This window comes from Psammomys obesus, unplaced genomic scaffold, assembly GCF_907164565.1.
Source record: "Psammomys obesus unplaced genomic scaffold, mPsaObe1.curated_primary_1811, whole genome shotgun sequence".
Classification (NCBI taxonomy): domain Eukaryota; kingdom Metazoa; phylum Chordata; class Mammalia; order Rodentia; family Muridae; genus Psammomys; species Psammomys obesus.
The window spans coordinates 28,877,668-28,949,756 of record NW_026593286.1 but is presented as its reverse complement, the minus strand read 5'-3'; the positions used below and the strand labels follow the sequence as shown (position 1 = coordinate 28,949,756).

Here is a 72,089-nt window from a genome sequence, read left to right as displayed (position 1 = left end):
CTTATTTACTTGGGGCATGAGAGCGTGGATGTGGGCATGGAGGTCAGAGCACACTTTGTGAGAACTGCTCACTTACCACCTTACAAGATCTGGAGATTGTCCGGGCTGCCAGGTCCATACACAAGTAACCTTACCCGATGAGCCATCTTGCTGGCCCTAGAATTGTTATGGTCTTAAGGTAACTTTAGAGTCTAATTTAGACCCTGGGAGCAATTATAATTGCTTTTTAAATGCATGTTGTATACATGTACATAATAAAGATGATTTGACTTGATTACCCTGAGATAAGTCTATTCAGTTTCAACTGTACTAGATGGTTCCTACTCACCTCAGAACTGAAAGGTTGATTGGCCTTCATTGCCACTTACAAAGTAAGGAAGAGAGAGCAGTCAGATCTCCCCTCAGTTTCTAACTTGTATTACTTCTGAGATAAAAGTGAAAGCCAAACAAAACTCAGGAAAAGCATTGCCCATGAAATTAAGGTAAATATTTCCACTAGGGCCTGGAGTTATCTGAAAGGTTTGGACCTTCTGTGTTGTGAACAACACTGGGTAGTCCTGGGCCACCTATAGCCAGCAGAAAACAAGAGCGCAGTAACAGAGGCAGCCAGTTAAAAACCCTCTCAGGAATTTCAGGGAATTCTCCTGTCTGTGGCTAAGCTCTTAGATAGTCTGCATTCTTGGATACAGAGTAAATATTCCAGTGTTTGGCTTCTCAGTCCAGGAGATGGTGAGGTGGAATGGCCAAGACACTGAAGGGGCTGCTGCTGACAGAGCATGTCAGTCTCCAAGACGATAGAGTGGTGAGGAGATGGAATCCTGCCTGGATTTCACCTTCATTTGCTCCCTCTTCCCAGAACATTTATACTTGGACACAGTGGTCATGGCCTTCAACAGTGGCCTGGTCAAGAATTTCGGAGTCAGACAAAGTCTTGTTCTTCAACAGAAAGTGGATGCGCTATGCAAACTCTCATTTCCTTCTCAGGGGAATGAAAACAAAAGCTCTCCCCATGCACGGCCCATGGAAGGAACTAAGTAAGGATTGTTCTGTCTTTTCTTGTCTTCGGTTCCAGCTTCTTACTGTTTCAGCTGACCTGTGCAGCATACTACCTTTTCCTTATCTACGGCTGTTCATCAGATCCTTCAGTTTAGCTACAAGGCTAATCCTATCTGCAACTCCCCTCACTCCGAAAGCTGAATGCACTCATATAAGGAAAGGCCTGTGGTCCAGGTTCTAGGAAACACAGGCCACCATACCAGGACACCTCATTCTCAAGGAAGAAATGGAGCCATTGGGAAAATTTCCTTCCCACATATCACTAGTGCCTTCCCCATGCTTTCGTGTCATGCCTGACTCAGACACCTAACTAAGCCTCATGTTTCAACCCTGGTCACACCAATGATTGTCAAGTTCACTCACAGACTAATGGCTTTAAAGAAGTATAATATACACATGGCTGTGATCCAGCAACCCCAAGCTTAATCCTGCTCTCATGTTGATTAACTGTGTGACTTCAGATAAACCATTTCAGCTCAGTTTCCTTCAGCACCTAATTGGGGGATTATCTCACACTGTCTCAGATCCAGTATCATCTGTGGGCAGAGGTAAAATGAGAGCATTGTGAAAAGTACCCTCCTCCGGCCTGCTTTAAGGATTCAGTGTCCTTCAGACCGGATAATCCCATGAAAGCCTCAGTTTCCTCAAGAGCCAGATGAGGGTCCTAACCCACACCGCTGAGGTGGAGCCCATATTTAGCTAATTGAATATCATTATGGGCTTTGAAACTGCCCCTGCATTTCAATAAACCTGAATCTTATTAAGAAAAAAAAATGTATATAATCATTCAAAATGTGCTATAAGAAAGCAGCTGCCCTCAGAAAATTCCTGCAGAGACACCAATTGTTTGGGAATAGGGATGCATTTTGCCACTTGTGAAAAGGAGCCAAAAAGAGAAAAAGAGAGAGAGAGAGACAAGAGGCACAAATGTATTGACAGATGAAGAGAATAAGTGTTTTTGTTGCGCGCGCCTTGCAGAGGTGTCGCGCACACCAAATTATGACATAACTGCAGCAGTAATAGCCGCAGCTGTTGCCTTTGTATCATGATCCACAATACCCCACTCTGATAGACGCAGACATACAATAAGGACGGCCTAATCCCGTGCCACGTGAGCTCCGGGCCAAACGTGGCCACGTCGAGGCAGCAGGATCAAGCTAGGATAATCACATCCTTGAAAAAAAATTTTTCCCTGCGCAACATACCAAAATCCCTCTTAAACAAAGCAAGCACGTGAATCTGCCGGCGAACAGGAAAATGCCTTAGTGAATTGCCAAGCAAGAGCACAGGGTAAATATTCCATATGTTGCCCGAGATTCCATGGGGTCATAAACCAGTAGCGGGAAAATTGGATTGGAGATGCAGCTGGGCTTAATGCACGTGCCCAATTCTTCATTCATTTGTTCCACAAATATTTCCTGAGTGCCAGTCACAAGGACACACACAGAAATAGACTAGGGAGCTCAGCAAGGGAGGCAGACAGAGAACAACTAAAAGAACAATTAATTCATTGCAACTGTAGAAACTTCTTTAACAAAGAACTGGCTGCTAAAAGGATGCCTTGCGTTCTGTGCTTTCTCTTTGAGAGCATCCTGGGCTATACAAGCTTGCAAGCACTACAGCCTTAACTTGAATGATAACAAGAGATGCAGGAGCTAGCAGCCAGAAAACTAGGAGTTCCATTGAGGATTTCTAAAACTAAATCGTCCTTTAAAGAAATATTTGATAGCATGTTCGTTCCTGTCATCGACTATCCAGAACGTGTGCCCAAACCGTCTTCTCAATTCAGCGGGCAATAAAAGCTAAAGGTAATTGTAGATAAGGTAGAAAATCCTTTTCAATATAGACAAGAGCACACACCTCTGTGTCAGAGTAGGTTCGTGGCCAAAACCATGGGTTCTAGGGCCATCCCATCTGGGTTCAAGTCGGTTTTCACCACTATGGAAGTGGTTTTGGCCTTACTATCCTTATTAGTGGGAGTCTTATTCCTACAGCTAAATTATTATGAGCTTTATAAGTATTCTATTTTTTAATTATGTGGAAATCATATGTGTATATATATATATATATATATATATATATATATATATATATACATTTTTTTTCTTGCTTCAACCTCAGATCTCTTCTACTTCTAGGTAAGAAAATCTCTTGACCCTTGTACCTTTGGTTGGTATCATTTGATTGGTCAAAGCTGCCCTGACAAAGGCACCTTGGGATATTGTGCGATTTACATTGTTGAAAAGTTAAAGTCAGGCAGGAGACTACTCTAGCTAACTCCCCCAGGACTTGCCCATTTCCTAGCAGTGGGGTCGCTTCAAAGAATAGAAACAATGGAAAGGTCAGGTATGAATATATGCATCCTTTGTCTTTGAGGACTGCAGTGTGGTGCACTAAGCATCTACGCTGAAGAGATAAGCCTTAGGAAGTCAGACAAAGGGTTAGTATTTGGCTCTTAGCTTTCCTTGTTTGTGTAAGCTCAAGGACATCTTTGGCATCTTGGAGGCTTTTAGAAGAGCAATTTTGTGGATTTCTGGAATGAGGGTAGAGTCAGTTTTGCTGAGTTTTGCTGATTTGTGTATTCCCCAGATCCTCTAAACAAGCAGGCTGTGAATGAAAACAACTCTAAAGATGGTTAATTGTGTATGCAGTAAATACTGTTTATTCCTGAAGAAACAGTTTACCACTTATTCATTGGGGGAACCGAACAGGGAGAGTGAGGGTTAGGTTGTAGAAAAATTCGTTTAAATACTGGAAGGGCAAATAGAAGCAATGTTAGTTTTGCGTTGTGTAAATCCACAACCTCAACAGCTCCTGCCCCCATATCTGTCCTTCCGTACTATTGCAATGAACTGTTCCCAAAGACAACCATCTCATAGTTTGTCAGCTGGTTAGCTGTTTTTTCAACATTATTTCTTAAGCTGACCTATGACCTCCTGGCAGCCCTAAAAAAAAGGCGGGGGTGGACTTGTCACCCGCTCAAGGAAAATTTCAGGAAGAAGTGATTTACTGAAAAATGAGGACAACTATGCTGTATTCAGTCTCAAGTTCTTGAGCGCCTTGCAATTTCTCTTCCAAGTACATAAGCCCCAGGGGAGTCTGCTACATCTTGTGACTCAGCAGGAAGCCTCCAATGGGAAAAGGCAGCAAGTAAAAACTGTTTCACACCCATGTGAAGCATGCTAAAATCCACCTCTCTCTTTCATCACTTTTGCTCTTGGCTTCCTAAAACAAAGGCAATGCAAGCCTGGCAGTCCCAGTACTGAGAAGGCTGGTGATGTTTCTTGCCCATCAGTGATGGTATAAATTTTCTCTAACTGGCATTCTGGAGATGATGCCAGCAGCCTTCCACTGGGGATCAGGGACACCCCTTTCCAGCACTGTTTAGGAAACATTTGCTTGACTGGATGGGCTCCCTCTAGTTCAGGGTACTGTACACTGTATGCTTTCTTAGTTTTCCTTTGATAACACAATTGAAGCGAGCTAGCTGCTACTCAGATGAAAGGAAGGTCGGTGATTTCCTTTACAAGAGTGAAAAAAAGAAATACGGTCCCAAACCCTCTACTACATCATAACTTACAGGAAGTGGTGTCTTTTTCCAGCAAAATGGAACTCCATGAGCACTGGGGATAGACAGAGCACCAGGGTTAGCAAAGCAAGACAGCTCAGGCTGCCTGCTGCATTTGACTTCCAAGACCACCTTCTGTAATAGAGATAACACTCCTTTGCGAGACTGCATGCCATGACCCAAAATCCATCCCAGGGTTATGAAACTGGGGCCTTGTTTGACGTGAGTCAAATTCTACAGCAACTGTTTCTCACGCAGATACAGTGTCAAGACTCTCAACACCTGCCCAGTTGGCCCAACTTGCACACATGGCCCAGGATAACTTGCACACACATCTCCCTCAGCTTAACAGCAGGCTGAACACATCGGAGGGAGTGGGCGTGGCACCCTTCCACACACTCCCTTCTCACGTCCACTCAGAGGAGGGTGTTTCTCATTACGGTATTATGAAACGGGAATCTTTTCCTTCTTATGAATAATAAATAGAAGCCTGGGAACTAAAAGAATTTGATAGGATTCTGCCAGTAGAGCTGACATTTAGAGAGCAGAAGTAGCAGAAGCAAAATTATTTGAAAAAAAAAAATCAGTATGCTTTGTGAAACTTTCCATATTTTTAATTCACTTGCAACAGATAATTAGCTCATATATTTAAATTGGCCTGCTGAATTTTATTCAGCGAATTTTTTTTTTTGAAAGAGATCACACGCTATTTTATTTGTGCATTAGTTAAACTGCTACACAGAACACGGAGGCAACCCCCAACCCCCTCAACTCTGGTGCCTCCTGAAGAAAGAGACTGCTTAGGGCTCCATTGCCAACCAAATGATCCAGATAGTGTTCTCTCAATGCAGATGCATCATATTCCCAGCAAATTTTAAACGCAGTTGAAGGAAGAGAGGGGACGGAGATCCGGTGGTCGAAAGATAAGGGGTCGAGAGAACCCTGTGCAGAATGCAGAACTTTCTTTTGGCTTCACCCTGAGAGATCCCGGGTGGTTTGAGGCACCAGGGCCTGCAGGACAGTGCCACGCATGACCAAGGAGACTGGGCACGGGCTCTGTTAGAGACATCTGAGCGAGGGGGCACTGAACCCAGCATTTTGCCCTTATCATCCTGTTTCGAACTTAGTGCACTGTTTAACTTAAAACGTAAGATCTTTGTGGGGGGAGGAAGAAAGGTAGATTTCTTGGACTTGCTTGATTTGCTTATCTGAGCTCTTACAGTGGGAAAAGTCATGAGATAGGAGGCTTGCCTTTCGGTAGCACCTTTGGTTATGAGGTGCAAGGAGTCAATAACAGAGGGGTTCGGTTACCATGCATCCTCGTATTCTTATTATCCAGGCCCCTTTCTCCCCACTTCATAACCTTATTTTCAGGGCTTCTTGCTCTGAAGTCCTAGGCCGCCTGGCTGCCTCGCTTTTCTTTTAGCTCTCTGGTCCCTTTCTTCTGGGGCCCCCACCCCCACCTCACCCCACCTCACCCCACCTCAGAGGAAAATGCCCTCCCTGCCACATTTCAGCAGGCAGGGCACATCATGAGGATGTCTGTATTAAGGGAGGGAGGGCAAGATTGTTTACTTTCTCAGAAGGCTAAACATCTCAGCCGGGAGTCCTTGACTGTGTGCTTAAGGACACAGACGGAAAGTTCAAAGGGCAGCTGCGAGTGCTCCTGCCACTACGATTTGCATCTGAGTTCAATTCGACTCAGCTTTAAAAGAGTCTCATTTGAATACACAGTACATTAGCTCCATCCCTGCTTCCCCTCCAGTATGGGAAATACATTCATAGCTCAGTAACCTCTCCCCTGTCTAGTCCAGACAGCTGGGGAGAGGGTGGGCAGGGGAACCCAACGACTGCAGAGAAATTGTATTTCAAATGAATGTCTTGTCATCAGCTGCCTATGTATCCCTCAGCTGCACTCCAGGAAGAGATTTGCATATTCTTTGCTTCCTAATGGAAATACATATAGGATGAAGATTTTGTTTTGTCCATTTAAAAATATTGCTTTGCCCCGTTTGCTTGAGGGATTTCTGAATTCACGATTTGAAGAAATGACTTGTTAGACTAAGGAAACGCGGAAGAATTTTAGATGACACGTCTGCCATTATCATCTGTGTGAAGAATCCCGTGTAGAAATTGCCTCCAGAATAGTTTCCTGCAAAAATTAATAAGTAGATTTATAATGTAAGGATATGTGAATGTAGATATGTGAAGGACCACTGATCTAAACCAAATCAGCCTGCAGAGAGTCCTAAATTATGCAGAAGGCTGAAATGACATTACTCAAATTGTCTATTCCCTTTCTTTTCCATCTTCATGGGAACTCATATATACTTTGGTATCACTGTATGTTTTCTTAACCCCTTGTTTTCTTTTAGTCTGGAAGAGTAAGAGGGTCACTAAAGACTGAGTGTATATAAAAACCATTCTAATATAAATGTTTGAAACCTACATAGTTTTTTTTCCAAATTAATGACTATGTTTTTGACAATAATGATAAAATACATGTAATTATTGTATAAAATATATGCAATAATAATAATTCACTAACTGTATTAACCCTCAAAGAACAAACAGGGCAGATCTCGCATACATAATCTAGACTTTTAGATATTAGTGAATTGAAAGTAGGCAGCTTCTGAGACTAAAGTGTTCTTTTGTCTTTTTAAGTTTTTAGTTTTCTCTCATGGTATTTGTTCTGGGTTCTGTTTAACACTAGGTCGTATGGTAGTTGCTACTGTACTAAACCTGTAGCATCTTCTGTTGACGGTCATCAAGCTCAATTTCTACCATTTGAAGGAGGATTTGACTTTTGTGAATAGCCAACTCTCTGAAAGCAAGATAATTAGTCAACAGCCGCTAAGAGCTTTAGTAAGACCTTCCACAAGCATAGCCTTGGCCATGGCAAGTGTGTTCTGAATTTAGTTGCCTTCCAGGTGCCAGCCACTAAATATGTAGAAACTCATACCAGACCTCATACAATCCATACAGTCTTCGTTGCCTTTCATTAAATAATCCTAGGCTTCAAAAAAAAAAATCTTAGAAGTTAAAAAACCTAATCACTCAGTTGAGGGAAATAATAATAATAAAAAAAGCTATAATGGTGAAATTTTACTTACTTTTCTTGACCATGGAAGTTTAAGTCATTAGGTTTTTATTTAACTACTTTCCTGATGTTGTCCCAGAAAACCTGAAAAGAGGACGTAGACCACGATCAGTATCTATATTCAGCTCATTTAGCAGTAGCACTGGTTGCCTAGGCTACACGATGAAAACACAAGCAGGAAGTAGAGACACTGGGATCTTCAGCCCACCCTCACCTTCTAGCTCACCCACTGTCACATCCTATGTCTTCCCCTACCACATACATACATGCTTTTCCAAAGTCATTTCTCCTGTGTGAGATGCCCTCCACACTCTGCTCCTCCCCCCAGTCCATCTTAGTTCCTCAACCCCTGGATCTAAGAATGTTCTGTTCAATTGGTGAAATCAGCTTCAGGAGCATTCCTCAGAAGGAACCCTTTCCTGGCTGTTTCCTATCCGGAATGATGTACTTCTCTCATTTCTCTGTACTGTTCAGGCATTTTATAAATATTTGCATCACTGCTAGTATTATATTTTTTCTGACATAATGTTTTTATTGATTATTTGGGAATTTCACATAATACACCACAATCAGACTTACTTCCCACTCCTCCCAGATCTGCCTTCTTACCCTTATGACCTCCCCAAAAAAGAAGAAACAAAACAAAACAAAGAAAACCCCACAAGTCACTTTCTGTTGCCCATATCCTCGCTGGAGCATGGTCAAACTCCCAGTGGCCAGCCCCTTAAAGAAAACTGAGTCCTTGCCCACCTGCATCTCCACTCGAAGCCATCAGCTGCGGAGAGCTACATGTCAACATCCTTATCACAAAATTTAAGAGTTCTCCTTGATGGCTTCCTATCTAAGCCATTACATTTTTTGATTAGAGGGGTTTGTACTTTATTATAATTGTAATGAGTCATGTATGTGAATCATTTGAAAGTAAGAGCCACATCTCAGTTACCTTAGAATGGCTAGCTGCCCAATTACTGATCTGTGGCAAATGCTGTAATAGACAGGACTGTGGATACCTTGGTAAAAAGAAGTGAACTGAAACTATAAATTTTTTTTATTATTTATCATTATTTTTTTAGGACACTCTTCTAAAATGTTCCCCTACATTGGTGAAAGTCACTTGAACCTTCTTGTGTTTTAACTATATGGTCTCTGCTTCCCTAGATGGCTAAGCAGGTGTCACATCCAACATCCTTCTGTTGTTCGGCAGGAATATTTATGTATCTAGAGTGAGTTATTTATAGTCCTGGAAACCTTAACAATAAATGTAAATGTTATTTTTTTTCCTCTCTGCTTCATTTGTTTTATCCTAAATATGACCAGAAGAGGTTTTGCATCGGCTTAAAAGAACACAAACTCTGGCTTAGCGGTCCACAAATTGTATGGGATGGGGAAAGCACCAGCTTTGTTGTTGACGAGTGTACACATAGTCCCTGGCTACCAGCAAATGTGTGATGACAGAGAAAAGGAAGGAGAGAGAGTAAAGCAGAAGGAAGGGAGACTATTAACGTGGTTTAAGAGGTTTTTCTTTCAATAAATTTAATAATTGGTATTTGTGTGTGTTTGTCTGTGGGTATGAGCACATGAGTGCACATACCCACAGAGACCCCAAGAGGTTTGCCAGATTGACTAGAACTATAGTCTTAGGCTATGGTGAACTGCCAGACTTGGGTACTCAGAACCAAACTCAAATTCTCCACAAGAGCAGAACATACTCTTAACTTCTAAGATATTTTTCCAGCCTTAAAGATAATTTTCATTTTTACCCAAGAAAAGCTGTTTACCTTCTTAAGTAAATCACACACAGCAAAATCACGGTTAAGTGTGAACACACCTAAGTGAAACATCAGTGGGTTCATGCACGGTTCATGGCTCACAGTCCTCCATCACTTATCAATGTCTTGGCAAAGTCATAGTTTATGTGTTGGTATCAGGCCATCATATAATCACTACGGCTATATGGCTCTCTGCTTCCAACCCAGCTCCTATCCTTGAAGACACAGACCTGGAACTGATGCTTTGATGTTGATGTCAAATGCTTTTTTCAGTTACTACGTCTGAGTGACATAACAGTCAACTCTGAAGCTTGCCTTTCTTCTGGGAGGGTATAGAGTTCAATAATGCTACTTCTGTTACTCTGACAATAGCTGGCTTATTCATAGCTGTTTTCATACACAGTCTTGTACACCGGAGCATTAGGATTCCAACAGAGCTAGGTATTTGTGAAAGAGCTTTCTTCTCTCAAAATATCTTCCACTTTTGTACTAGACTGGTAGGACATTCTTTGGAACATACACTTACAAAGAATATCTTTGAGGTTGAGACCATCCTCTTCACTGACAGCCTCTTTAATCTATAATTGTTTCCTACCTCACTTTTCAATTCTACATTGGCTTTGGAGCAATGATTTGAAAGTGGAAACTGTTCAATAAAATGTCACCATTAGACTTTTTCAATTAAGAGGTTTGTGGCAGCTACAGGTGCACTAAATCATGAAAAAGAATAATGTAAGCCTTGAGCTATGAAGGCAATGTGAAAGATAATCTATTCTAAAACCTTAATTTTACAATCAACTCTGTCCTTGAGAAGAAGCAAAGAGACTTGTCTAAAATCACACATGGAAGCCAGTGGCAAAGCTAAGAAAAAAAAAATTGTCACTCATTTTCCAAGCTAGGTGTCCTTGATGCATACTATGTAAGAAAAGCATAGGTAAGGGTAAACAGTATGTGGCATAATCATGGTGAGTCTAAGGTCACTTTCCTGTTCCTCAGACTGAAGAGATCTACGGAAAGAACTGACAATGCTTTGGAATGGTGAAGAGTGAAGCCTTTGAACACACTTGATCTTCCATTCTAGGGTTGTTTTACAACCTTTGGAAAACGGACCTCTGATTGCCAGTGTCCTGTGCTTGTAAGTACTCAAGAGCGTATACTGAAAACCATTAGTATGGGTGAATTCAGATCAGTCTATGTCTCTAACAGATCGAGAGAGAGAAGGAGAAATAACTGTTTGTGTAGTCACTGAGTATACATGTTAGTGTGAGCGTGGGAAGAGTTACAGTGAGTTTGCGGGCCCCTTGGTCAGCCTCAGCAACCACATGATTGTCATACTGTGAGCATCAACCAAGCCCCAGGGGAGCTATAAACTATGTGTGTGTTATACACATGTCCTTTAAATGTAAGCCAGCTAGTTCATCTGGTGCACACATGAAGAGACAGCAGTCTTCCCGAATGTAAGAAAAACTCAATGTGTTCAGTGTATGAAAAGCTACAGGTTTAATTCTTCTTTGTACTTTTGTTTGAAGTTTTGGTCATTTTGCATCCAGCATGAATCTCTATGATACTAAGGAAAATTTTGATGAAGCATTACTTTCCTTTCCAGCTTTGGCCTACTCTTTTAATTCTTTCATTAGAGACCATGACACTTTAAACGCCATGACTGTCAACACCATCATCATTATTATCATCATCTGCTCTAAGGGCTTGTCACAAATCCCTTCCTTTGGCATTGTGCTCGGATTTCCTCTTAAAGACTCGACTTAGAAAGACTTTCTTCTTTACACACTCCATGGTTAGAACCATCCCTAGAACATCGTCTGGGGAAATATGGCAGATCTCCCAGGATCTCTCAAGTAGATCCGTCAGCACATACTGAGAGTTTAATTTCAAGATCCTATGTAATTCTCCCAGTGCTAAATGGAAGAAGTAATAACTGAGAAATTTCCTTTGGGTACAGAATTTAAGAGAGAAAACAAACAAACATACAGGCAAACAAATGCTCAGCAAATTCTTAATAGCAGTACTTCAAAAATTTTCAAAAATTTATAGAAGATCAAATACAAACATGCTAACCAGGATTCTGGAATATCAATGTAATGTGATTGGCCAGCCCCTCCTGCTACCAGGCCTTCCCTGTCATGATACATTGTACCTACTCTGCCAGGGTTCCATCCTCAATTCAATAAAACAGTTTGCAAGCACCTATTATGTGCCTGTGACTCTCTGATGTCACCAGGGATTTCAAGGTTAACTGGACCAGTCCTGACTGAAGAAGCCAACCCTCAGAAGCAGACATTTCAAGCCAAAGTCTACAGACCAGTGGCACTGAAAAAATGTGAAACACACTATGTAATTAAGTCATTCATATAATTGACATGTGGTATCTACTCTGAGGATCAGGAGGACAGCTGCATGCATGGTTCATAAAAAATATGTATTTCTAACATTTATGTATTGTAAATATACGTGTGAGTATATATAGATATGAATATATATTCATATTTAAGGTTCGAAGATGGTTCAGAGGTTAAAAGCACTTGCTGTGTAAGCCTGATGACCTGAGTTCAATTCTCAGAAAAAAAATTCTCAAAATGTGTTCTCTGGCATCCATCTGTACATTGTGGTATGCCTCTACCACTAATAATACATAAAAATTTTTAAAAATGTAAATGCTAAATAAAGATAAGGTGAGTTTTGCTGACTGCTTTTCCATCAGATCCCATATAGGTTATTGTGGCATGGTCTTTGCATTCTTCAAAATTTACCTCACAAACACCCAACCCCTCAGAACTCCTCATGTGATGGTAGGAAAAAAACTCAGCTTAAGTTTTCCACTTATTCTACAAATCAAATTACACATGCCAAGCACAACTGTAAACACAAGTGGTATCACAGTGAATAATCAGATAAACAGTGTGCTTTTGTAAAGATTGCATTTAAGTGTGAGAAACAGACAACAAATAAGAGATAAAACAATAACAACAACAACAACAACAGAGTTATAGATGTGTCAAAGAAAGAAAACGAAGGTCTCAAAGGGTAGTATGAATTACTGAGGTTATAAGTGGGGTATTAGTCAGGGATGGTTTCTCAAGAATGGGCTCATTCCAGATGGTTCCAGTACAGAATTCTACCAGACCTTCAAGGAAGAGCTAACTCCAATTCTCTTCAAACTATTCCACAAAATAGAAACAGAAGAAACATTACCAAACTCATCTATGAAGTCACAGTCTCCTTGATACTTAATCCACACAAAGACCCAACAAAAAAAGAGAACTGCAGACCTATCTCTCTTATGAACATTGATGCAAAAATACTCAATAAAATACTTGCAAACTGAATCCAAGATCACATAAAAGATATCATACACATGACCAAGTGGGCTTCATCCCAGGCATGCAGGGGTGTTTCAATATACAGAAATCCATCATTGTGATTCACCATATAAACAAACTGAAGGAGAAAAACCACATGATCATCTCCTTAGATGCCAAAAAAGCATTTGACAAAATCCAACACCCATTCATGTTTAAAGTCTTAGAGAGATCAGGGATACAAGGCACATACCTAAACATAGCAAAGACAATATAAAGCAAGCCTATAGCCAACATCAAACTAAACGGAGAGAAACTTAAATCAATCCCTCTGAAATCAGGGACAAGGTAAGTCTGCTCACTCTCTCCATATCTCTTCAACATAGTACTTGAAGTTCTAGCTAGAGCAATAAGACAACTAAAGGAGGTCAAGAGGATACAAATCAGAAAGGAAGAAGTCTAAGTATCACTATTTTCAGATGATATGATAGCATATATGAGTGACCCCAAAAATTCAACCAGAGAACTCCTTCAGCTGATAAACACCTTCAGCAAAGTAGCTGGATACAAAATTAACTCAAAAAAAAAAAAAATCAGTAGCCCTCTTGTACATGAAAGACAAAAAGGCTGAGAAAGAAATTACTAAAACTCACCCTTCAGAATAGCCACTAATAACATAAAGTACCGTGATGTGACTCTAACCAAGCAAATGAAAGACCTGTTTGAAAAAAATCTCTTCAATTCTCTGAAGAAAGAAACTGAAGAAGATATCAGAAGATGGGAAGATCTCCCATGCTCATGGATGGCTAAGATTAACATAGTGAAATTGGCCATCCTACCAAAAGCAATTTTCATATTCAATGCAATTCCGGTCAAAATACCAACATCAAGGGCAGGCTGTTTGACCCCCCCCCCCCCCCCCCGGGGGGAGCAGTCTGTTAGGCCACAGAGGAGGACTTTGCAGCCAGCCCTGAAGATACCTGATAAAACAGGTCAGATGAAAGGGGAGGAGGTCCTCCCCTATCAGTGGACTTGGAAAGGGGCAGGGAGGAGACCAGGGAGGGAGTGTGGGGTTGGGGAGGGAATGAGGGAGCGGGATACAGCTGTACAGCTGGGACACAGAGTTAACAAAATGTAACTAAAAAGAAAAAAATAATAATAAAAAAAGAGAAAAAAATACCAACACAATTGTTTTCAGACCTTAAAAGAAAAATTCTCAACTTCATATGAAAAAACAAAAAACCCAGAATTGCAAAAGCAATCCTGTACAAAACAGATCATCTGAAGGTATCTCCATCCCTGATCTCAAACTGTATTAGAGACCAATAGTAATAAAAACTGCATGATACTGGCATAGAAAGAGAATGGCGGATCAATGGAATCAAAGAGAAGACCCAGAAATAAACCCACACACCTACTGATACTTGATTTTTGATGAAGATGCCAAAAACATACAATGGAAAAAAGACAGTATCTTCAACAAACAGTGCTAGTCTAACTAGATGCTTACATGTAGAAAAATGCAAATAGATCCATGTTTATCAACCTGTACAAAACTAAAGTTCAAGTGGATCAAAGATCTCAACATAAAGCCAGACACACTAAATCTGTTAGGAGAAAAAGTGAGGAAGAGCCTTGAACTCATTGGCATAGAAGACATAAATAGGAGACACCAACAGCACAAGCTCTAAGATCAACAATCAATAAACTGGACCTCATGAAACTGAAAGCTTCTATAAAGCAAAGGACACTGCCATTAAAACAAAACAACAGCCTACAGACTGGAAAAGGATCTTCACCAACCCTATATCTAACAGAGGGCTAATATCCAGAATATATAAAGAACTCAAGAAGTTAAACAGCAACAAATCAAGTAATCCAATTAAAAAAATGGGGTACAGAGCTAAACAGAATTCTCAATAGAGGAATATCGAATGGCAGAGAAACATTTAAAGAAATGCTCAATGCCCTTAGTCATCAGGAAAATGCAAATCAAAACAACCCTGAGATTTTATCTTACACCCATCAGAATGGCTAAGATCAAAAACTCAATTGACAATACATGCTGAAGAGGATATAAAGAAAAGGGAACCCTCCTCCATTGCTAGTGGGAATGTAAACTTGTACAACCACTATGGAAATAAATCTGGCACTTTCTCAGACAATTAGGAATAGTGCTACCTCAAGATCCAGCTCTATCACTCCTAGGCATATATCCAAAATATGCTCAAGTATACAAGGACATTTGCTCAACAATGTTCGTAGCAGCTTTATTTCTAATAGCCAGAATCAGGAAACAACCCAGATGTCCCTCAACTGAGGAATGGATACAGAAATTGTGGTACATTTACACAATTGAATACTACTCAGCAATTAAAAAAGAGCAGGAAAATGGTGGGAACTAGAAAAGAGCATCCTGAGTGAGATATCCCAGAAGCAGAAAGACACATATGGTATATACCCTCTTAAAAGTGGTATTAGACATATAATACAGGATAAACATACTAAAATTCATACATCTAAAGAAGCTAAACAAGAAGGAGTACCCTGGGTAAGATAATCAATCCTCACTCAGAAAGGCAAATGGGGTGGACATTGGAAGATGGAGAAAACAGGAAACAGTATAGGAGCCTACCTCAGAGGGATTCTGAAAGATTCTACCCAGCAGGGTATCGAAACAGATGCTGAGATTCATAGCCAAACTTTGGGCAGAGTGCAGGGTATCTTATGAAATAAGAGGGAGATAGAAAGACCTGGAGGGGAGAAGCCTCACAAGGAGAGCAACAAAACCAAAAATCTGGGCACAGGGGTCTTTTCTGAGACTGATACTCCAAACAAGGACCATGCATGGAGATAACCTGGAACCCTTGCACAGATGTAGCCCATGGCAGCTCAGTGTCCAAGTGGGTTCCCTAGTGATGGAACAGGGACTGTCTCTGACAGGAACTCAGTAGCTGGCTCTTTGATCACCTCCCCCTGGGTGTGTGTGTGGAAGCAGCCTTACCAGGCCACAGAAGAAGACAATGCAGCCAGTCCTTATGAGACCTGATAGGCTAGAGGGATAGGGTCAGAGGGAAGGGAAGGAGGATCTTCCCTATCAGTGGACCTGCAGAGGGGCATGGAGGAGATAAAAGAGGGGAGGGTGGGGTTGGGAGGGGATGAGGGAGGGGGCTACAGCTGGGATATAAAGTGAATAAACTGTAATTAATAAAAAAATAAATAAATTACAAAAAAATTTTGAAAGAGTTGTGCTCAACTTTTCTTGATATTTTCATGATTAGAAAGGTTACAAGACTCTATACACAGCAGTGTGAGCTCAAGCATAAAAAAAAAAAAAAGTGTGCCCATTGAGCAGACCTGAAAAATCATGGTATTATCTGGAGGGAAATTCTCGGGATGCAGAGACCAACCAGAAAAGGAACCAGAAGATGATTTTCTCCAAGACAGGCTACAGGAAACAGCATTTCCACAGTCAGAATGGAAGAATTCTTGTAGGTAGAAGGTTCAGGCCCATGCCTAGCAGCATTGGCAATAAAAGTACAAAGCTCAGTAAGAGAAGGAAAGCCTGAGTTTGGGTGGATGATTCAATCGCTGAAGAAAAATCAGGATTCTGAAAGAAAGAAGGAAAGTTTGGTGGGTGGCCAAAGTGTCAGCATTAGAAATTCATTCTTAGGAAAAACTCTGAGGTGGATTCTCGGAAGAAAATGTCTCCATATGGAAGTGATAACAGTGACAGAAATTGGGAAAGAGTGCAAAGCACTATCAAGTTTGGGGAAAACAGGAACTTTTCTTTTTTGTTTTTTTGTTTTTCCTCTTGGTGATTAGAAAGTAGATATCAGGCCAAAGGATAAAGCAGATAACTTCTGATTTACACTTCAATTTCATTACAAGAAAAACCATTCATTGTTCCAGTGACTAACAGCACTTTTTCTTGTCCTTACAACATTGGTCACAAGATCACAGTATAGAGTAATGGGGCGTGTAATCCAATTTGAACATCTCAAGCCTTAAAGAAACAAACTGGCAAACATAGACAACGCTGTGACCGTTGCTCAAGATTAGTAAACTGGCAAACGCTGAATTCCAGACATGTGGATGACAACAGTGCGACAGATACACAGCCATTGTTTCACACTTTTCGGTAGGAGGAGATCCTCTTCCAGTCAAGAAATACCCACTCACATGATACTGAAAACATAACTGTAGCCACCTGAGTGGCGGTGTGCTGTATTCCATGTCAGTGCAAACACTGACATTGACAGTTTAACCAATCCTATATGGTTCACTCTTTGCTAAGCATAATCAAGCTGTTTTCCTGACCCAGAAGATGAAAGAACATTGGTGACATTGTTGGGCGGGGGGGCAAATTCCTGGATGTGTGTATCAGAAGAAAGACTACAGCATAAGGACAGATTGTGTGGTGAGGCCTAATGAGAAGCCTAATGGGGTAAGTAAACCAGTACTTCAACAATGGCCCTATCTAACCCTTTGAAAGACCACTTTCCTCAAAGAATTATCTAGAAACAGACCCGTGAGCTTAATTTTCAGTTTATATAAAATGTCTTTTAAAAAATGCTAAGTCTTATTATATTTTATGGAAAATTTCTACTATGGAATAAAACAATAAATCTGCTTTCTTCACTTTGAGTTTTTTTTAGGATCCCCTGACTGTCATTCCAACCTCTTGCAGATGTAGAAATGTTTCAAAACTGTTTATTTCCTTAGTGCTGACAATTAGCTCAAAATTCTTCAGATTACTGAGGAGAAGGGATTAGTGAAGATGGGGTAAGTTATGATGTGATTAAATATGAACCCTAAAATTTTATTAAAATCTTAATAGTTTAACTTCACGAATGAATATTTCTGGCACATGAAATCCAACATATATGAGGCCATCTTATCAACACAGTATGAGGAAGGCAAGGCCTCCAAGGTCATTGTGACAGAAGAGAAAAGAGTCAAATTTACATGGAGTGATTCATGTGCCTGTATTCAATAAGCCCAACCCAGTCACACTTAACTACTAAAAAGGCCAGAAACTCATATGCAGAGAGTGCGTAGCTCTGCCTCATTTGGCTTCATTGCTTGTGTATTTCTTTGCTGAGCCCTCAGCCATATACAGTCAGCCTTTCTCCTTCCACCAAGAAAACCAATCCCAACTCACTGCATTCAGCTTAAAGTCCAAGCTCTGTGGATGCTATGCATAGTCACTGTTGTTTGCTGTGAAGAGACACCATGGCCACAGTAACTCTTAGAAGAGAAAACATTTATTTGGGGGCTTGTATACTGTTTTGGAGGCTTAGTCCATGTTCATCAAAGCAGGAAGCAGGGCAGCAGGCATGGTTCTGGAGAAGTAGTTGAGAGCTACATCCTGATCTGCAGGCAAGGAGTGGGTAGGGTGGGCCTGCCATGGGCTTTTTGAATCCCCAAAGCCCACCCCAAGTGATGTACTTCCTCCAAAAATGCCACACCTCCTAATTCTTCTCAAATAGTGCTACTCCCTGATGACTAAGCATTCAAACATATGAGTTTATGGGGGTCATTCTCATTCAAACCACCACAACTGTCAATCCAGACGTGGCTTCTGCTGGTCCAGGAACAAGAACACTTCAAAACGATGAACCGTGTGCCTCATTCAATGTACAGGCACAGAAAGAAGTGCAGAGTCTCATTACAGCCAAAGTTCCTTTCAGACAAGAGAAGGAGAAGAGACACAAAGTAGTCAGAGACCTGCAGTTCCAAAATCCTACCTGACAGATTCTGGAGATGTCTAGCCTTTGGGCTAGGAAAGATCCTTTGTTAGTCCTAATTTGTTAGGACTAATCTAATTTGTTACCAATAATAAGTAACTCATAAAAATCTAACATATATCAGTTCAATATACATTATATTATTATAATATATTAGTTATAATATAATAACCTTTTTTTCATAGAGGCCCCAACTCAGTAAACAGATGGACTGTTTTGCAGATTATAGAGGGTGAGAGATTTTCTAAATATTTCACCTCTGCATGAAATAAACTAAGAAATTTCTAGCCACTAATATTAGTCTCGGCATTTCATGAGCACCCTATGTCAGAAACACAAGATAAGCATAGCTGTGTCTTTACAATGTCAGCAATTTATTGAAGAAAGGCATGTTGGTTACTTTGTTGTTACTGTGATGAAGTACCATGACCAAGACAATTTATACAAGGCAGCTTGTTTGTACTTACAGCTCCAGAGGAGCAGAGTTCTTTAGCTTTATGGCAGGAAAGCATGGCAGGAGGCAGGCAAGTTTCTGGAACAGCTGAGGCCTCATGTCTGGGAATGGAATGTGTTTGAAACGTCAAAGTCCATCCCCAGTGACAAGCTTTCTTACAACAAGGCCATATCTCCTAAAAGAATATCCAAACATCATCACCAACTGAGGTCCAAGTATTCACACATCTGAGCTTGTAGGGGATATTATTCTGATTCAAGCCACCACAAACAGTAAATTCAGACTCCATAGCAGGTTAATTGGCTGTAAGCTGTCAAGTAATCCTGATTCCACTTGATGGTGTGGCCATTGGCAGTAGTGCATTCCTTTATTTCAATCTTAATTACCAGCAGTGACTCTCGGACCATACATAATGTTTCACATGATAATTCATAGATGTGCACTACAAATGGCCTGGAAAGTGATAAAGAGGCTGGAGAATTCATAAAACCTGTACTGAGACAGCGTGCCTATACAGAAACAGAAAAAAAGCCTGTGGGTGGTAAAAGTGAAGAATCTCATGGACCTCAGGTACAAAGCTATCTGAACGCTGTGCCACCAAGTACAGTCTGGATGGCAGGGCTTTCTGAGGGTCAGTATGAATTGAGCTGAGTGTCAACAGAACCAGCACTTAAACTGGGTCCCAGGCATAAAAGTAGAGGCCCTTCTCTGTGACAATTTTTCTAAATGAAACTCGTGACAAGTGATGGAGTAATGGGCCAGCATGCCTGCTATGTCTTGGGATGTTCCTCCCTTTATAGGTCCAAATTCGGGGATTATGGCTGGTGTGATAATCAGCTCATGTGTCTAATGTTCCTTATATGATTTGATCTATACAGAAGTGTCATTGTTGACACAAATACATTATTTATTAGTTTGTGGCCATGGTAAGGTTGTGGTTGTTTACTTATGTAAACAAGATATAGTTATTCTTTCTTGACAGGTACTCAAAAGAGAGTAACTAGGGTCAAAATGGTTGTCTTACAAAATGGAATAATTCAAAACCAAACACACACTGAAAGCTGCTATTCTATACAACACGGCATAAGTGAGAATAAGCCTGACATGTTCCCCTAACTTTACAACCTACCGGTTGCTCACTAATCTAATGCTATATTTTAGTATCCTGATTTTCAGGAATATAACAAAAACCCAAACTAAAAATACTTCTCCAGTTCCATTAAACTCCCAACCTTTAGTGACTTTAAGATGAAGCTTTATTTCCAACACACCCAGCATGGACTGCATGACAGGTGGCATTTCCACCTGATGCCTGTGCTATCTTGCATTCTTGGCTTCCATGACTGCTGAAGTTGAGGAACATAAGGACTAAAGAATCACACTGGAAATTTTAGGGATGGACAGAAAATTGCTTAATTAACCCATTCCTCATTAGTTCAAACTTTTAGATAGCTCCAACCCAACCATAGGAGAAGTTGGGATACATTATAGAGCACCGAGCTGTAGGGTCAGAATATACAGTTTCTGCCACATATATTCTAAGTGTAATAAATCTAAAAATATCCACAAAAACAATCTAAAGTTTGGCATGATTTACTTTATCATTAACTCTCTGTTTTCTCAATTATAAAATGAGCTTAATTTGTCATAATATAAGATGGAAGATGGTAGGGGTTTTCTGTAGAGCGCTGACAGTTTGATTCTCAGTTGCTGTGATAAAACACTGGTCAAAACAACTTGTGGAAGAAAAGGGTTTGTTTTAGCTTACAGGTCAGGTTCCAACAGCAAGAGAAACCATAGCAGAAGGAACTCAAGGCTGGAACCTGAAGACAAGAGGCCATGACAAGAAGACAAGAACTGAAGCAGAGGCCATGAATAAAGTCTGCTTATTATCTAGTTCTATTGACAGAATATCTTGTGTATTGCATGGATGCAACACTTGTCAATAAAAAAAAATCTGATGGCCTATAGCTTAGGCAGAAAATAAGAGAAAGAGCCACACATGAGAGATTTGACTGGCAAGATGTGAGGAGGACAGATACATGGTACCTGAGCACAGGTAAGCAGCCACGTGGCAGAATGTAGATTAGTATAAATAAGTTATTTTAAGTTATAAGATACTTGGAGAAAAGCCTAGCTATATGGCCTAGGTACTTGTAAAAATATTTTAAGTATCATGAATCATTAGTCTGAGAGCATAGGGACATGAAATAAAAACACCTGCAATATTGTTCTCCATGGCTTGCTTGCTCAGTCTGCTATTTTATACAACTCAATACCACATACCCAAGGATGGCACCACCCACAGTGGGATGGGCCTTCCCACATCAATCATTAATCCAAAAATTTTCCCATAGACATATCCACAGGCCAATCAGGGGAAGGCGCTTCCTCAACTGAGATTCCCTTGTCCCAAATCACTCTACTTTTGTATCAGGTTTACAAATAAACAGCACAAAGTGCTATTCAGTGAACTTAACAGCCACTGTGATTATCTAATGACCTTTTCCACCCCTTTCTCCAATGAGCCAAACTCAATGGTCAATAAGCTTGATTTTGAGGGTCTCTTGCAAGTAGTCTCAGCTGCTCTGGTGAAGGTGATGACGACCAGCACACATATGGCTTGGCTTGATTTGGTTTTCAACTAAAAAATCAATTGACACAAGGATTTCATTCCATGAAACTGATTTGGGAGGGAAGCCCAGAAATACGATGAAGGTGTGGGAAACTGGGGCAAGGGAAGAAGGAGAGAAGACAAAAGATGGATTAATAACTAGTTTATACTGTGAGCAGTTGGAAGTTACCTGGCAGCTTCTACGACACTGTGATGGGACATTTTATAATTGTTCTATCATGGCTTGGAAAAGCTTGAGTATTTATCCAGAAACATCTGTCTCTGAATAGTCAAGATTCTTTCATGGTCTTCATCTTCCAACACTTTTGTCTGGTTTAATACACAGAAAAGGATACCAGAAACCAGGCAGAGGGAAGGAAGGTGTCATGAGAATGTCTGGGAACTAGCTAACTGGGAGCCCTGGGGGTGACGGTGGTGGAGATAGGGGTGTGGTCAACTGTTGGGGATGGCCTTGTGTTCCTGTGCTGAAAATAGTTTCCCTTGGAATCTCTGAATCGCTAGGACCCTGTACCCATCCTTCTTTACAGTCACCTCCTTTGTATTATCGCCAGTGCTGGAGGATTCACAAATTTGCAAATTTTGAAGTCTCACAAGGAGGGAAAGCGTCTTTTATTGCGACCTTCTCTTATCCCCCGGCTCTTTGTTTGGTATCTCTCTGAACTAGGTACTGTCATCCAGTTTCTTCTTGAGACAATCCCAGATATACATACAGTGTTATTCACGGGGGCAGAGGTAGTGCTGAGTAGTAAGCCTCGAGCCTTTTGCATGTTAGACTAGAGCTTCTGCTCTACACCATAGTCCTCCTTTCACTCTTTATTTTGCGACGGGTCTCAGCAAGTTTTCCAGACTGACATTGAACCCACTCTGTAGCTTGAACTGACCTTAAACTTGCGGTTCTTTCACTTCCTCTCCCAAAGACCTGGAGCCCAGGCCTGGACCATCAGCCCCAGCTTGTATTATATTTTTAAAATAAAAAAATTCTCCTTATTTGGCAGGAGACTATAAAAAAGGCTCAGCATGCCTTAAGAAATGCAGGGGACTTTTCCCTGAGGCTGAACAGGTGGCTCTGCTCACTTAGAAGCAGAGCTGAAAGCAGGGCAGCAATCTAAGCCGGATAAACAGAGAGAGAGAAAGGAGGACTGCTGAGCCATGAATGCCACTGGGGAGGAAACAACCCTCTCCACCGGGGAAGCATCCAGAATCCAAACATCAGCCAGGCCGGGGTGAACGAGGATGAGCGAGGTTTGCTTAATGTAAGTGGGAAGATGCTGTCCTCTTCAGTTTCCTTGTAAGAGTCAGTCCGGTTATTGAATAAGAATGAGGCCTAGGGTTGAAGGCCTGGGTGACAGAAGAGGATGGAGTTGCTAATCATTTTTCCCCCAGTCCTTCAATCTCAATTGTTACTTCCCATTTGTCATCTTTATTATATCTTTGACTCATTTCTGTTTGCTTTGTTGTTTTTGGCTCGAAATATATCCCTGGGTTAGAGTTTCCTTTTTAATTCTGAATTCAAAAGTTAAAATCTCCATAACTCAAACAACAACATTTTGGCAGAAAGTTAGCAGAAACATATGGGCCTCAGCATTCTGATGCCCAGACTGGCTTCTGCCAAAACATTTCTTTGCTGTCATATAGATAGCAGCAATGTTTGGGGCTGTTGGGGAATCAAACGCAGCCCAGGCTAGGCAGAGCCGCTTGCCTGACAGCCCTGTGTTAGGAGGGATTTCCCACCCCTGGGCCCGAGAGCTTCCAGGAGTGGCGGTCCAAGTCAGGCAGCATCTGCTTTAGGCTGCACGTGCAGCCGGCAGCGCCCGTCACTCCAAGCGACGCGCCGACAGTGTCCAGACGGCCGGGGACAGGAATGAGGAGGCACTGGTCGGAATCCAAGCTGGAAATCGTCCTTTTCTTCAAAAGAGGGTATGTTGGGAAGCCGGAGAGATGGCTCAGTGGTTAAGAGTTCATATTTACTCTTGCTGAGTTCCGTTCCCAGCAACTCTAACTCCACGGGATGCAATAGCCTCTTCTGGATTCAATGGGCTCCTACACTCACGTGTGCCTCTACTCTTCCAAACACACACACATACGCATGAACACACGCACTCACGCATGCACGCAAGAATGCAAGCACGAACACATGCATGCTAATTTAAAAAAAAATCTTTTAAAAAGATTAAATTTAATGTCAGTAATAGAAGAACTAAAGATCAAATAGGACACAAAAAGACAACTCAGGGCTTAGCTAGGTCAGAAATTCATTGGAGCCTTAGATGGAGGGAAAGGGCAAGAGAAAGGGCCCAATGAAGGTTGAAAGAGGATGGGTTTTTCCAGGGTCATCTGGAGCTGGAGAAGAGAATAGGTGCCTGCCAGAGTTACTTCTGGGTCAGCCAGGGATGGGGAAGACTTGTGCCGCTTTCTTTTCCTCACATCTTCTTCCTGCACCTCCCACCAAATGAATCAGAAGAGAGCAGACAAGGGAGCCTGGAAGGCCAGCCTGCTGTGTAGAGTCTAACAGGAATGAGTGAGCTGGGATGTATCTAAATGCAAATAAGTTGACGCGGCGTGACATGGTGGTAGCCTAGATTAACAAGCCACCCAACCCTACCATTTAAAGTCGTTACATTCGAGTTCCCACCAATTTTTCTTGAGCTGACTCAGTTCTAAAATGTCGGCACCTGAGAGGAATGTACTGAACCCTGTGTGCCAAGTACCTCATATCGTGTTATCCTCATTTTACCTGATATACCATGGCAACCCCACTAAGCCTGGGAGAAATCTGAGGCATTTCCTGATAACAGTAGACCCATTAGAACAGCCTGGTTCAGCTAGGAGTAGTTTCAGAACCACTATCTGCTTCACCACGCACCAGTCCCAGGCCCGAGCCTACCCATCACCTCTATCTATGCTCCCTTCATTCTCTGGGAGCCTGGCTTTCCTCCTCATCCATCAGCAGAGGGCTCTGAGTTATAAATTAGAAGTTCTTTGCAGACTCTCCTTTCAAAAGCTCTTTCTAGGAATATCCTAGGCTGGAATCATGTCTCTTGGTTTCTCTGTCTGGGCTGCTGTTTTCTACACTATCTGTCCATTCTCTCCCTGTATATGTCTGGGCAGGGGTAGAGAGGATATTCAATTTTTCCATTTGCTAGTTTGAAAGCTGCTTTGTTTTCCCTTTTCTTTATGCCAAGGATTTCTACCAGATAGTCACCTCAGTTATAATTTTAAATGATACATCAATAACCACCCAGCTATTCAAAACCCTTAGGATAATGATCATAATGATGGGTGATTTTTATTTCCAGGCAGCTGAGACTCCAAAAGTCGATTATAATTAAGATGGCAAGTAGGGCCAGGACGTGACAGAGGATAGCTCCCTGGGCAGAAGCTGTGTACCGTTTTCAGCATGCAGCCAGGGGAATTCCACTCTGAAATAAACTGGGTCTAAAGGTCATGGGGAAAGGAGTGGTGTCTACAAAGAGAGCCAATCTATACTCTAGCACCTACATCCTCAAACACAGGAAGTCTGATGACAAGGAGTGGGGCTATCCTAGAACATCCTATGTAGAAATACCAGAATGTCTGTTTAAATATGATGAAATCCAGCCATGAAACACTGGGGAGGAGTTGGAATGTCATGCTAAGGCAGAGATAATTAGAGGAATGTCATTCGAAGGCAAAGTAGAAGGCAAACAGCAGAACAGTCACTAACAGTCATCAGAGCTCAGTAGTCAAGAGAGGTCCTTATTCACTCATCTGATAAACAGGCAATGACCAGACCAGACAGGCTCAAGGGGTAAAGCCAGTGTGTGCTCACCCCTACAGGCCACCCTGTCACTAGGGAGAACAACCATGAACATCTTATTAAAGCAAAGCACAGTAAAGAGCACAGAGGCTTATGGGAGTGTAAGAAAAACCTCCTCGTCTTCCCAAAAGGAAGAAACAGAGCCCAAGAAGTTTCTTAGATGGAAGGCATGGGGATCCTTCCAGAAAATGTGTATGAGTCATGAGAAATAACATCAGAGATGAACTGTGCTCTACTTCGTGAAAGGGTTTAGACACAACATTAAAAGATGCACTCTCTTTCCCCCAATGCCAGTAGAACGCCCTTTAGGGTTTTAAATAGGAGAGGCACATGAACCAAGGTGGATTCAGAGAAGTCTTCCTAACACTGTGACTGATGATGGATGGGAGAAGAATTGAGCTGGAGGCAGGAGAGAAGTTATGGGATACCCTACCACTACCACCAAAAAACAACAAAACAAAACAACAACAAAAACAGTCGAGAAAGGGGGACTATCTGGAAAGAAATGGATAATGTCAGAATTAGATTTGTCAGAATTAGACAGACTATTTGAATGCCCAGTGTTGATGCTTGAGACTCTTAAGATTCCTGTTGTTTTGGAAATAAGACAGTGTAGCATGTACAGCCAGTCTTAGGTTGGAGCCAGTTGGCTTGGAGATGAGGCAAATCTCATCTGGAGATGGTGCTATGTCCTTAAGTGTATATTACAGTAATCAGTAGCTTCAATTAGCACCAAAAGATGACATAGAAACATCACTACCCAGGGAAGACACTGGGGATAAGAAGACTAAGGCTGAAAATCTGGAGAATTCCAATAACCAAATTGATGAGAGAACTGCAAGGGAAGCCAGAGAGAAAGGAGGAGCAGCCAGTGTCTGGGGTCAGGGCAGGGGAATGGCTGGACTTTGGTTCACATTATAAAAATGTTGCTGGTGAGATAAGAGTTAAAGTACTCCATTGATTCTGGTAACTAGGGGGTCACTGGTAATTTTTTTTTTCTTAATTTACTCTGCATTAGTGGGAATTGAGCTGTGTGACCTTGAACAAGTAATTTAATAACAATCGCTACTTCACAGAGCTGTTATGAAAGGTCCGTGGTCTCTGCCCATCAGACAGGCCCTCTCTGGAATTTACTTCTGGGTGTTTCGGTGCTTTAGTATGCCTTCAAAACACATGACCTTGGTGAGATCATCTTTTCAGCAGATGGTGCTGCGACAGTAACCACCATGCTCTTTCCCAGAAAGGACAGGGATGTAGCTCAGTGGTAGAATGTTTACTTGGAATATATAAAGCCCTGATTAAATTGACCTATTGGAGGGAAAAATATATGTCCTGGATCTTACATCTTTCACAAGAATTAACTCACAGATCAAAATGTAAAAGACAAGACTATGAAATTTCAGAAGATGACATATGAGAAAACCTAAATAACTATGGGGTTATTTTAAGATTTGTGCATGGGTGTTTGTGTGTGTGTGTGTGTGTGTGTGTGTGTGTGTGTGTGTGTGTATGGTGTATCTGAATGCACACGTGTGTGTGGAGGAAAACATGTGGGGATCGATTCTTTCCTTGTACTGTAGAGGTCCTGGGACTTGAACTCAGGCAGTCAGGCTTGGTGGCAGATACTTTTAGCCACTGAGCCATGGTGCCAGGCAGGAGTTTTCTTTTCAAACATGGCACTGTATCAATAACCAATGAAACAACTAATAATCCTAGTTTTGTTAAAACTGAAGCTTCTGATTCATAGAAATACTATAAAGGGAACAAAAAGGCAGGTCACAAACTCAGATTAAAAGATATACATAGAATGCCTTCTGGGGTCTTTTATAAAAGTGATAGTGCCATTCACAGTCCAATCACCTTCCAAAGGTTTCATTCCCAAATGCTATTACAATGGAAACTGACTTCAACCAAAGAATTTTGGGAGATCACAGACATATAATCTATGGAAATAAGAAAATAAACAATTTAATTTAAGTTGCACATTGGAACTAAAAAGACTCCTCAGCAAGCAACACAGAGACAAGGTAAACATGGAAACACGGTCAACAGTATAAACCATTAAAGCTTTCAAATTAATGTAACGAGATAGTACCACACACCTACTGATACACTCAAGTGTATGAAGCAAAGAGGAATGCAAGTTGAAGGACCATTCGGTAGTTTCTCACATAACTTAGCCTATCTTCACTGTGTGACCCAGCAACTCTGCTCTTTGACTGATGTAGCTCCTGAGTTTTCAGCCTGAATCAGTCGGGAAAGTATGTCCATATGGAGCACATCAATGCTCACATCAGCTTTCCTTACGGTTGCTCTAACTGGGAATAGCTAAGAGACCAGCCCATACGCCAGTGGGTAGATAAACTGGGGTATGTTCAAATAACAGATTTTCATTTCATGCCCAGATAAATGAGATATCACATCATAAAACAGAGAGAGGACATGTAAATGTGTAGTATTAAGGGAACAAAGTCTGAAAGAAAAACCAAGAATCAATACCAAAGGGGTTTGGCGAACAAGAATGTTTCAACATAGGTGCGTGAATTGTTAAAAATGTACCCATGTTAGTTTTCTGTCACCGTGATAAAATAAAATCCACTTATAAGAAAATCAATTTAAATTAAAAAAAAATCACCAAGATTTATCTTGATCCATGTTTTCAGAAGCTTTGGCTGGTGGATGCCTTGATATGGTTGATTGCATTTGGGGGTGTGGTGACAGAGTGCATTGTGGCAAGGAGCACAAAAGGTTGAGAAGCAGGAAGAGTGGGAAGGAGTCAGAACCCCAGGATCCCCTCCAAGGGCACATGGTAATGTCTATGCTTCCTTCCTCCAGGCCACAAGATCCCAGTGATACAAGGGGCTGGAGACTGAGTCTTCAACCAAGGGGCTCTGTGGGACATTTAAGGCCAAGTCACAATATCCCTTTAGTATACATGTTGATAGTTTAAGAGGTTGTGTGTGTGTGTGTGTGTGTGTGTGTGTATGTGTGTGTATGTGTGTGTGTGTGTGTTCAGAAACTCAGAGTATATGGAAACTCCCTGAACCCTCTGTTCATTTTTACTGGGGTCCTAAAAAAAAAATCTCTAAAACTAAATCTATGAAAATATGACTTTGCTAAAGTTAAGTTTTTATTTTCATCCCGGGAACAGTGTACTGTTAAGGGTCTTCTCCACACTAAGAGATAGAAACCTAGGCAGCATATGCCACATTTTGGACTATTTCTCTAAGCAATTTGCTAAATGATTCAGAGTTGATGGTTTTGAACAGGCTCTGCACTTCCCCTACAAAGTTAGGGAGTGCAATCCCTTTATGGGTTGATAAATCTAATAAAACTTTGAGCAAGGCAATGGATTTCACTGCCTCTGTTTTCCTGCAGCGTTGTAGTTAAGGTCCTAGCCAGTGCTATAAAATGAACAGGATATAACTGGATATGGATCAGAAAAAACGTAGAACTCTCCTTGTTTGCATATGATATAAATGTGTACCTAAGTCAAGAGGAACCTATGATCTATCAAAACAATCTATTCAAATCATCAGATTTACCTATAGATTAGTATAATTTATGTCAAAATCCCAGCAAGATTTACTTATGCAAATTTTCAACATGATTTTAGATTTTAGGTGGCAATGTAGAGGACCTAGAATGGGCAAGGCAATCTCACAGATGATGCTATTAGCGTTCCTACTGTCAGTTTTTAAGAGTTTGTCTCTAGCTATACAATTCAGACAGTGTAGTGTCTAGAATATAAGATCCAAAGGTAGTTTTAGAAATAGATCCTCGCTTAATTTTCAACAAAGGCCCAAAGGGTTTTCTCAAAGAAAGGAAGTCTTTACCATAAACAATGCTGAAGCAACCGAGGGTGTTCTATAGGGGCAAAGCAAACCTTGACCACTAACTCATACATACAAATTAACTTGGGCTGGATCATGGGCGTACATGGAAGGATATAATCTCTCACATAGTTTCTAGAGAAAAATATCAGTGACCCTGAGGTGAAGACAGATTTCATGGGGAGAATGCGAAAGGCACTAACCAGAAAAAAAATTATAATTGGACTTCATCAAAATTTAAAACTTCTCATCAAAAAGATGTGTTTAAGAAAGTAAAAATAGAAGCCTTCGGCTAAGCGATAATATTTGCAATACATATATCTGACAGGGGATTAATATCCTGAGTCTGTAATGAACTGCAACCCAATAAGAAAAGAGCAGGAATCATAATAAGACAATAGGCATTTCACGAGATAAGGTATCCACGTAGTGAACGATATGTGAAAAGGCACCCGGCAGCAGCAACCTCTAGGGAACCGAAATGTAAATCCACAACGAGAAGCTGTTGCACATGCACAAAAATCACTAGTAAGCTCAAGACTTGGGGGAAGCCGAGCACTGACCCAGAGACCACGCATCTGAAGGATGTGTGACCTGTGTGGATGGCAGAGGTGTGAAATGACTGCTCGGGGAAACTCGTCGGCAGTTCTAGCAGAGGTAAAGACATGCTTTTCCTCGCTGAACACCTGAAGTATATACCAGGGTATATGCGCGCACAAAGACATTTGCTCAGGGATGTCCACGGACACTTCATTCCCAATCTCTCCAAACTCAAGACAGCCTACCCACCCTTCAGTCGGAGCTCTCATAAACATGTTTTGGTGTACCCCTACGTTGGGAAGTCAGAAAAAAAAAAGGGACAAATTTCTACAAAATAAGTCAGATGCATCTCAGAACATCGCAGCGAAGAAAATAAGAGCGAAAAGTTGCAAGCACTGTGTTTGCATATAGATAAAAAAAAAAAAAGGTTAAGTTGATAGGTATTGATAGAATTCAGATGACTGTCACCTCCGGGGAATCATTGACTGGGAAGGACATGAGAAAAATGTCTGCTCTCCATCTGGCTCACGATATGTAGAACTCTCTGTCTCTCTTTCACATGTATCTATGCATGCATGTATATATATGTGTGTGTGCTGGATAATATATAAATGTGTTGGTATATTACTACCCCATAAATATCTATATTTTCCACTTTATCTATCATTTTAAAAATAAATTCAATTAGACATATACCATCAATCATACACTTAAGATTTATACCTTTTAATATATGCAAAATTGAACAAATAAAGAATTCCAAGAAACCCATTTATTTATTGGAAATAGAATGCTCAAGGTGAAACAACCTGTGTTTTCTATTTTGGGGGTGATGTCCTGGCAAGCCTCAGACAGCAGCATCCGTGAAAAACGTTACTCATGAGGGAAGATCGTGGCTTCTCATTAAGACTTCCTACTTGCTCTGTTGTGCTTGTGTGTTCCAGGGCATTTGGAGCACTTATTCTTTCCTGCTCATTATGTCTTCCTACCACAATAATGCTGTGTTTGGCCAACGTAATGTTTATAGTACAAGAGAGCAGCCCAGTCTTGGGACACAACCGTGAGGGATGTACACCCATGTCATGCCCGGATGAGCTAGAACTCCATTTTTGTTTTCCCTCATGATAGTGATAGAAAAGAATGTATCTACCACATCACCTGAGTCCCAAGTGCCAAAGATTGTTTTTATCTCTTTTGGCAAAGACGCCTTACACATCTGGCATAGGAGGGGAGCCTCGGAGTCCTACTCACTAAAGTTTATGGTAGCTCATGGCCCTTCCACCCATCTTCAAATCCAGCAGCATCAGATCCTCACACCTCTGGGATCTTGCATTCCTACCTTCCTCTTCCACTTGTAAGGACCTTTGTGTCCCCACTGAGCCAAGTAAACAATGGAGAATAACATAAGGGACACTGATTAGTTCTATATGTGATCTTCATTTTCCTGTTGTAAAGTAACCTCACGGTCTAGGAAGTAAGACAGAAACATTTTTGAGGTGCTCTTATTCTGCCTTCAACACTTCTGTTAATTTATTGCAACTCTACATCTCCGTAAAATCAGTTTATGCATAAGTGCTCTGCCCACTTTATTGGCAGAGTACTTATTTATGTTCTGGAAAATTTCTGATTCACTTATACGGTGATTCATTTATGTTCTGGAAAATTCATCAATGGGGTAAGACTAGAGACCCATTATATTCACTGTGGGATGGCTCTCTTGTCACACGGCTTTCACATTTTCATAGGTGTTTGGTTCTCTTTGTTTACCAGTATCACCTGTACTCCGCACTCAGTAGCCCTTAAAAAAGGGTCACTTGCTCCACTAGTACGGTTAGGTAGAAAGTGACCTCAAGCCTTTGGGAATGAACTAGCAAAATACTGTGCCTTCACTTCTGTGAGATCGTGATACAGTTCTTCAAAGGCAAACAGCCTTCCCTTTCAGTTGATGGGCTCTGACTCTGAAAACAGTGTGAGAGAGCATGGTTTTCCGATATAGTATTAGGCCCCAACATTTTGTTTGCTTTTAATTGGTCCTCTTTAGTTGTATAGGTAAAGCACCACCACCATCAGTTGCCCCAAATTCTTATTGCAAGAGTACCATAGAAATGCCATGGCCCTATTAGATGTCTTCACCGATTCCTACAGGTTAGGCGAGTGTTTCCTATTGTCATCTCAGCTGTGGTAACCATTATGGAATTTATATTTACTTTCCTTCTGATGGGTAAGTGCCACCGCCTGGCCTCTTGCATGCCAGAAGCTTTTCGTGCCACTGATACTGAGGAGCCAATGTCTATAACAACCTCCCATTACACCTCCTGGCCCACAAATGATGACAACCATTAGTTCCCCTCATTCTCATCATGTTAGTGAAGGGATGGCCTCTGGGTCCTTATAGAGAACAGAGCTGAGCTTTTAAATGTAATGTAATAAATCCATTTAAACATCTCTGATCCTTTTGGCCCTTTTCTTAATACTCTGCTAAGAGAGTTCTGGCTTCTCCAGTTCATTTACTGGAGGCCTTCAGAAAATGGCAGGCTTGAGAGTTAAGGAACCATCCCTACAGCATATTAGGCTTGGCTCCAGAAGTCCTTGCCAGGATTTTGTATCTTGCCTGCATTCATATCTATATTCTTCCATGTCTAACTTTATAATATACTTTCACAGCAGTCTCTAATTACATTCCCAGGCATGTTGTCCTTAAACATGTGAGATATACTTAAGAAAAAAAATTTTGGTGAATAGTCTTTTTTTTTTTTCCATAGCATGGAGAATGCTTAACATTTAACACTAGGCATAACATTCATCACTGTGCTAGGGCTTGGTACTAATGTTGATTACAGAAGGCTATAAACTAAAGCTTGGCAAATAAAATCCCACGGGATGGTCACAGAACACTGTTGTAAAATTGAGTAACATCCATTTATTTGTGTATGGTTCATAACAGTTTTCATAAGACGGTGGCAGAGTTGAGTAGTAGCAACAGGGAACAATTTCTGCAAAGACTATATTGTGTGTGCATGTGTGTGTGTGTGTGCGTGTGTGTGTGTGCGTGTGTGTGTGTGTGTGTGTGACTCTTCAAAAGGTGTTTGCTTAGCGCTGTATCATAGAAGTTTCTGAAGTGATAGAGACATTCCACATTCTACACCATCTAACATAGCAGTCATTGGCCACATGCACTTCCTAAATTCAGCTAGTGAAATCAGAAAAAAAGTAATTCTTACTCTATTTTATTGTTTTTTACTTATAGTTGCGCTAATAGCTACTGGGTTGAATGACATGAGCCTAGAAACAATGAAAAGACACATCAAAAAACAGAGATCTTTCGGGAGAACATTCATCATGTTGGGTTTTTTATGGTCTCCAAGAAATGGAAGTTTACTTCTAAGTAGCCAGTGTGAGAGGGTCAGTCTTTCTGTCCATAGAGCTCAGGAATATCTGTTGGCATGATAGTGTTCAAGGATACTCTGCTGGAGGATCTCATCCTAGGTCTCTGGGTCCTAATTTCAGCATAGGAGACACTGGAACAGTGAATTCAATCTTCTTTTAGCCAGACATTGAATCTTGGGACTGACTTTTATCATGTCTTTCTGAATGCAGATGAAGTTTTCCTTAAATGCCATCATTGAGTCGTCCTGGCTTTAAGTACCCCCAAGGAGTCATCAGTACAGAACACCCTGGAAGTTACAGGTTACTGATTTAACTTTTTATTTTTCTCCCTCTTATGAACATTAATAGCTGCCAATTAATCTTAGAACCTTTAATTATATCTGTTCCATATCTTTCAAGCAGCGGGTCTACTGTCTAAGCCAGGACATCTTCTTCCACGTGTTTTCCATCTTCATCTACCGCACAGATCAAGTCATGCAACACTCTACCAGAGGTAAACACTGTCCCACCTCTGCTGAACGTGTGCTTCTTGCAATCACCCTTGGGTCAACTTTGGTAAGCTGAGTTCTTTCAGAAGCAGATCCTGACACGAAGATTTGACTGCGTGTGGTATATTGGGGGATGAGTCCAGAGGAGAAGACAATTGAGGGAGCTGCAAAGGAAGACAGGAAGGAAAAGGCAGGAAGCAAATAATAATGATTGTTCTAACAAAATGTAAACAAACGCATTGCCCTAGAGGGTATTGGTTCTCAGTTCTGCAGAATATTCTGGGAAAAATGTAGGGTACGACTCAGACTGGTCTTGCTATCGTCTCAGTCTGTCAGTGCACTGGTGCTCTGTATAGGATGGTCTAAAAGTCTTCAGTCGAGAGTGCCAGGTACTTATATCTTCATATGCAGGAATGGTGAATGTTAAGGTGATACCGGCAGAGCATAGATGACATTTCCTATAACACTGAGAATATAAAAAAACAAACAAACATGAATCCATTATAGTATTCTGATAAAAGGGGGCAAAGCAATAAAAGCAAGGTCAAAATAATACACACACACACCCCCTCCCTTTTGGTCAGCATGGGAAATAACTTGTTTGCAATACCTCATTCGGGCAATTGACAACACCGAAGAAAATACTTAATGCAGTTTTTCATAATGATGTACTATACAGTAAGCAACTCATTTAAGTTTGTGAAAGAAAGGTCCTCCTTAAAGAAAAACGATCATTTTTACCATATTTTGTAAGGCTAAAATAACATGAAGTCTTTTATTTACTAGAATAGATTTCAGAGTGGAAAAAAATGGAATAAACAGAACAAAGGCAGGGGAAATCTCAGCGTCGAGTTTGAATTGAATGCTGTATGAATTTTGCTGTATTTTCCTATCTTGTTTTTATTTTTGAAATTTGTAAAGAGTACTTTTTTCTTTTCTGTCCCCTTTAGCACCATTATTAGCCTTGGGCTGTATGCACATTCTTAAAATTCTGATTATCTATTATTAAGTTAAACAAAACATTAAATGATACAATTAAATTGCAAGTGACAGCATTTTTCCCTAGGTTGAAACTTCCCAATCATAGTTTCAGTCCCTGATTGGGTCTTATTATCTCCCTAGCATTTCCCTAATGAATTGATGCATGGGTAGATCACCTGGGCTTCTTTTGAAACCATGTGCCTGTGCACACCTCATAGGATTGTTATGAGAATTTCAAAAAACAAGGCATAACTGCTTTCCCTGGCACACAGGAAAGGCATTGAGTGAAGACAGTGTCTTAAATTTAATATATATATTAAATTTATTATTTAATATATTAATTTATATATATGAACTTTATTATTTAATATATAAATATATTATTATATATAAAATTTATAATATATATTAAATTATATATATATAATTTTCAGATTTGATCCATACAAAGATGTGCTAAGATGAAGGTTATATGAAATATCCTTTAGTACAAGCCACCATAAGCCAAAGAAGCTGATTTAAAAGACCTAACAGCTACTCACAGGACAAAGATTCCTTCCTTTTATAGACTTTAGAGGGAGGGGTCTCTGAGTTTAGCAACTTAATGAAGGTTCTAGGCAGGATATAAGGCTGTAAGTCAGGTGGCCTTGGGCCTGGGAAGGGAGAGAAGCTGTAGAGGGGGTGGGGCCAATTCTTTCTAGAAGGGCAGCATCCTTTGTCCAGTTGATTTGCTCCCGTGCTCTGCTCGCCTTTCCAAACCTAATCAAGAAAAGATCCTTTCCATTGCCAAAAGCATAAATACAGCACCTGCTTTATTGAGCTCTAAGTTAACTCAACACTTAAAACAGGTAGCTTAGCAAATGGTTGATGGGATGCAAAGTCCTGGGACAAGGGGGAAGCAGTTACCTAAATATTGTCAGATGAGATGGTCTGGAAATGAAATGCTATTCCATTTTACATTTGTATGAATATGTATATGAACTTTCTTTCTAGAAATCTTCTGCTGCCAGTCTCATTTCATTCTCGCAGACCTTCCAAAGAAGAGGCTCAATAAGCATGGGTCCTACCTCAAGAAACTCCAAAATGGCAGAACTGGAACTGGACTCCAATCTACTGAAGTCTCCAAAGCCCAAATGAGGCTGAGCTGCCTGTATGTCAGCACCAAAGAAAGAGAGAGCAACAGAGTAGGGGCTTGCTAAAGGGCTAGGAGAAGGACACTTTTATCCTGCACAAGGGAGTCTTTAGCATATCTTAGGGCATCTATATTTGTCCACATCGTATTTACTTTGAGGCAGTGACAATCCTTGTAGGACTTGGAATGGCTCAATGTTCAATTCCCAAATAATTCTCACTTCAGGACTCATAGATTAAGTGTGTGTGTGTGTGTGTGTGTGTGTGCGCGCGCGCTTGGGTGTGTGTGTATTCACATGTGTATGCTTGGGCACACATGTGATAAGATGAGTGAATGGTAGAAGTCAGAGGGCAATCTCAGATGTTGTTGCTTTGTGCCTTGTTTTGAGACAGAATGTCTCTGCTTTTGCTGCGTACTCCAGGCCAGCTGGCCAGCACAGTCTCCGCCACCATCTTTCCAGAAGGACACTGGGATTACAGACCGGTGCTACCACACCTGGCTTTGCATGTGTTCTGGGATTTTGAACTCAGGTTGCCACGCAGAGCAAATGCTTTAGTCAGTGAGACATCTCTGAAGCCCCAAGATTGTATTTTTTTAAGCATTCATCTACCCGGGTAAAAATACAATGAGATTTTGCTTCAGAGTTTTTAAGTAGCAACGTTAGAATAACTACAGGGGACAGGGGTGTCATTCAACAACAAAGCAGGTGCTTAACTGTAACTACAAAGTGTGTTCTGGTCAGGGAACAATCTAGTATCATTTTCTTTTACCCCTTGTATGATATTAAACATTTCGTCTTGTAAAATTGTGAATAATTACTCCTGCTCCAGTTCTTGAAATCTCAGTGTGTGCTAGAATGATAAAAGGAAGACTATCATTGCAATCTTTTGTGTGTGAAAAACATATTGAAAAAGGAAAAATCCTTATATACGTTTCTTGTTTTGTAAGTAAAGCATCGCTGTGGTTTTAATATTTCCAACTCCAAGAAGAGGGATGCTGGCTCCAAATGTGCATCAACTTTGACTGCTGATGTAAAGCCCTGGTTGCTCTGGTCCTGTACCAGCTATCCCTGCTAAATGTACTTCTCACCCTTCATCAAAGAAGCTTCGCGTTGAATCAGCTGGAGACGTCTACAGAAATGCACAGCTGGCCAGAATGCAGAGAACAACAGACCTCGTGGTGCCCATTCCCAACTGACACATTTACACGACACCTGTACACTGAAGGCCCAGGGGGCATCGTGAAAGAGGGGGCAGCATGATTGCAAAATCTGGAGGATCAGGAGGTCTGCTGTGACCTAGCATCTTCCGTACGTGACGCCAGCCGCACCCGTGGAATCCCAACAGTATGGCAGCTTACACAAGACCTTCAGAGTGACAACCCTGTGTGACATGTCTATGTGGATGAGAGAACTCTCACAAATGCCACACCTAGACCAAGAGCTACAGGCAATTAGAGGTCGCCGGGGGAGGGAAGAATAGTGTTCTCCGGGGACAAGCTCCATGATAGGTTATCCAGTCCCAATTGGTAAGTCCTAAATACATACACAAATGGATTCAGCAGGAAATGTATTGGGGATGTATCATATATATATATAGATATATATGATATATATCTATATCTATATATATATATAGATATAGATATATATGATATATATATCTATATATATATCTATATCTATATATCTATATATCTATGCATATATGCATATATCTATATGCATAGATATATAGATATACATATGCACACATGGAGGTAGCAATAAGAAGAAGAGGTCAATAATTTGAGGGGGAGTCATGGGAATGAAGGATTTGGAGGGTCAGAGGGAAGGGTGGAAATGATGTCAATACAGTAGTCGGTTGGGAAAGAAAGAAAATAAAACACATTAGACAGTGGAATCTCCCACCTCCCTGATCTTCAGCACAGCTAATAGCTATGCCGTTCTTCGTTCCAACTTTGATTTTGCAGGGTTTACAAGGCATTTCCACATACTTCATTTCATTGAAACTTCACGACAGCAGTATTCAATTATAAATGTGAGATTGGGGAAATTGTTTTCCAGTGAACTTTAATAACCTTCTCACAAAAGGAAGCTACCATGACTGACTACCTTCTATTCACATTTTTTTTTTCAAAAATGGGCCAGGATTGATTCACTGTGACCTCTGGGCTCAATTCATATAGCAAAGAGCATACTGGGCTGTGGAGAATCAATCCCAAATCTGCTATGCACTCGGTTCTATCAGCTGTATCCTTAGCTAAACACAAAACATTTGCATGGGTGGTAGATAAAAAAGAGAGACACCTAAAGGGTGCTTCCTCAAGCTTGCTAACAAAGAAACACATTGGGTTAGCCAGTCTAAACTGGCTATGATATTGAGTTCACATGAGTTCACATGTCTGACCTCTTCTAAGTAGGTAGACACAGACTTACACTAATAACCACTGACTGTGAAGCAGCAGGTATGGAAGGAATAGAAGGAGCCCAGCCCGCAGCTTAGGCTACAGGCTAACAGCATTGGTTAATTAGTGGATTCTTTGTTTTAAGAGATCGTAAAACTTGAATTTTGTAATCAAGACTGTTGGGGAGGGGAGTTCTGAAGAGAGGTTGATGTCTTAGGTGAATCTGGCTTCCATATTTCCACCCTAGACTAATGGAACGATAACGGCCTTGATTCTGAAGAGAGGAATCACTGTTACCTGTTCAATTGGTTTGTATTTAATGAACTGTTTATTTTGGCCAAGAGGTTGCTGCAAGGGACCCATTAGCCTGCCAGAGACTGACTATGATTTTATTTCTCTCCCAGGGCAAACCGAAGGGCCATTAACATTTTTCAATTTTCACTCGATTTCCAAGTCATGAGAAAACAACAACAATAACAACAACCAGACACAAAACAATAACCACTAGGTAAATAGGCTGCATTCCCCGTTGTGACTTTAATGTTTGATGCTAGTGTTTCCTCTTCAGCTCTCTGGCCTCAGCCTGGAACAGAAGAAGGAGTGATGTATAGGGGGATCATTTCCACGGAAACAAAGAAGCAGGGACGAGTCTCTGGCTCCTTTTTCTGAGCAAAATGCAAAGTGATTTGGAGTTCTGTGACCTAGCTTGAAGGGTTGTAATGGTCCTGATAGTGATTCATGTCCTCACAAAACAAACAGCCATCTTTCTAACCCCTCACAGATTACAGGGACCTCCTCCACTGAGCTGCCTCTGGTAGCTGGCTTTGATGAGGAGACCCTGGCAGCCAGTCTAAGAGAGAAAAGAACATTCTGGGAATTTTAAGTGCTTTGGATCAGTGGTTGTCATGTACAATTGATGTTCATTTATATTTCACTAGCCAAAATCTAATGCTGCCCCAAAATTGGGAAAGAAATATTTCAAATACTAATCAGGCTCAATCCAGCTTTAATGTAAAAAATGAGCTGTCCTACCTCTTTCAGTCTTGGTCTCAGAAGGGAGATTTAATACTTCCTGACAGTGCTTTAAATACTTGCCTGTGCAGACTTCAATGAATCCACAATAATTATATCAGTTAAACCAGCTCGGGGTTTCCAAAGCCGTTGCAAGCTTAAGGTGCTTTGGAGTGCCTCATCGTAGCATCCGTTCTTTGATAGTAGGTTTAGTAGAGAAAGGGCCGCTGTGCAGATGGATCTCCACTTAACCATTTAACCCCTCTACCTGCTAATTATTGCTTCTGCTGTTGTTTTTTAATCTATCGATCGTGAGGTCTGCAGTCTCCCAGCCCCTCCAGTCTTTCCAGGAAGTTTAATTACCGCTCTGGGAGCCATGTGCTATTCCCAGCAGAGGGCTTCAAGGAGGGTCCAGTGGGTTTTAATTCTCAGAAGATCAAACCCTAAAGATGTCAGTAGATATTCATTAAGAACTGGCTTAATATGAAGTATCCAAATAAGCCTCATTTCTAAAAAAGGAGAATAAAAATTATCTTTGTTTTACAGATGGGGAAAAAAATCAAATATGGGGTTGACATTTTTTTTTTTTAATTGAGGAGGAAGGATACAGTGAGGTGGTGGCTTCTTTAGACAGAAATTAATTGTCTCTATCTCTCATCACTCCTTCAAGAATATTAAACAGTTTCTGTGTAGCTTTGGCTTCAATCACTGTGTGAATTTTTAGTGAATTAAACTCTCCGTTAAAGCAATCTTGACATACTCTGCTGGGGTTTGAATAGTTTGTTTCCTTACACTCAACATTGAAAATTAATCCTCATGAGAGATACTAAACTGTAGTAGCAAGTATGACCTGTGATAAGTGATTAGGGGATATTCTCATGACTGGATCAATCCATTTGTACAGTTAATGGATTGATGCACTAATGGATTATCTTGAGAGTGAATCTGCTGTAAAAACCAGTTTGACGAGGTCTCTGGGAGCTCCCCACTCGTGCCGAATGACGCCTTCCACTTCCTCAGGACTCTACGAGGCAGAGGTAACCAGTAGACAAGCACTTTAGCCTTAAATCAGGATTGTAAGCCAAAGTAAAACACTTTCATTTGTAAGTGACCTAGTACATGGTATTGAGTTCTTAATAGCAGAATATGTAGTAATGTGTGCTGGGTTGACAGCACCCAGACTCCACCTCTATAATGACTGAACAAACACAAGAGGGCATTTAAGAACGTATTTCCACCGGACGACCAGCCAAGATGCAACAACCATAGCTGCAAATATCACTAATGCAAATGTAGGGACGAGCCAGCTTCCTACAGTATCTGGGTGTGCCGGTGATCAGCCTTGCACTGAGAAGTACGGTGTGTGTCATCCTTTGTATCTGAAACGTCTCCTCTACGCTCACCTTGAATGTTCGTTCCCAGCCGGGCATAGCACTTTGAGGGGCTGTGGAAACTTTATGGAGTGATCCTGAGCTAAAGGAAGCAGGCCACTGAATGTGGATCCTGGTGGACACAGTACCCATTTCCCCTTTCTGGTGGGCTCTGTGGTTCCTGTTTGGCTATGGCATAAACAACATTTTTCTACTCAATGCTTCAGTCTCAAATGCTCTCTCCCCAAAGTCTTTAGGGTCAACGGCCGAGGACAGGGCCCAGTGAGACTGTGAGCTAAAATGAACCCGTCCTCTATCAAGTTCTCATAGCTATGCAGAAAAACTCAGTAATGCAGTGTCCTGAAATGGAAGCATAGGGACTATGGATGCACAAAATTCTTCAGATGTCTGCTATCCACTGCATCTGCCCATCAGGATCTTAGTTTCTTTGAAAATATAAATAGGGCCACTACCATCTAGTTATCACATTTGGTAATTCTTTGCCTGCTCGTAATTTCCTTTGCAAATTAGAAGTCATGGAGTGAATGCTTATTAATAAAAAAGAAATTATCAAAGAGATGCATGTAAGTGCTTATGAAATCATAGGAAGCCTGCAAAATATAGACACTGCAGGATCAAAATAGAGGAGGGATGATAAAATGCGGTTTCCTGTGAAGTTCTCAGTACACATTTCTCATATCTTCCTCTTAGTTTTCTTTCTTTTTAACTTGTTATTGATTCTTTGTGAACTTCACACCATACATCCCAATCTTATTCATCTCCCATCCCTCCATTTCTGCCCTCCACCCTTGCAACCTCCCCCCCCCCCAAAAGAAAACGAGCAAACAAAAATCTTGCCATGGAAGCTGCAGTGTGTCACGATGTGTCCCACAGTATACCCTTTTGTCCAAACAGCTTTTCTTGCAAATGATCGTTGCAGCGAGTCATTGGCCTAGTTCAAGGCTTCTGTCTTCTCCTTCTCTGTAAGTACTATATCCTCACTGGGACCCATCTTAGGTATCATGTTGTTGCCCTGGGTCATGAAGATATTGCAGCTTTGGCTCTGGAGGACCAGCCCTTGCATGCACTGCAGAAATTCATAGATGAGGTAGGCCTGGATCTAGGCCTGGGTGATAGCTGAGTTGGTTCACCCAACATCTCTCCCATGTACTCACATCACCTGGGCTAGCTCTCCAGCACTGCCCAGGCAAGGGGCGTGACCAACTTACCTGCTCTTATGCCATCTGGACCAGCTTCTCTCACACTGCCCAGTTGAGGGATGAGAGCATTTCTCCCTTGTGCTGGGTCAGGGCCTGCTCTGCATAACCCGCAGACACCTATAGGGCCCTGGGCAGCGGCCCAGAGCAGGTCCTTTGGTGATAACAGACCCATCTACACCAGGCCTTTGGTGATAACAGACCCATGCCCCCACCCCACCCCCCAATCCCAACCCATACTGCTGGCCAGTGGCCCAGAGATGGCCCTCAGCAGCACCATGGGCAAGGACTTCACAATGGCCTCAGATGGCATCAGCAGCTGCTCATATGAGGCTGTTCCTCACTACCCTCAACTATCTAGTTCCTCCTAACTCCATCATGCACACATTTTCTGCTTCTCTTTCTCTCTGGGTGTCTAGGGTCATGTCAGAAGTGCTATGCTCCACCTATGTCACTTGGTACTGGGCTGGGGTTGTCTCTCCTCCTAGCTATCTTATAACATTGTTAGTTTGCTTCTGATGACTTCCTACGGATCCCAGCTTTCACCATCTGACGCTGTTTTTAAATCCCGCCTTTTTCCATCAACATCTTTCTCCAAGATAGACAACAGTAGCTAAATTTGCTTTTTTCACTCAAGTGAGAACACTGGATAACATTAGCAGGCTAAGAAGAGGGTGCCTCTTAAATCAATGGCTTGGACAGTTTGGGGGATTAATGACAAGTTTGGATGCTCTAGTAGTAAGAGTTTCAAATTTGCAAGTCATAAGATAAAAGGCTTACTTCTCACTTCGCAGTTTATTAATGCACAGACTGCTTAATAGGACGTTTGCCATTTAAACCTCCCTTACAGTTTATAGGGAGTATAAAATTACATACATTTTAGCTTGTTTAAGCTCCACCGTAAGGTTGGTCATTTGTCCTGACCAACACTTAATACTCTAGGTGTCGTCAGTCAGCTTTCCGATTAGAAACTCCGCCCTCCAGAGGTGCTCAGACCCAGTCTCCAAGAACAACAGAGGGCTCCTAATTAGCATAATTCATGTTAAAATAGATTTTCTACGGTAAAACGAATGGCTTGCCAAGTTGCATTAGTGATGCTACATGTAGAACCTTCCGGGTGAAAATGTGTTGGGTGTACTGTCTAGACTCCCCTTTTGCTTTCACAAACTGAGTCACATAAAAAAATCCTGTCCCTTACACCTGTAAGTTGTCTGGAGACTGCTTTCTAGACTGTGCTGGGTTTAGTCCTTGACTGAACCTTCAGTTTCCCAGGGATGTGATGGCTCCTTTAAGGTTAGTTGAACACAGTCTCTGGAATTTGGCCGTATCGGCTTCAAGTAAACGCTGCAGGTAGCTGTTGGACTACCTAAAGGCCCAGAGCTAGACTTTCCTCAGACTTGTAGACTAGATTGTAAGCACAGTCTTGTGCTTGGTTCCTATTAAATTTTCAATATTTGCCTCTATCTGAAGCCAAATTTGCTTGGGGATTTAATTCTAATATAAACTAACAAAAGAGGTTATAGGGAGAATTGACAGTCACTGCCCATGTCTAATTGTTGGTGATTGCTGTTATTTGAAAAAAGTTCATTATCACCCCTCACTTAGTACTTAATCTTTCTTTAGCTCATCCCATATAAATAAGTATATTTGTAAATATATATTATGAACTCTCACAGGACACTTTTAATTGGAAAGGAACAGGCTGAGGCAAAGGGAACAGAACTTGCTTTGGAAAACTCAGGCTGCCCTATGACAGGATAGAGAGCAGGGATTTTATGAGTTCTTGGAGGGATATAGACAAATCTCTCCCTCTGGGTTTAAGGTGACTTTCCCATGTAAAATACAGATTAATGACCAGTTTATCTTTGGGGATATTCTGACCTTATCATGTACTTGTTGAGTTTTTCTTTGAAATAATAAAGGGTAAGAGATAGGCACATTCCATACATAATTAGGGAAGGAGAGAAACCATGTAGGTAATATCCTCTATTAAGACAGGGGGTCATGTTGCTTGGTCCCATGATTGCCCTGATTTCTATTTCACTCCCCCCTTGAGGTTCTCTTCCTCCTTACTGGAGGGAGAAGGTTCAGTGTTCAAAACTGCTTCACAGCTGGATTGAGGACTGTTGAACCAATCTATTGGAGGAATGGGCATTCTTAAACATGTGATTCATTGGGGAGAAGCCTAGTGCCATGGGCTCTCCATCTCCCATGCCACATTTTATCCTGTTTAATGGGTGTGTTTTCCTGCATGCATGCCTGATGCTCACAGAAGCCGGACTAGGGCAACAGATGTCCTAGAACTGGAGTTACAGGTGATTGTAAGACTCTACATAGATGCTGGGAGATGAGCCCAGGTTTCCTGGAAGAGCAGAGAGTGCTCTTAAAAAAGGAGCTATATTTTCAGACCCATTCCATCCCCGAGATTCTAGATGGCTCCCATTATTAATTGTTAGATGGTGATGCACACAGATTTCCAGACAATAGGTTCTGTAGGAAATTGTGTGATTCAACACATGTGTGGGGTTTACCTCTATTAGCAGTCACATTAAGACCTTATAGCTTGATCTGACTACTGCTTGATTTTTCTCTCCCAGAGGTTGTTGGGACTTCTCTAGTTCCTCCCCCTTAGGGAAACTGAAGATCCTATAAAATTGTGAGTACATCCTGCTAATTTTCTTTTATGAGTCAGAACCAACCCATTTGGAACAATCCATAAGAACAAAACACAGTTATAAATAGCTAGGATATGTCATCGACAAGATTATGATGATGACAATGATAAATAAAATTTCCATATGCAAATTTTATGGAAAAACCTTGGGTTCTGTTTGGTTGTACTGATCATGAAATTTAATAATGTTTGAGGAGCATTGACATAAGCCAGTAAGGGCTTTTTCCCCCCTCATCTAATAAACTAGGGCTAGGCATTCTAAAGCTCAGCTATTCCATAAGATATCCAAGATCTATCTAACCACACTGCTGCCTCATCCTCAGTCTTTCAAGATGGCTACACTAGCTCCAGGTGTGTCGTGGGGAAGGAGAGTGAGAAAAGAGCTTTTTCGAAGTAATGTTTTTCCATAAAATTCAAGAAAAAGCTGTTTAAAAAAATCCACCTACTTTGGACAGAACTTTGGCATCTCCTACTTTCAAGGAAATTAGGAAGGAGTGGTTTTAGACAGATATTTTACCATCTTGAGCAAAATCGAATCCTGACATCAAGCAAGACGGAAATGGATATTGACAGGCAACAATTATTGTTTACAATTTCTGTATATGCCAGTCTCTTTACTGACAACTTGCATGTCTAATATGCCTTTGTACAGAAACAACTATATGCATAATAAAACTGAGTAGTAAAGATTTTTAATAACTTGTTTAAGAAAAAGAAGTTGAGCATGGTTGTGTGTGCCTGCAATTCTAATACTTGAATGTAATTTCAATGATGGAAGCAAGAAGATTACATATTCAGGTCATTCTGCTATACACACTGAAACTATATAAGAGAGAGGAGAATGGAGGAGGGAGGGAGGAAGCAAGGAGAGAAAGGGAGAAAGAGGAAGAGTGGGAGAAAGAGAGAGGAAGAAAGAAAATGGCATTCATTTTTAAAATCCAAGTCAGTTTGACTAATACCATTAATAATAATGATGATAATAACATAATAATAACAACACATAATCAACATTGGCCAAATGCTTGGCTCAGGTTAGATATTCTTCTAAGTGCTTTATGTTCATTGATTCTGTTCAAAAACTTTTTGAGGAAGGCATTTTTATATTCCTCATTTATCAGGCAAAAAGAGCAAAATTTAGTTAAACAGAGATTCATTAAAATCATAGGAGTCATACAAGTGAAACTCAAGTCTGACCCTTGTTCTATATGACTTTTTAGCTCATGAACAGCTACTCCACAGCTTTTGTAAAACTTGCCTGGCCAAACTGTGTGCACTTTCATTATCAATGAGCAAGCCAATGGCCAAGTACACATAAGGCAGCTGTCTCTGTCCTTTATAACAAAATAATCAGACTGAATAATTTGTAAATAATAGAGACCTGCTTCTCTCTGTTTTGGAGGCTGAACAGTCCAGGTTCAAGGTCTCCACAGATTCTGTGACTGGGGAAGACTGATCGCCTACCTTCAGGATGCTGCCTCTGCTTGTAGCCTCAGCTGAGAGAAAGGATTGAAGGAAACAGCTTGTTCATTTGAACTCTCTTAAAGTGGTACTGCTCTCCTCAATGAGAGCAGACCGGATGGCCCAGTGACCTCCAATTTCCCAATGCCCACACCATCACCTTAAGAGTTAAGTTCCAGTGTATAATTTCTTTGTTGTTTTTATTTGTTTGTTTTGGACAAGGGCAAAGTATAGCCTCAAACCAGAAAAACAGCTTACCAGTACTGAAAATTAAAACAAACAAACAAACAAACAAACAAACAAACTAGTGAGATATGGAGCTGGGAGTTGACATGAAAGCGTTGTGAAATGGGAAGATGAATAGTATCTAGCCGGCATCCACCTCATGTAGAATAAGGACTCAGCCTTTTCCAATGACACCAAGGCAGGCCTCTTTTCTTTTTTTTTTGAGGGGGGGGTGGACTATATTCTATTAATTTTTTTTAAATTATACTTTATTTACTTTGTATTCCCCCATAAATCCCTCCCTTCCTCTCCCTTCTTCACGCATGCCCCTCCCCAAGTCCACTGATAGGGGAGGTCCTCCTCTCCTTCCTTCTGATCTTAGTCTATCAGATCACATCAGGAATGGCTGCATTGTCATCTTCTGTGGCCTGGTAAGGCTGCTCTCCCCTCAGGGGAGGTGATCAAAGAGCAGACCAATCAGATTATGTCAGAGGCAGTCCCTCTTCCCATTACTATGGAACCCACTTAGACACTAAACTGCCATGGGCTACATCTGTGCAGGGGTTCTAGGTTATCTCCATGCCTGGTACTTGGTTGGAGTATGAGTCTCTGGGAAGACCCCTGTGTTCAAATTTTCTGGTTCTGTTGCTCTCCTTGTGGGATTCCTGTCCCCTCCAGATCTTACTATTTCCCACTTCTTACGTAAGATTCCCTGCACTCTGCTCAACAGTTGGCCATAAGTCTCAGTGTCTGCTTTGATAGTCTGCAGGGCAGAGCCTTTCAGAGGCCAAGGCCTCTTTTCTTAGATTGCTGAGCAGTCCTGGTTAAATCACAGGATGTTCCTGTCGGAGGAGAGGAGTCCCGCCTACTGCCCATCTCCTGACCATGTTTCCCTTGCTCTTCACTAACAAGACCCTCCTTTTGCTAATGACAACATTAGGCTCTGTAAAAACAACTCACCTTAACAAACCTTTTTGGATCTAGAGAATGGCCACAGTCTAAGAGGCCAGTCAGCGGTATGTTACCAAACAGTTCCGTCGGAGCTACCTGAAAAGCAGCTGTTAGTTGCTCAGAAGAAGGAAGCTTGTGCTCTGTTCGGCAGCATGAATATTAAAATTTGAATCATACAGAGAAGATTTGGTATGGCCCCCATGTAAGAATGACACGTAAGTTTATGAAGTGTTCCGTTATCTTGTGCAGTTCCTGGAGGTTGTTCAACACTTTGCTGATTCATCCCAAATACAAAATGCCGTATCCAAATGCAGTGTGTGGCAGCCAAGATTGAAACGATGTTTTCACTACAGAAGATGGGAGTGGGAGGATGTCAAAAAGCTCAAGCATTTGCCTTTCTCGTTCTCTCAGCCTAGCCTGGAATGGGATTGTGATATGCAGGTGGGAAAGTGTCACAGGAGCGAAGGTTATGGCATCACTCTTAGCGTGAAACAGTAGTCAGGCAATCAGCCTGAGTCACTGGTAGGACTGTGCGGCCTCCGCACTGATCTCAGCTGGCTTATCTTTGCACTAACACTGAGTCATGAAAAATAAACCCTATTTAGGTAAGTCCCTGTGGTTTCTATCTCACTGTGGCACAGAGCTGAACATTTCCAGTGATAGATGGTCATGTCCCCTACAATTAGGTTAATTTTAAAGGAGTCGTGTTCAGCACAGGGCGTATCATGGTCATGCTTCAACCTTCACTGTACAGAGGACCAAAGTGATGTTTAGCTTGGAGTTGATGGAGTTACAGCTTGGGGACCTCACTCTAAAGGGCTTCAGCACTGCAAGGTGACATCGCAAATCTTTCCCCCCCGAGGCTGAGTGTTTGTTCCCCTACTCTGAATCTTAGCGGTAATGCAACTGTAATGTAGACTTTAAATAGAGATGCCTGATACGAAAGAGATGTCTGTAAACATTTCTTTCAGGAAAAGAGAGCAAATAAGCTCCCCCTTTTCAACTTCATTTTGGATACACACCCAGGCTTCTTGTATCCCTTCTCCCTGAATTTGGTCCAAATTTTGCTTTATTCAGAATTTCTCTGGTTAGTCCTGCTAATGGGTTCTCACGAGTGGTTCTGCTCCTAGGAAGAAGGCAACTTACAGGGAGAGAACTGGCAATATCCAGTTCTCCAAGCTTCCACTCAGTCCGTGGCCATATCTTTAGCCTCACACAGTAGATCTGCATTTTTAATTAGGATTTTCATTGAGAGCTAAGTCTTTTCATGACATGCTCTTGGAATGAAGTCATAATCATCTCTACTACATATTTATTATGTATATATATACATATACACACTGCATACATATTTATATATAACATTAGGATTGTTGCTATGGAAACGATTACAGTACTAACAAATTAAGCATTGTGACTCCACTGTAGTAAGAAATAAGAAATTCAAATGAAACACCAAGCTGTGGTTTAAGCACCAAAAGCTTTAGTAATTAAATACATTGAGACAGTACAGAAAACCGCGAATTAATATTTAGGAGCCTTTTCCAGTATGAAAGTCAGCTTTGATATTGTTTTCTTTTTTCCAGGGCATCAGCAACCTACATCTTTATAAACAAAGTTTGTCACTGGATTAAGAAGACCAAAGCTGCTGCCCTGGAACCTCACACACCTACGGTCTCAGCTCTCATTGTACGCAGCCCCACCTCCCACAGTCAGCTTTACGTTAATCAAAAGGAGCACTTTTTACAGAGAAAGCTTAAATGTGAAGTCGCCCTAACATCCCCCGTTTCATTCAGACAACATGTAGAAACTACCCCTGGGGTTTTGAATATATTAACATCCTTTCACAATTAACCCTAATGGGGCCAGTGTAGCGTTTTCCCCAGCCTCTAGATTCAAAGCTGCAAAATGCATAGTGTTTAAATAGATCTCATTATATCAGCTACACCAAATCTCTCCTCTTTATATACAGAGGATTGCACCTCTTTCTCTGTCATGCAACATTAAAATAGGAGCATACACAAGGTTGACATGAATTTGACAAAAAATTAATGATTTGTACATCACTTTAATGCTTCAAATCTGCAATTCATGTATGCTAATTAATTCATAATGGGCTGTTGAAGAACAGAATTGTCATCCTGCTGTTTCACAGGTTTCTGGGAGCTTCCATGCAGCACAGACTTGCCAGGCTGGCTTCTGGATCCTGGGCTGTAACATGGCAGATCTATGATAGCATCCCCCAAAAAAACTCCCCCCTCACACACACAATTGTTTCCTGGATATGGTGCTTTAATCTATCAGAGTTACGATGGCATATCTCAAATAAGTGGTTCCTGGGTGCTGCAATACATTCTTGGAGCCACGGCATAATGTCACTATATCTAGATGATTGATTTCGGGATTTTAGGCTGTCAGGCTATACCTCAGAGGGCAGCTGTCAGCTCCCGAAATGTATGGAGTTGTATTATGCAACACATTCTCAGAATATATCTACAACTTTAAAAAATATTATTTACAGATAAAAATGGCTGCAATACTAATAGAACAGAAGCAGAGCGGATCACAAAGATCAGTTCTTTTCTTACTATACCATCATGTAGATCTCCCTGCTTGAAGGGAATCAGCCACCAGCTGATTCAGCCACAGCCCCTTGTCTGTTCTCAAAACAGAGACAAAGGCTGTTCTCAAAGCAGAGACAAAGGGTATCAGGGTCGCAAGAGTCTGGGCTGTTTCACAGACAGTGGGGAGACAGCGGTGCTTGCTGGGTTTATGAGTGTGCTGCCATTTATATTGGGAAGCAAACCGACTTTTCCTGATGCAGGGATACCGGCTTGATCTGATGTGGTCTTCGTATCACACCTGCTCATCTGGAAACCGCAGCTGCTGCGCATGTGCAGAGAGAGGACTGCACAAAGGAACAGGAATCAAATTCATCAACAGCTTAAGGAAAAAGTCAGGTTCTAATGGCTCAAACTCTTGTGTTGAAGCGTCTTACAGAGAAGAAAAACAAAAACTAGAGATCATGTGAGAAAAACTGAGTGAAGCAGGGGGGAAAGCTACTCCAAGTAGAGTTGAGTTGTTGAAAGATTTTTGATATTGCCAGTAGTCTTTTTACAAGCAGAGGGAATAACGATGAGATTGAAGGACATCTGGAAGCGCTTTAGGCAGTAAGAATTTAGTTGCAGTGTTTATTTAAGGTCTATAAGCAAGTGTAAAGGAAGACCCATTAATCATCATTGGTGTTTTTAAAAATTTGAATGATTGCAAGTGCCTTTTAAATGATTTGCCTTTTCAAAGATACAAAATGGTATTCCAACCTATAACCCATGCATTGCTCTCTAGCCAGGAAATGTACATTCAATGTATTGATGACATTTTCTAATTCATATTTGTTTTGGTTCTAACTTCTAAAAAGAAAAGACTGATGTAGCCAGGCTTGCCCAGAATTCCCTATGTAACTGAGGCTGAACTTAAACTTCTGATCCTCCTGCCTCTAAATCTCAGTTGCTGGGATTCTTAATAATACTTGAATCACATTTTCTTGTGAGGGAACTCAAGACACAACTTGATGCTCCGTGCAATGGTTGGGTTAATCCAAGCTGGAGATTAAATTTTGTGTTTTGGTAAACATTTAAGCCTGAGATGCTGGGTTATTTGATCAGTTTCGATTCTGAAGAAACTTCCAGAACTTTTCTAGACAAATAGTTTACATTTTACATCTCACAACAGTTTGTTAGTGGTTGGCTTCCTCCACATTCCTCACCTGCCCCATCCTTTTACTTCAGATGTTCAGTGTGAATGATACACAGGCTGTTTTGCCTTGCTGAAGTTTTGACTTGAGTTCCCTCATAACTAGACATCTATTAATTCAGTGTTGTTTTTATAACATTGCTATCTGCTCTTCATGTTCAAAGATGCTGCTTATTTTGATTTGTTGTTCATTTTTTTATTGATTTCTGAGTTATTTATATATTAAGAAAATGGGTGTTGTCAGATTAGCAAACAGCTTCTTCAGATCTCTGAGTCTTTTCTTACATTTACTTAACATCGTTTTGGAGACACGGTCTCACCATGTAGTTCTGGCTGTCCTGTATTTCACTCTGTAGATCAAGCTGAATTCAAACTCATGGAAATCTTCTGCCTGCCTCTGCCTTTTGAGCTCCAGGATTAAAGGCATGCACCACCATGCCTATCTAGTATTAACTTTTAAAGGGAAGAAAGTCATAATCATAATTTTATTATATGTTTACCTGTATATCTACATTTATATCTTTATAGTTGGTATGTGAAAGGTTCCAGGACTCCTATAAATAATAAAATCCAAAGGGTCTCAACTTCCTACATAAAATGGCATAGCATTTGTACATAATCTGGGCCTATCCTCTTCCATGTAATACATCATTTCCAGGTTACGCACAAAACCTAATACAATATGGTGTAATTCTTGCTGGTTGGCTGGTTTATGTGAGTTGGCATGTCTGGCTCAATTCTTTTATTTTTATGTTTCTGATTACAGCTGATTCAGGTTGAATCTAACCCAAACCACCTAGTGTGTGTCTTCTGCTCTATTCCTCTTCATTCTCAGCTCATCTGCCAGATTTTCATTTACCTTACGTTTACTTTGTTCCTTATGTTCCACCATCCTACGGTGACGGCTGAGGATCCTTGAAATCATCTGTCTATACAAAGACTTTACATACACACATGCTCATAGCTGCTGTGTTTTGAATGGCCAGGACATTGAACCCACCCAGATAGTCACCCACAGGTGAGTAAATACATACATTGTGCTATATTTGTGCTCAACTGCTCAGTCTTAGAAACAGAAGGAGTGTTACTTGGGTAATGTGTGTGCATCTGAAAGTAATTATGCTGGCAGAAGAAGCCAAGCAGAAAGAGGACACGCTGCATGATTTCATTTCTATGACAGGACAGGAAATGCAAGGAAATCTACACTGACACAAAGCAGATTAGTGGAGCATGGGGAGGAGGTGTGAAAGGATGCAGAATTCTGAGGGCAGCAGCAACCTGTGCCTGGTGATAGAGATGCCAGTTCACTTGGTTGGCTGAGTGCTTCACAAGCATGCACATATCTTAAAAATCAACCATATTTTCAACATGAGTGTATACAGTTTATCATATGTCCATTATATCTCTTGAAGCCTGTTAAAGTCTTCCCTTTGTCATGTTCAGAGTCCCTGACTGCTGTGTCCGGCTTTCCCCATGGTTGAGTCATAGTATAGAACAAGAAATCCGTGTGCTTAAAGCAAGATGGACTTCCACCAGCAACTGTCCTATTCAGATTCTAAGACACAGTCCCTCTCTCTGGCCTCTTGCTTTACCGTAGTGCATCGCTTACTTTGTCAAGAAGGATGGAGTTGATGTAAAACTTCAGACACTAAGTTCGAGAGAAGCAGTAGCGTTGCCAGAGCTAAAGTTCAGGAAGGTAAGAAAGACCCATCTGGTGCTTACTTAGCTCATCAGCATTGTCATTCCAAAATGACAATGATGGGAGAAGAGAAAACATTTGCAAGAAGTGTAGTTGACTCATCTCTAGAATATACAAAAATTCTTAGAACTTATTAATAAGGAGAAAATGACCCCTCATAAAAACAAAGTAGATAATCATACATATATATGCATACACATATATGTATATATACCTACATACATACACATATATGCACATATAGATCATCTACTTACCTACGTATGTAAGGTATTGTACATCTATCTATCTATCTATCTATCTATCTATCTATCTATCTATCTATCATCTGTCACCTACCTGTATATATGTACATATATATGTATATACATATATGTAGGTAGGCTATAGATAGATATACACATATATGCATATATATGTAGGTAGATGATAGTCTATCTATCTGGCTTTCTATCATCTACCTGCCTACTTACATATATATGCTAATATGTATATCTATCATCTACCTCCCTACCCACATACATAGAGATAGATAGAGATATATCAACTCATATGCCTATATGAATGCACAAAAAGCCCATTCAAAAGCACTTACTCATATCAGGAAAAACAACTGAAAAAGCATACAACATGCTAAGAGTTTTAGCCACCCAGAGGGCTGCTGAAATTAAAAATAATAATAACAATACAAAATGTTAGTGAGGATGTTGGTATGTAGAATTTTAACACATTGCTGGAAGGATTTTAAAAAATGCTAAGATTACCTTCAAAAGCTGTTTTGAGAATTTCTTTTAAGAGTTAAGGATATAAGTCAGGTATGGTGGCCCATGACTTTAATCCCAGCACTCAGGGAGGCAGAGGCAGGGGAATCTTTGTGAGTTCGAGGCCAGCCTGGTTTACAAAATGAGTCCAGGACAGCCAAAGTTTTTGTTTCGAAAAACCATTAAAAAAAAGTTAATATATGATCCCAAGGGCCTAGCAATTTCTCTTCTGAGTGTGTACTCAAGCGCATGGAAGCATTGCCAACACAAATATGTGAACATTTGTCGTGGTTTTATTCAAGATTGCCCACAACTGGAAACTCTTTCTTTCTGCCCCCTTTGGGGACTCTAGTCACTTGTGTGTTTGAGATCTGAAGCTGTCCTTTAGCTTTGGTGCCCTGCTCATTTGATTTTCCAAGTTTTGAAACCAGTTATCTCTGGGTTTTGTTTAAGGTAGCTTCTATTGCTATATGGTCATGATTACAGATCTTTTCTTTTCCAGTATGTAATATGCTTTTTCCCTCCAAGTCAGTAGTTTACACTACTAGAAGATCCATTGGCTCTTTAATGTTGTCCATGCCTCTAAGCTCCATGAGATATCTTTCTTTTTGTTATAACTGAACTGTTATAATACTTTTAAGTGCTTTGTTTATGAACTGTATTATTGTCTGTATCATCAGTTTCAATTGATTGATTTTCCCTCTCATTATAAGTCACACATTGTTGCTTCAAATGCTAATTCTGTTAATTTCAGAATAAATGTTCGACACTGTGAATTTTACATTTGAGATTAAAGGTTGAATCCTTGTAAATATTCTTGAGAATGACTGTAGAATGAATCTGAGCCACTGTTTGACCATTGTTGTACAGCCTTTCTTCTTGGGCCTACTTACTTTCAACGCTCCAGCCATATCCTTCTACAAGTTACCTAGTGTCCCATGAATGATGAGATTTTCTTCCCTGGCTGATGGGGATAGGGATCATTCCTGGCTTTGTAAAAGCACCTGATATGAGCTTTCAGAGACGTTTTTCTTCAGACGTGTATAGTGTACATGCAAATATGTACCAAAGACATCTTGGGTGAAGAGTGAAAAGTGGAGGACTGGAGATGTGACCATCAGTTCATCTCTTTCTCTCTTCCATAGCCTCTAACTACACAAACACCCTCTCTTTTCCACTCTAGGAGGCCACTGCGCTCTACTTACGATAACTCCCTTCTGCACCATACCATAGACTATGTAGGCAATAGGCATCATAGGACCCGCCAACACTGTCCTCTACACATCCATGTTCACTTTTTCATGTCATGATGCCCAGAATACTCACAATGTTTACATCGTATTTTTTGTCCATTTTTGCTTAGTTGTTTCAGAAATAACATTATATTTGTTTTTCTAAGGTGCTATTAATTTACAAAGAAACGAGAAGCTTGCAAATAATTTTTGAGGTAAAAGAAGATTCCGGTGTCAAGTTGAGGGAGACAGAAGGCTGAAGTATAGGACCAGCCAAAACCTTCCAGTTTGAAAACAGAAAAGGTTATTTTTTTACATAGAAGAAAGCATCTTTGAACAATGCTGAGTCCTGAGCACAGAAACCAGGAATGTATTACCTCCTAGGGCGAAAGTGACATTGCAAGTTGGCCCAATAGTGGAATGATTGTAGGCTAGGGGGTAGATCAAACAGAATCACTATTGTTTTTGTAAGAGAAAGATGGAGACAGGATTGTCAGAGATGTGGACATGGAAGACAGATAAGTGACCATGAAAATTGCCATTTTGTTACAAAGTTAAAAGTTCTTTGGAAAGCAATATGACAGTGCTGATGGGATCATAGTCTGGTGTGGACCCAGAAGCCAAGAATATAAGGCAACCTCAAGAAGCTGGGAAATGCAAACAAACAAACAAACAAGCAAATATGTTCCCTTAGTGCTCCCAGAAGGAAAATATCTCTGTTAAAATCTTAAATTAAGTCCAGCCAAGACCCATTTTAGACATTAGAACTCCAGAACTTATGTGATAAGTTTTTGGTATTTTTTTATTCTTTTCTCGTATATTACATCCTGGCTGTAGTTTCCCCTCTCTCTTCTCCTGCCAGTCCCTCCTGGTCACCTTTCCTCTCCCCCAGATCCTCTTCTCCTCTGTTTTCCTTCAGTAAAGGGCAGGCTTCACAGAGATATCAACCAAACATGGAATATCAAGTTACAATAAGGTAAGGAAATAAGCCGATAAGACAAGGCAACCCAGTAGGAGGAAAAGGGTCCTAAAAGCAGGCAAAAGGCCAGAGACAGCTCCCTCTCCTGTTAGCAGTCCCACAAGAACACCAAGCAACACAACCATAATATATATGCAGAAGACCTAGCTCAGACCCATGCAGACTCCTGGGTTGTTGGGTTGGTCTCTGTGGGCCCCCATGAGCCTGGTTAGTTGATTCTGTGGGTTTTCTTGTGGTGACCTTGACCCCTCTGGCTTCTGTAATTCTTCCTCCCCCTCTTCCCTCTGGCTTCTGTAATTCTTCCTCCCCCTCTTCTGCAGGATTCCCCAAACTCCTCCTAATGTTTGTCTATGGGTGTTTGCATCTGCTCCCATCAGTTGCTGGATGACGCCTCTCTGATGGTGGTTATGCTAGAATCCTGCCTACAAGTATAGCAGATAGGAATAAGGTTATGCTTTTTTAGACTACTAGGTAATAATTGGACATAACAGTGATTAGACAGTAGCACAGCTCAGGATTAGAAAGGCTTCCTTTTGCTCCTTTAGTCTCAACAAGAAGATGGCCAGGTAGGAATGTTTCCATCTGCAGGCTTCCTCACTCAGTAATAGACATTCTTTACCTCCTGGTGTAGGAAGGACTAAACTCTAAAAGTGTCCCATGTGCTGTTTAATACATCTCATCATGTATTAAACTGACTGTAATAAAGGTGCTTATAGTAACACTGGTGCCTGTGAAGTCTTCAACCTTCATGTGCCAGATAGATGCACATTACATGAGGCTGAAGGAAAGAAATGGATCTAAAGGCCTAAGATTAGAAACCATTTACTATCTTCAGCATTAAAATCTTATTTAAGAAAATTTAAGTCTCCTCTTCAAACATTTGTATTTAGAAACATGGGGCATTAGCTACTTTTTGTTGCTTTAATAAAACACCGTGACCTAAGGTGACTCACAGAAGGAAGAGTCATTTTGGCCTACAGTTCCTGTAAAAGAATTTTAAACAACTAACATGGCTGCTCTGGCAAGGGATCACATCGAAAGACATAGGTCTGTGTGATCCAGCTGGAATACAGACATGTCCTTAGTGTGTGCACCCTTAATCCCTCTGGTTGGAATACACACCTTTAATCCCTCTGGCTGGAATATAGACACACCCTTAGTACACATTTTTAATCCCAAACAATGAAAGTAAGGTTAGTTTGAAAATGTCCTCTAATTGAGGGGCAGACAAAATGACAGATCAGAGACAGATATGAAAGAATGAGTCAGATTGGAGAGAGAAGAGAGAGGCTACTTAAGAGAGTGCAGGGAATCTTATGGAAGAAGAGGGAGATAGAAAGACCTGCAGAGAACAGGAGCTCCATCCACGAGGGAGCAACAGAACCAAAAAAATCTGGTCCCAGGGGTCTTTTCTGAGACCGATACTCAAACCCAGGACCATGCATGGAGATAACCTAGAACCCTGCACAGATGTAGCCCATGGCAGCTCAGTGTACAAGTGTGTACCCTAGTAAGGGGAATGAGGACTGTCTCTGACATGAACTCAGTGGATGGCTCTTTGAACATCTCCCCATGAACAGGGAGCAGCCTTACCAGGCCACAGAGGAAGACAATGCAGCCAGTCCTGATGAGACCTGATTGGCTAGAGTCAGGTGGAAGGGGAGGAGGACCTCCCCTATCAGTGGATTGGGGAAGGGGCATGGGAGGAGAAAAGAGAGGGAGGGCTAATGGGGAGCAGACTAGGGAAGAGGCTATAGCTGGGATACAAGGTGAATAAGTTGTAATAAATAAAAAAAATAAAATAAAATAAAGTGCTAGGAGAGAGAGGGGAGTTGAGGTCAGTGCAGTTCAGTCGAGTGTAGTTGAGTTCATGCAATTCCATTCAGTTCCGTTCAGTTAGTGCAGTCAAGGCAGTTCTGTTAGTGGAATTCAGAGCAAGTTTTTGTTTTTGTTTTTGTTTTAAGCAGAGAAATTCAGTCAGAAGCCAGTTTGAATCAGGCAGCTTGGAGAAATTTTGAGCCAGAACACCTGAATTGAACCAGCTAGCCAGAGGTCAGAAAAAAACTAGGAAGGGTGAGTTTATTCAGTACTAAGTCTCAAAGTCTTAATGAAACATTCCAGGCCTAGGTTAGCAGCTGAAGGCTGGAAGCTGAAGTGTTTAAGGTCCAGGCTTACAGAAGATTAGAATGTATGGAGGCTAGAAGCTTCTAGGCCTAGGCCTAAAAATAGTTAGATAAAAACACTCTGGGCTCAGCCCAAGCCATGTATTTGTAAGGCTCTCATCTCATCCCTTGTCTGAGGAAATAAAAACGACTTTTACAGGTTCCAGAGGGTACAGCTCACTCGTGGTGGAATGGAGATTCGGCAGCAATCAGCTGGAGTAGGAAGTTGATAGGTCATATCTCAACCACGTATAGGAAGCAGAACATGAAATGGAACAGGGTGAGGCTAAGCTTTCAAAGCTCTCCCCTGAAGCAATGCACTTCCTCCAGCTAGGATCCATGTCCTAATTGCTCCATAACATCCCTAAACAACAGCACCAACCAAAGATCAAGTGTTCTAATACATGAGCCTGTTGAGGGACCATTTTTCATTGAAACCACCACAAAGGGCTTTCATATTCACAAAAGGGGATTACCTATATTTCACATTCTTGGTCCTAGTTTATTTCTTGTTGCTTTTCATCACTTAAAACAATTAAATAGCTTTATTCAATTTCTATAATTCAATTATCAGCTTTTTAATCATGATTCCTGGATACCTTTGTTTCTACCTGTACATTAGCTTTTCATCACAGTGACAAAACACCTGAGGACAGGAACTTAAAGAATGATCGATCTTGGCTCCAAAGCTTTCAATTTGTGGTTCCTCGGCCTTTTTGCTCTGGGCTTGAGGTGAGGCAGAAGTAGAAGAAAGGGAAGAAGAAAGCAAAGGGAGAGAAGAAAGGAGAAAGAGAATGAGGGAGACAGGAGAACAGTGAAAAGAGATGATAAAAGAAAAATAAAGTAGAGAGGAGAGAAGAGGAGCCTGGGACTAGATATCTCCTTCAAGGCATGTCCCCAACAACCAGTTTCCTCCAAGGAGATCCCACCCCCTAAGATCCCAATTGGCTATTAACTCATCTGAAGACCAATTTTCAGATCATGTGTGTCATGCAGTCAAGTCTCAGCAGCCACCACCTAGGGACCAAGCTTTCAATACTTGAGGCACTTAAGCGCGTCACTGATCCAAAGCATAACACTGAAGTTAAGCCATAATCATTTCTTATTGGTGCAAAGAACTGAACAGTCCCCTTCCTGGGCCAGGTGGAAAGAGCTGTGGGGAGTGAGTTGGCCCTTTAGGTGGTAAACCCTCTCTGGATGTGTGAGGATGAGCACAGATAAGTAGTCAGCTGACCTGTACATGCATTGTGGTGGAGGAGAGCTTTGCTCCTGGCTAAACACAAGCAGACATTGTTGAGGTTAATTGCAATTCCCCTGGACTCTCTGTGAGAAGTAAGTAATGCTCCACAGCCTTTTGTGCCTCAGCATTGCACTCTGAGTTCAGGTCAGGCAGAGTAGAGTCAGTGGGATTTATTTTCTTTTTTCTGTTCTATTTTTTTAACTTGTCATCTGTATTCTTATTTACTAATATACTTTATAGAGTTACATGTTGGAGTCTCAGGATTGTTGGTTTTTTTAATTAAATTTGTATTTTTTATATTAATTACAGTTTATTTACTTTGTATCCCAGCTGTAGCCTCCCTCCCCCATTCCCTCCCAATCCCACTTCTCCGTCCCTCATCTCCTCCCCTTCACCTCTCCAACTCCACTGATAGGGGCAGTCCTCCTCCCCTTCCATCTGAACCTAACCTATCAGGTCTCATTAAGATTGTCTGCATTGTCTTCCTCTGTGGCCTGCTAAGGCTGCTCCCCCTCAGGAGGAGGGTGGTCAAAGAGCCATCCAGTGAGTTCATGTCAGAGACAGTCCCTGTTCCCCTTACTAGGGAACCCACTTGGACACTGAGCTGCCATGGGATACATCTGAGCAGGGGCTCTAGGTTTTATCCATGAATGGCCCTTGGTTGGAGTATCAGTCTCAAAAAAGACCCTTGTGCCCAGATATTTTAAAGGTTCTGTTGCTCTCCTTGTGGAGCAGATGTTGAGACTCTTAACCAAACATTGGGCAGAGTGCAGGGAATCTTTTTTTTTTTTTTTAATTTTTTCATCTTCTTTCTTTTTCTTCCTTGGCTCTATAAAGTTCTGATTAAACAAGCCAAGACCTGGTTTTCAGACAGACTAGATGAGACAAGATATGTACTGGCAGAATTAGGTTTAAGGTGCCCTAAATTAGTTTGGTTAGCTTTATATTATTTATAGATGGATAATATATACTTATTGAAACTGTGTCTGTATAGGATCACGAATCCAATTTCTTATAAAAATCAGATATTCTCTTTTTTTTTCTTTATGAACTAAATAGTAGCAAAGAACAGAGCTTCCTTTTCTGTATTTTCACTTCAGTTACTTTTAAGAATCCAGTCATAGGTCTAAGAAAAGTTTTCACCTTGACATATATTAAGTATGAAGCTGTTTTGTTTCTCAAGCAGATATGTGTGTACATGCCCTCTTCATGACGTCTTCCCATATCCTAATCGGGATGATTCTAAAAATGACCAAGGCTAAAAGTTACTTGTATAAATGGAGTAGCATTGTCTTATTTTTTTTTTTCTATGCTCTCATTTATCTCTCACAAAGCAGGTGTCAGGTTCTCTCTTGCGAAGCTACCAATGAAATAATGATGCTGGGGTTGGGGAAAGAGTGAAGAAGTCTGGCTTTCACAAGCACTGGGGAACACCCCCCTCCCCCAGAGGTTGCAGGCTGATTACAAACTGTCAATCAGGTGAGAAAGCTCATTGAAGGCTGATAATATTTTTTTGGAGGGGGAGGGGAAGAATGAGGATTAGGCAAAGAGAGTTCAACTCAGGAAAACTCAGCAGATAGAATAGGCGAATAACTCCTCATCAGGTAGTTTCTTAGAACAAGTCTTACTTGGGAATAGAGAATCTGGGTCTTCTGGGTGCTCAGTCCCTAGTGGTAGACAGTTGCAAAAATAAGATCTAGCCTACAATTTGGGAATAAAAATGACAAATAAATGTTATAAAATTGAAGCCATTTATACGTACACGGCCTCCGTGCCTTTACTTTCCCTAGAAAATTAATTTTTACGTATGTACAAGGTGCCTTTGGGGTCCTAAGAGCTACCGGTGGACAGCAGACACACAAAGCCTTCAGAGTTGAAAAACTGGCAGAAGAAAAGTATGTTAGGGCAGCGTGATCACATACACCGGCACTGTGGTGTCAGAGTATGTGACGATGCGGCCTGACTCTGCAGATAGGATTGTTAAAAGCCTTGAGATTGAGACATGGTTATCTTGGACTATCCAGGTGGTCCCAGTGCAATCACAAATGCCCTTCTGTCTGATGGAGGCAAGAGGCAGGGTGAAGAGACAAGGAAAGCTGACATTGGAGGAGAGAATCACTATGTGGCTGGCTTTAAAGACAGGGAAAAGGCTCAGGAGCTGCTGAATGGAGGTCACCTTCCACAATGGGAAAGGTAAGAGAATATATCGACCTCTAGAACCCACAGTGGGAGCAGAGATCTGAACCAGGGCACCCCCTCAGCAGGACAATCAGAGAGCAGATTTCGGTAGCTCTGCCAGGCCGAGGTTTCAGACTTTTAGAGAAATGCAGTGGCTGGTGCAAATGGTTGCTCTGCGCAGAGCGGATCTGAGGAAGGAGAAGCAGAAGATGCTAGAAGAATATGATTAGGAAGTGGTAATTATGCAAGCACAGACAAGAATGAGAAGCAGGTACAGTTCTCAAGGTGGTTTTTACAGAACCCGGTAATTGGTTGCTCCACGGAACCAATGTTTGCCCTTAATTAATGAGGGGAGGGCACAGCTCAGTGGTAGACCACTTGTCTAGAAAGTATGAGGTATAAGGGTTTGAGCCACAGCACTTGCCCAAATAAATGCTTTTCAATGTCTATTACAGGATTGTTTCAGAATGTAATTACCAGTTCCGGGGTGTGTCTAGTTTGGGGCTAACGCAAAGAGTCTTGCTATCAGTCTTCGTTCCTATGCCACTCTCATTATGAGCACGTAATTTTATTTCTCTTGGATAAGTACCTAGGGATGAAATTGCTGGCTTACACCAAGGGCGGGCATGTTTGTCATCTACAGCAAGTGCCACGCTGCTTTGCAAAGCGACTGCCTGATTTTACACTCTGCTCGGTGAAGCCCTAGACAGTACAGGTGGGAAGAGAGTCAGTATGTTCCTGTTCCCTTAAGCCCAGGAACAACAAGGCCGCTTTCTTATCCTGCTCCATGTTTTCTGAGCTAGGCGAGACAAAGGAGGGAAGAGCAGGCTCGTTGTCCTCCGAGTAGATTTTCTGGGGCTTGGAAATCTTTTCGTTGTTGTTGTTCAAATATTCCCTAAATGGTCACTAATTCTAGGGAACGCTTTCCTTGCATGCCTCTCTAGATGGTATTTGCCAAATCAAGTCGTAAGATAAAAGCAAACATTCCCACTTCGGATGGTATTTACTCTTAGGCAATTTTGAAGTTGTTTTCAGCTTTATTTAGGTACCTATGAGTGTTTTGCCTGCCTGTATGTATGTGTAGCACATACATGCCTGGTGCCTACCTAGGACAGAAGAAGGCATCAGATCTTCTGGTACTGGAGTTATAGATGGATGTGAGCCACTGTGTGGGTGGCGGAAATCGAACCCCTGTCCTCCACAAGAGGACAAGTAGTATTAACTACTGAGCCATGTCTCCAGCCCCATCTCTTAGACAAGGATGCTGAGGTTTTAAGCTTGACAGATGCTCATTGTTTTCCTACCCTCCCCAGAAGAGATGCCATAATTCTAAATACTCTGTCACATCAGCCCCACCTCTACCTTAGCCTCTGAGTCTGCATGTTCAGACAAGCTTCCCCTTGTCTGAGAATCCTTCACTGAGGAGAATCCTTCACTGAGGAAGCTATTACTCCCTCAGATCCTCTCTCCGAAAGAGAAAGTGTTCTTGTCACAGGTAAAATATGAAATGGGACTTCAGAAAGCTGGAAAACTGCCAACCAGAAAAGAACCCAGAACCAACAGGCTTCATCTAGGACTCCGTCAAACCAGAATGTACAGCCTCTGGCTGGAAAACTATGTTCACCTACATAACAGAGCAATGAAGGAAGGGCTAAAGGAGCAGATGAGAGATATGTATGTGAAGTTCAAAGATGAGGGGACTTAGTGGTGAGAAATTTACAAAAGAACTATGGTCCTGAGCAGCTTTGTGACTTTTGCTTTGAAAAAACCAAACCAAACCAAAACAAAACAAAAAACTGGGGAGATGGAGATAGGGGGTGTTACAAATGCCTTGGTGGGTTAGAAATCTTTCCCTGCTCGGAGGATCCCTGTTCTAGGGACAAGAGCTTCCCACATTTAAGAAAAAGGGGACAGTGGGTTCAAGGGTGGATCCTTTTAAACACATGCCCACTGGAACTTGTCTTATTTTGTTTTAAAAAGTGGTCTCTGTGACTGCAATTAAGCTAAAGGTCTCAGGATGAGATCATCCTGCAGAATGCAGGAGAGTCTTAAATCGGTGATGAGGCGTCATTGTAAGAGTTGAGAAAGGAGGAGAAGGCCAAAAGAAGACGGGGCCGAGACTGGAATTCTGCAGGCTACCAGAAATGAGAGCTATCAAAGAAAGGTTCTTTTCAGTCTTGGGAGAAAAAACAAAAACAAAAACAAAAAACAAGATTCCTGGGCTCAGAACTATCTGTGCTATTTTGAAGATCCTCCACTTATTACACAGCCCAGGAAAGCAATACAGAATAGAAAGTGTTAATAAATATAGCAGCTAAATATCATTCTTGTTTAGTAGGAATGGAGGTGGGGTCAGAGGAGTGTATTTGTGCGCAGGTGTGGAGAGATGGACTGAGCAAGAACTGGTGAAGTCCCAGGCATGTCCAGCAGAGTACAGTCCAAGGGCCGAAAACAAAAAGATCAAGTCGTCTGTGGGGCGTCCTGTTGTGGAGCCATTCCTGGGGTGGCCCCATGACAGCGTCTCTACACGGCTTCACATCACCCATGTATCCAGTCTGAAACAAGATGCAGCCAGAAATGGGGAGGCAACGGTGCCCCCCACGCCATCTCTCACAGGTTCCGTAAATACGTGTGACTTCTCCCTTTAGTTCAGGCTCATTACCAGGAAGTAGGGTAAGCCACACAATTCAGTTCTTTTAATCATTTTTCTCATTATTTTCATTCTCCGTTTTAGCTGTCCCATATTTCTTCACTTCTGTCAAACAGCCCCTTGGTTATACATTTTTCTTGTCGCTCGCCTTAGCAAAACAGAACTAAGCAGTGTAATTAGCATTGCTTATATGAAAGATGTGACTTAGGGAGGGAACGTTGCTATTAATTGCTGACTCACATTGTAAACATCTCGGAATCACTTAAGCATACTGTGTTTCTAGTCCCCTCAGGGCCCTTCATGGAGCACAGCGGAGCTCTGTCTGTCAAGAAATGGTGACTCAGCCATGACCGTGCCAGAGAGATCTAGTTGTGAACAATATGTGACTGACACTGTGGCCACAGTAGACCAGGGCTCTATAAATACCCGTTACGTGTTGTACACGGAAGTTAACTTGGTGGATTCTCTAGATCTTGTCTACAGGGTGGCTACACCAGGATTTTTAAAGGGGAAATCATTTAATCCTAGAAGAAAGCAAATCTATAGTAGATTCTCTTCTGTGGCAGCATTCTGTGTTTGAGGATGATTTTCTTCTGCACTGTCCAAGGAGAATAATGCCTCCTATACTTGGCTCTTGACTTGCACGCCAGGCTTTCAGTTGTGAATTTGCTAAATTTAGCTCAAGTTTTAACTTGCGGATTGAACTAGAAAATTTGGTACAAAGGGGATGGTAAGGCATTGAGCTTTAGATGGAAATAGTCTGTGTTTATAAGTACAAACCCTCTCTAGCTTTATTTCCTGGTCTAGATGGCAGCAGGGGTGTCAGAACACTCTGCTGAGAAAGAGTGATGTGTAAGCAGCAGGCGTATAATAAATGCTTACATAATAGATTATTGCCAACACAACTCGGGCAGGTTTTCATACACTGCAGAGAAAATCCATACTGCTTTTCTCCTCTTTAAGTCATTTGTGAATTGTATGGTTTAAGCAGAACCAAGAGAAAGTCACAGCAGCTCTAAGTTCTTCACCTGAAACCCTCTTGTTCCACCGGGAAGCACCTGGCTCTGACCACAGTTCCAGCCTACGGTTGTGAGACTCTTAGCTGTAGTTTCTAGTATGGCAAGTAATATCAAGACACATATGCACCTGGCTTCTGAGAGGTCTGCGTGCCTCCCCCCCCCCGACTGCAAATGCCGTCATTCCTGAAGAAAACCTTTAGAAACCCAGCCCCATGACTTCCAGGGTCCAGTGGATCACATACTATACCTTCTAGGTTCAAATCTCAAGTCAGCACTTGCTAGAAGTATGTCCTTGGAGCTGAAAGGGCCAGATAAAATAATAGATGTTTAGCTGTTTGAATTTCAAATAAACAAATAATTTTAGTTCCAAGTGTAGTCTAGCTGTGACATGCAATATTTGTTAATAAAATATGTGAGCAGGTGATATGTAAAACATGTTTACCGGAGAACTATTGATTGCTATCAGAAATTCAATTTCAATATTTCAATGGGAATTCTTTTTCTTTTTTATTTGCCAAACTGGTAACCTTATCTTGTATCTTTAATCCTTCTCGACCTCAGCTTCTTTATTTGGAAAATAGAAATACACACACACACACACACACACACACACACACGAATAAAAAAATGAATTCTGAATCTCTTTCTCACAGAATTGTTACATGGATCTAATAGTTTATAAAGTACTTAAAACAGGACTTGGCAGATAATAAGTGTGAATAAATAACCATTAAGTAAAAGAACAATCCACCCAATCATCTTTTCAAACTGTCTATACATGCTTTATATTGACAAATGTATGTGATTTGCCTTGCGAAAACACAAGTGCAAGTTTCCAGAGTAAGGGGTTGACTCAAGTGATTTCAACTGTTTTCCTGACGCCCCTTTCCCCAAGCATCCTTTAAATTACCCTCCACTATTCCCATAGTGGCCTCTGCTGTTATTTTAGATAATTACCTGTGTGTACCCCAGTCCCATTCCTCCTATTAAGTCAATGCTGGTGCAGAATTGAGTTTATTTTAGCGAGGAGTAGATAAAGGGAATGGAAGGGCAGAACCCCAGCTGCATTCTTCCTTCACCTTATCAACACCGAAGTCCTACCCTTTTCTCAGATCCTAGCCCACCTGTCTCCTTCCACAAGCAAACAAATACACACACTTGCACACACGAAGCTGATGTTGGACCAAGTATCAATTGGCCAATTCCTTCCTCTCCTCTATATGGTCTTACAAGGAGGTAGGGTAGAGGGGTGGGTAGGGAAGAGCCTGCAGCAGGAAGTGAGCCTTCTATAGCCCCTCAGGACACTGTTCCCACCCCCATCTCTTCAAGCGAGATGGACACTCAGGTTCACTCTGATATCATTTGCATGTGTCATGCTACAGGATCTTCTGAAAGAAAGTTCCAGCAGATGGATCTAGACCGTTTTGTAGATATTGGGGTTTCTGGGCTTCATGAATGGACTCTTTTTAGTCTCTATTTCATGTTTTCCTAATAGTGAAAGTCCGAAGCCTAGAAAACATCACTGAAAGGCTCATTCAACATCCCTCCTCAGTTGGGGAAGTAGAGACTTTTTATTAGTTATGTCCTTACTGTGACAAAATATTTGACAAGAGCAACTTACCGGAAGTCAGACTGATTTTGGCTCACGGTTTCAGAGGGTCTCAGTCCACCGTAGCGGGGGAGTGGAGTGGGTCTGTCTGTGGCAGAGAGGAGCAGTACTGACCACTCACATAGCTGTGGACCAGAAAACAGATAATAGAGCCAATAGAGAGTTTACCCTCAAATAACCGCCCCTAATAACCTGCTTCTACAAGCCACGTTCCACCTCCTTACGCCTTCACAACCTCAAAAAGCCAGCATCAACAGTGTGGGGCCAAGCATCAAAACGTGAACCTTTGGGGGGACATTTTGATTCAAGTCATGACAGACCAATAAGGAAACTAGTCTAAGCTGCTGGAGCCATTCAACAGGCTAGTAGGTGGCATAGTCTCTGTCCCCTGACCCAGAATACCATCTCACTGACTATTTCATAAGGAAGAAATGAGAGCGTGCCCCCCCCCCCCCGTGTGCTGTAGATATGCTCCGCCATGGTATCCCAGTTATCAACGGCTGCAAAACAAACACTCCCAAACCCCGCAGCTCAGAAACAACAACTGTTTCTCTGCAGGGTGGTATCAGATGTGCAGGCTTTACCGAAATCCCGAGCTGTCTGGGGGCTCAGTCTTCCTCTATCTGAAGTGCTCCTAAAGCAATCGTCTACCTCAGGTATATTTTTTTCAGTTAAGTACCGATTTATTGAATACTTTCAACATTCAGTGAACTATGTTGTGTGTGTGTGTAGGAGGCTTGTCTCTACTTGAACTTAAGTTCACAGATGAACAAACAGACACATAGATACATAAACTCTAAGGCAATACAAGAATACCTGTCATTTAATTGGAAGAAAAAGACTGAGTACAGAGGGAAAACGTTCTAAGCTACAGAGTTATAGGGAAGGGTCATAAAAATCGCTAGGAATGTACTTTACACATTATAAGCTACTTTGAAAATACACAATAATATTTCATCGGTGCCTCTCAGTGGCACTCTGTTGCTTTTCAAAGGTTAGAGTAAGAGGCCCTGCTTCTGCCTGGTGCAGTAGGCCAATCTCTTCCTTTCTCAAGAGCACTGGAACAGAATTTTGTATTCTGCAGCCCTAGGTTAAATCCTAGCTGTGTGACCTTGGACAAGTTCCTTCCCCTCTCCATACTTCAATGCTGTGGCCTTCAAGGAAAGAAAATGCTAATGTATTCTTGCATGCTATGCTCACGAGTAGATCTTGGCACATAACCAATACCCAGGAAATGTCAACTGTTGATGATTATATGGCTGAATAATGTCCGTAATCCCAGGCATCTATCAATATGTGTCAACAGAAACTTTGCATACATAATTCAGTTAAGAATCTTTAACAATATTTTATATTTAATTAGTTTTTATTGTTTTAACTGTGTGTGTGTGCGTGTGCATGTGTAGATTTATACAGGTGACTATAGAGGCCAGAAGAGTCAGATGTCCTGAAACTGGGTTTTCAGAATGTTGTAAGCTGGCTGATGTGGTTCTGGGAACCAAACTCAGATCCTCTGAAAGAGCACTATATGCTCTTTTTTTTTCTTACTTTCTAGGTTTTTGTTTTTGATTTTTAAAAAAATTTTATTAATTACACTCTATTCACTTTGTATCCCCCCCTGTGAACCTCTCCCTCTTTCCTTCCCAGTCCCACCCTCCCTCCCTCTCCCTTCTCCATGCATGCCCCTCCCCAAGTTCACTGATAGGGGAGGTCTTTCTCTGCTTCTTTCTGATCCTAGTCTATCAGGTCTCATCAGGAGTGGCTGCATTGTCTTCTTCTGTGGCCTGGTATGGATGCTCCCCCTTCAGGGAGAGGTGATCAAAGAGCCTGGTCCTTGGTTGGAGTATCAGTTTCAGAGCAACAGAACCATTATATGCTCTTAACATCAAAGCCATAAGCCATTTCCCCAGGCCACAGTTTCTCTTATTTTTAAATTGTGCACGTGTGTGTGTGTGTGTGTGTGTGTGTGTGTGTGTGTGTGTTTGTGTGTGTGTATGGGTGCATTTGCATGTGCTGGTGTAAGATGGTGTTACACCTGAAGCTAGAGTCACAGGTGATTGTGAGCTAAGTGATATGGAACTGACCTTGGAGCCTCTGAGAGTAAGGTATGGCTTCTTAACCACTGAGTCACCTTTCTTTCCATCTCCAAGTCAAGGTTTTTGAGATGGGAGAGTGTGGACTTAACTATTCATATGGGGCCAAAGAAACTTGGCCCTTAACTCAGAGAATTGTATGACACAACCACTGGGGCAGAGCCTGAAGTGACAGAAGAAAGGAACTAGGAGCTGGGTGTGCAGAGGAGCAAAGCCAGATTTACCTCCAGAGCCCCCAGAAGAAACATGCTCCTCTAGACCCAACTTGAACCTAATCTCCAGAGATGTGAAGGAAGAACTCTTGTTTTTGATCTGAGACTTCTTGCTAAGCAGTGACTGCACCAATAGCAAACTAACGCAAGGATGCTGGCATTTCTGCTGCTGCTGATAAACCCAAAGCCAGGAATTCTCATGTGTCATCACGAAACCCTGCTCTCCATCCCCGGGATGCTGTGCCAGGGTTGGACCTTCATGACGATGGAGCTCTGTGTGATGACTTCAATCCTGCCACCAAGGTTCTTCCCTTTAGATTTCCAAGCTACGCTTTCAGACATCAAAACAATGCTAACTACTCTGCATTTATATTTCATGACTTGTTTTTGAGCATTTTCATCAATATTTGATCATGAATTTATGAGTTTTACTTTAATTATCTACTTCTTAAGGCTCCCTTGAATATGACTTTCTCATGTGTTGAGGTCCATTTGAAAATTTTACTCTCCCGAACTTAGAGCAGGTAAGGAAGAGAAGCGGCCGGTGTTCCTGAACCAAGGCAGCTCATGTGTGAAATGCCCTTTACAGTTTACATAGTGTTTTGCTGATCTCACCCTACTTTATTGTATTGACATCTCTGTGAATAGAATACTAGACTTGGGCTGAGATGACTGGGGGGGGGGGGGCTTAAATGGTGCACGACAGAGTCAGCATCACCCAGGCCTCTGGATTATACAGCCAACCCCTCCCTGCCCCCAGACACTCTTCTGGCTTTGTTTCCCAGTGCTTTAAAGTGCTCCGAGAAAAAGCAAAATTCGACTTCTTGTACCAATTTCTATTCTCCTTTCTTCTTTCATTCCTGTGATGAAAATACTCTGACAGACAAACAAACAAACAAACAAAAAACCAATCAGGAGAGAATGTTTACTCAACTTGCAATTCCAGGTCACAGTCCATCACTGCAGGGCAACCACCACAGAAACTTGAGGTCGCTGGTCACGTCACAGCCACAGTCAAGAGTGGAAGGAAATAGGCACGTGATGCTTAGTATCCAGCTAGTTTTCGCTACTCTCTTGCTGTCCAGGGCCCTAGAGAATCCTGGTGTGCTATTCTCTTTCATGCTGGTTCTCCCCATTTCAATCAAGTCAGTCAAGACACTCCCCCACTGGTATGGCCACAGGCCAAGCTGGTCTAGACATTTTTTTTTCCTTCACAATTTATTCATTATATATCCCAATTGAAGCCCCCTCCCTCAACTCCCCCAGTCCCACCCTTCCTCTTCTCCTCATCCTCTTCACCTAGTCCACTGAAATGAAAGGGGGAGTTCTCCGCTATTGCCATCTACCCATAGCTTATTAAATCTCAGCAGGACTGCCTGGATCTTCTTCCTCGGTGGCCTGGCAAGGCTGCATCATCAGGGACGAGCGATCACTGAGCTTCTCTTCACAGGTTAAGCTAAGACTGAAAAACAAACAAATGAAAAACTGACTCCAAAACTGTAAGATTCTTCTTTCTCTTTACTTTGTTTCTTCACTACCCATGTTGGTCATAAAGATCTGATGTTTCAAGCACCAAAATACATGCATCGCGTCTTTCAATTTATCACTGGAAGTTTAAGTTTGCATCCTCTCTGCTCCACTAAACCATGTCCATTCCCTCAATCAACAACAAGACATGGGTGCTAAGTGCAAAGTTAAAAACGTTATCAAATAGGATATCTTTATGTTAAGGATGTGGGAATGTGAACGAGGATTGTGAAGTCGGGAGAGACGACTTCACAATAAGAAGCTCAATTTTAATTTAGGAAGCCAAAACTCCTACATTGTTTAATATAAACAGTGGCTGTGGCCTTTCAGCACATTCCCTCAGAAAAGAATCTGTTCTAGTTTGATCTTTTGTTGTCGTAAAAAGAACCATGATCAAAAGTAAGTAGAGGAGGGGAGGGTTCCTTTACTTTTACACTTCCACATCACAGTCCATTAACAAGGGAAGTCAGGGCAGGAACACAAGTAAGAGCTGAAACAGAAACCATGGAGGAGTTTCATACTTACTGGCTCTCTGCTCAGCTAGCTTTCTTATTTAGCCCAGGCCCACCTGCCTGAGGATGGTTCTGCCCACAGTGAGATGGACCTTCCTCTATCAAATTAGCAATAAGAAATGCCCCATAGACACAAATCAGCCAATCAGATATAGACAATTGTTCAACTGAAGTCCTTCTTCCCAGGTGGCTTGAGGTTGTGTCAAGTTGACATGAAAACTAACCAGGGAAGAATCTGAACTTAAGGTTTTTTTGTTTGCTTGCTTCCTTTGGGCTTGAAAGAAGAGTGATTCTGAAGATGTTTGAATAATTTTGTAGCAATAATTCTCTGTTTGTTATGTCATATTACCTTTGGGAACAATCATGGACAATTAATCAATAAGTAAATGCCTGAAATTAAATTAAAAAAAAGTCTGAAGGACTCTAAGTAGCCTACTGATAAAAAGTAAGAGACTTTAAGACATTGTCACCAAATGAGCTAGATAGCCTTCAATAAAGGGTGCAATGACCGCTCACTCATTTCAAGCTTGTATCTTGACTCAATGAAACTTCTTCAACTACAGGATTCTGTGACGTCAAACTCCAGCATTCTCCGAGCTAAAATGAGATGCTGAAAAGCATCTGGGAGAAATCAGAGATCTATCCTGATGGCTGAATTTAAAAAAAAAATCAATTCTAAAACCAGCTTTCCATAAGTTAGAAAAAAATGAATTTGACATACAATATGGAAATGTTCCACTCCTAACAGTAATCGAAGACAGGGCACCTACTGGTAAATTTAGCAATAATGTGCAGGACCTAAGTCAATAGAACTAAAATTTACTGAAGGGAGACCTGAATAAATGGAGGGTTATGTGTTGCTCCTGGATGGAAGTCATTAAAATGTTAAATTTTGATTCTTCTCAAATTAATTTCAACCTGATCCTAATCAAAATTCTACTCGTTTTCATGGGACCTAACAAGCACTCTCTAAAATTCACATGGAAGTGAACAGGGACAAAAATAACTAAGATTTAAGCAAAAAAGAACAAAGAGGTATTACTTGGACAGATTGGAAACCATACTAGAAATCTATAACGATTAAAATGGTGTGATTTAGCACATAAAATTATTTTTTAAATCAGCCAGACAGCGGGACTACAGAAAGAAAACCATGTATCGGTTAGAATTTAGTACATGACAAAAGAGGTATTAATCCCTGTAAGTTGTGACTATATTCTGTAGTAAGTCACAGACATCCAAAAAAAAAAAAAAAAAAAACTGTAACTTAATCAACTGGGGAATAATTTTCCTCATGTTAACAAGAGGCAGAAGGGTTAAGTCCTGGGCTGAGTAGATTCTT

At 41.4% G+C, this 72,089-nt stretch overlaps 1 non-coding gene across 1 annotated transcript; it reads left to right on the top strand.

Moving 5' to 3' along the window:
• Positions 1-47,256: 47,256 nt before the first annotated feature.
• LOC129684065 (U6 spliceosomal RNA) lies at positions 47,257-47,364 on the top strand. Its single transcript, XR_008721256.1, has one exon. It is a non-coding gene; the product is annotated as a U6 spliceosomal RNA (small nuclear RNA).
• The last annotated feature ends 24,725 nt before the right edge of the window (positions 47,365-72,089 follow it).